We start from the raw sequence: 71,522 nt of genomic DNA on the forward strand, positions 1-71,522 counted from the left end.
CCAGGAAGTCAGGCAGCTGTAGTAATGTCATTCATAAATCAGGCAGCCCCAGATATTAAAAGAAAACTCCAGAAATTAAAAGACTTGGAAGGAAAGCGGATTCAGAACCTCCTTCAGATAGCCCAGCGGGTTTACAATAACAGAGATACTCCAGAAGAAAGGCAATTTAAGGCCACTGAAAAAAATGACCAAGGTCTTGGCAGCAGTAGTACAGAAAAAGCATCTACAGCCAGAGTACACCCAACCCAGGCGGCCCCCCAGGCATAATAATCTGAAAAAAGACCAATGTGCCTACTGCAAGGAGGCTGGCCACTAGGTAAGAGACTGCCCCAAAAAGAAACAACGAGGACAGGGACCCCCTAGGTCTACACCCGTACTAGTCACTCAAGATAAAGACTAGGGAAGACGGGGTTCGGATCCCCTCCCCGAATCTAGGGTAACTTTGCAAGTGGAGGGGTCCCCGGTCCAGTTCTTGGTCAATACAGGAGCACAGCACTCAGTCTTAATTAAAACTAATGGAAAATTATCCTCCAGGTCCTCGTGGGTACAAGGGGCCACAGGAGTTAAAAAAATACCCATAGACAACACAAAGAACAGTAAACCTCGGAGCCAAGAATGTAACCCATTCTTTCCTGGTTATCACTGAGAGCCCCTGTCCCCTATTAGGGAGAGACCTGCTAACTAAAATGGGAGCACAGATCCATTTCCTCCCTGAGGGGCCCATCGTGATCAACTCCCACAATCAACCCGTATCCGTCCTAACTATAACCCTAGAAGATGAGTACCGGCTCCACCAGGAGCAAACGGCCCCTGACCAGGACATAGCAACCTGGCTCCAGCAATATCCAGAAGCTTGGGCGGAAACGGGGGGCTTAGGACTAGCAAAACACCGTCCTGCTTTATTTATTGAACTTAAACCTGGGGCAGACCCTGTGCGGGTACGCCAATACCTGATGCCCCTAGAGGCCAAGAAAGGAATTGCCCCGCATATCCGCCGGCTCCTTGACCAAGGGGTCCTCCGCTCATGTCACTCACCCTGGAATACTCCATTGTTGCCGGTACAAAAACCTAATAGTGGAAAACACAGACCTGTACAAGACTTAAAAAAAATCAATAAGAAGGTTGTGGACATACATCCAACTGTGCCTAACCCATATACCCTCCTGAGTACCCTAAACCCTAAACATCAATGGTACACTGTTTTAGATTTAAAAGATGCTTTCTTCAGTTTGCCTTTAGCCCCTCAGAGCCAAAAGCTCTTCGCCTTCGGGTGGAATGACCCTGATAAAGGCATAAGTGGCCAACTGACATGGACCAGACTGCCGCAAGGATTCAAAAACTATCCTACCCTGTTCGATAAGGCCCTCCATGAAGACCTGGGATAACTTTCCTGCCCCCAACGACCTTAAACCCTGCCTCGCTGCTGCCCAACCCGGACCTGGACGCCCCACTCCACGACTGCACCGAGATACTAGCTCAGGTGCACGGAGTTCGAGAAGACCTGCAGGATCGCCCACTTCCTGACGCCGACCTCGTCTGGTTCACTGATAGGAGCAGCTTCATGCATCAGGGCCAGAGGTATGCTGGAGCGGCAGTGACTTCAGAGACTAAGGTAATCTGGGCGGAACCCCTGCCCCCAGGGACATCGGCCCAGAAGGCCGAATTGATAGTGCTCACCCAAGCTCTCACCTTAGGGGCGGGGAAAAAGCTGACGGTATATACAGACAGCCGATATGCTTTTGCAACAGCGCATATACATAGGGCCATTTACAGGGAGCGGGGGTTACTGACGGCTAAAGAAAAAAAGATAAAAAACAAGCAAGAAATCCTAGCCCTGCTAACAGCCCTATGGAGGCCAGAAAAGTTGGCCATTGTGCATTGCCCAGGGCATCAAAAACTAACTACTCCAACTGCTCAAGGCAACTTTCTGGCGGACCAAACTGCAAGAAAGGTAGCGAAGGCTCCCAGCCAACTCCTTGCACTCCAGCTCCCTGACCCGGGCCCCCGGGACTTGCCATATTTCCCTGATTATTCAGAACAAGATCTCCAGTGGATTGACAAGCTTCCCCTGAAACAGATCCAGAATAGGTGGTGGACTGATACTAATGACCAAACTATCCTACCAAAAAATTAGGACAACAAGTGTTAGAACACATCCACCGAACCACCCACCTGGGTGCTCGGCGGATGATAGACCTGATCAGACGCTCTAAGCTCAAATTCAGACATACAGCCGAGATGGCCAGCAACATCGTTACAAGTTGCAAAGTCTGCCAGCTTAACAACGCCTACCCCCAATCCCAGGCTGCAACAGGAACAAGGCTCAGGGGAACCAGGCCCGGTATCTACTGGAAAGTAGATTTTACTGAGCTAAAGCCAGGAAAATACGGGTATCGGTACTTACTTGTCTTTGTAGATACTTTTTCAGGGTGGACTGAAGCATTCCCCACCAAGAAAGGTGTAGCTCAGGTTGTAGCAAAGAAAATCCTGGAAGATATCCTCCCCAGGTATGGCTTCCCCGTCCAGATAAGGTCAGATAATAGGCCGGCCTTCGTCGCTAAGGTAAGTCAAGATTTGGCTTCCATCCTTGGGGCAAATTAGAAACTACATTGCGCTTACAGGCCCCAGAGTTCAGGACAGGTAGAGAGAATGAATCGGACCTTAAAAGAGACCTTAACTAAATTGACTATGGAGACTGGCGCTAATTGGGTGGTCCTTCTCCCCTACGCTCTGTTCCGGGCCCGTAATACCCCTTACAGACTGGGCCTTACTCCTTATAAAATTATGTATGGCAGACCCCCACCCTTAGTTCCCGGCCTAAAAGATGATCTGCTCAAGTCCGAAACAGAAAATGTCTCTGAACTCTTATTTTCCCTACAAGCCTTGCAGAAAATTCATCAAGAAATCTGGCCCAAGCTGAAGGAACTATATGAGACCGGTCCCCCGCCGACACCCCATCCGTACCAGCCGGGAGACTGGGTCCTAGTCAAGCGACACCGACAAGAGACCCTAGAACCCAGGTGGAAAGGACCACTCCAGGTACTCCTAACCACACCCACCGCCCTGAAGGTAGAAGGCATCGCATGGTAGATCCACTACACCCACGTCAAGCCAGTGGACCCAACCTCCAATCTTCTGGGACCAATCACGGCGGCGGCTGAAGCACCGGATGCGTGGACTGTGGACAGAGCTAGAAACAACCCCTTAAAACTCACCCTGCGCCGGCAGCATAGCTCACTGCAAACATGCAGTTAGGTAGTCTAACCCTAACGTTAGTCGCCCTAGTGGCCGCTGGGAAATCACAAAACCAGCTCATAATCCCTTTGTCTGGAGATTCTGGCTTTATGAAAACCGAACCCACCCTAGGCAACCTCATAAGCCCGGAAAATTATTGGCCAGTGCTGATTGCCCTTCCTCAGGGTACAACAGCCCAATTCTACTAAATTTTACTGGTTTTCAAATAGCCAAACCTATGACACCAATAATATGCTTTGAGTTTGATCAGACTAAATACAATTGTAAACACTATTGGTGGCACCAAAATGCCGGCTGCCCTTATAACTATTGTAACATCCATAGACCCCATTATTGAGGAGAGAGAAAACAGTTAGACCCTAAATGGCCCTTCCATCATAGACGGGATAGAGACTTTTCATATACATGAATAGTTAGAGACCCCTGGAACTCCCGCTGGACCACACCTCAACATGGGGCTGTATACTACTCCCCCTCCTCCACATGGCCTAGCAGTCACCTCTATCTGTGGCGAGGCCTAGTGCAAGTACTGCCCCTGGTCCATGGGAATATCCAACGACAGGAAAACAGACTAACACAAGACTTACGTCCTTTCTCCTGGTTAAAGTTATTACAAGAAGGACTAGAACTTGCTAACCTTACAGGACTTCATAGCCTGTCTGGCTGCTTTCTGTGCGCCACTCTAGGGCGTCCACCGCTAACCACTGTCCCTCTGCCATAGGGATCCTCTACCTTTGCCCAAGCTAACAACCTCCGAAACCTCTCGTATGCTCCTATCCTGAACGTGCCCCTATATCTAAACCCCAGTCAGGAGAAGTTTCCCTACTGTTTCTCAGGAACCAATTCCAGCCTCTGCAGCATCACTGCAACGCCCCCTAATATCACCTTAAGGGCTCCATCAGGCATATTCTTCTGGTGTAATAGAACCTTATCTAAGAACCTACCTAGTCCTTCTGTTAATAACCTACTGTGTCTCCCTGTCACATTAGTTCCCCGGTTGACTCAACTAACTGCTGGCGAGTTCCTAGGGTATACCAGTAACTGGACTAGTGCTGTTATTCACCCAGACCCTAGACCAAGACCTGCACGAGCCATATTTCTCCCCCTCATTGCAGGAATCTCCCTCACCGCATCCTTCATTGCGGCCGGACTAGCGAGGGGAGCCCTAGGTCACACCCTCATAGAAAGTAACAAGTTGTACCAACAATTTGCCGTTACTATAGAGGAGTCGGCTGAGTCCCTTGCCTCCCTTCAGCGGCAGCTCACGTCCCTAGCTCAAGTAACCTTGCAAAACCGGAGAGCCCTAGACCTACTCACTGCAGAAAAAGGTGGTACATGTATATTTCTAAAAGAAGACTGTTGTTTCTACATAAATGAATCAGGACTTGTAGAAGACCGGGTCCAACAGTTATGCAAGTTAAGCACTGAAATAAAAACACGGCAGTTTGCTTCAGCTGCAGACCAATGGTAAAATTCCTCTATGTTTTCTCTGTTAGCCCCCTTCCTTGGACCCCTGCTAAGTCTACTATTTCTGCTTACCGTAGGACCTTGTGTTGTTAACAGAATTTTACAATTTGTTAAGGAAAGATTTAACACTGTACAATTCATGGTCCTCAGAGCCCAATACCAACCTGTAAACGCTAAAACAGAATCAGACTTATAAGACCCAAGATTGGCTCTAAAGATACCTGAAGAGAAGGGGGGAATGAAAGGAGCTGGGCACATTCCTCAGCCCCGGGCTCAAAACTCCCTGAGCCTAGCACAAACACATCCCATCCTCCCATCCCACCACCATATATCTCTCAAACTCCCTGAGCCCAGTATAAACACCACCTGGAAAGTCTCCGATAAGGGGACAGCCGTTCAAGGTTACTGAAAGCGCAGGAGCCAAAAGAATTTCTTTGTTCCCCTACAACTTTCGGGCTATAAAAAGCAAACGCTCGCATTGTTCAGGGCCCTCTTGTATACTGTGTATAGGAGGGACCAAGTTCGAACTTGTAGTAAAGATCCTTGCCGCTTGGCTTTGACTCTGGACTCTGGTGGTCTTCTTTGGGGAACAAACAGTCTGGGCATAACAGATCTGGAAAGGAGTCCGTCAGAGAGCCTTGGGCCAGAGTTCCAGGGACTCTAGGAATGGCTGCCGGGTGAGTTGGACAGTCCAATTTCCAGTGGGGTCCCACACAGATGGGACATGGCTTAGGAGGAATCCCGGGCTGTGGGCATTCCTTGACCCAGTGGCCAGATTTCTGGCACTTGAAGCAAGATCCTGGGGGAGACAGTCCAGGAGGAATGCCTGGCCACTGTGGTTCGACGTTTTGAGGTTCTTGTGTGCTGGAGATGTGGCTGGGGTTTCTCTCACAGTGGATGCAAGTAGTTGCAACTCAGAAATACGTTGCTACTTGGCTGCCTCTAATCTATTACTGCACACCTTGAAGGCAAGGTTAATTAGGTCCTGTTGTGGGGTTGGAGGGCTGGAATCTAATTTTTGGAGCTTTATTTAATGTCGGCAGCAGATCGGGTAATAAAATGCATATTGAGAATAAGACGGCCTTCTGGCCTTTCTGGGTCTAGGGTGGTAAACGTCTAAGGGTTGTTGCCAAATGGGCCATGAACTGGGTTGGGTTTTTATATTTGATGGAAAAGAGCCTAAACGCTAACTGATTTGGGAGAGGTTGGATAAAGAAAAAGGAGCATTAACCTTGGCTTTGCCTTCAGTTCCAGCGACCTCTTTAAGAGGAAATTGTTGGGCGGGTGGGGGAGGGCTAGTCACCGAACGAAACTGTAAGCCAGACCGGGTGCGAGGAGGGGAGGTAATAGAAGGATTGTAGGGTAGGGGAGCGGAGGCTGAGGAAGAATTGGGACCTGGCTCGGCCTGGTGAGGAGCAGCCTGGGGAGGAGGCGAGAGGTCAGATGAGTCCACAGAAAAGGATGAGTCCCTAGAAAAAGAGGATTCAAAGGACTCAGAGCTTGGGGTGGAGACTGAAGGAACAGACAGGAGAGAAAGAAGAAAGATTTGGGACGAGTTGCATTGGGAGCAGAGACTAGGGAGGGACAAATGTGTAAAAGAATGCCTGGATGTCAGGCACCTCAGACCCATTTGCCCATTTTTCAACAAAAATCATCCAGGTCTTGTAAAAGGAGGAATCAAAAGTGTCATTTTCTGGCTGTTTAGTACGATTGTCGAGTTTGCATTGGGACCAAGCGGTGTTGCAGAAGAAAATAAGACACTTACATTTTAGGTCAGGAGAAAGTTGAAGGTTTTTAAGTTCTTGAGAACACTGGCTAAGGGAGAAGAAGGAGGAATGGAGGGTGGAAGTTTGCCCATAGTGAAGGAGGTAAGTTTAAAGAGAAAGGTAGCCGGGCGCGGTGGCTCAAGCCTGTAATCCCAGCACTTTGGGAGGCCGAGACGGGCGGATCACGAGGTCAGGAGATCGAGACCATCCTGGCTAACACGGTGAAACCCCGTCTCTACTAAAAAAATACAAAAAACTAGCCGGGCGAGGTGGCGGGCGCCTGTAGTCCCAGCTACTCGGGAGGCTGAGGCAGGAGAATGGCGTGAACCCGGGAGGCAGAGCTTGCAGTGAGCTGAGATCCGGCCACTGCACTCCAGCCTGGGCGACAGAGCGAGACTCCGTCTCAAAAAAAAAAAAAAAAAAAAAAAAGAGAAAGGTAGAGACGCAGAGAAGAGGGTGGGTGAGCAGCCAATGCAGGCGTCCCGCAATTGACTTGCCACCAAGGGAATGTAGGTGAATGACCAAGGCAGGCATCCCCGCGGTGATCAGACACCAGTGAAATGTGGGTGAATAATCAGGCAGGCATCCCCGCAGTGATTAAACACAAGGGAAGACTGTCTCCCCGAGTCCGTGACCGGTGCTGGAGTTTTGGGTCCATGGATGAAACATGTCTCCTTTGTCTCTACTAGAGAGGAAAAAGAACTAGAGTTGGAAGGACAGGGAGATTGAAGGGTAGCAAGAGAGGCTGGAGAAGAGAGTGAAAAGACTGCTTAGTTGGAAGGACAGGGAGATTGAAGGGTAGGAAGAGAGGCTGGAGAAGAGAGTGAAAAGACTGCTTACCCGATTTGAAATTGGTGAGATGTTCCTTGGGCTGGTTGGTCTGAGGACCCGAGGTTGTAGGTGGATCTCCTCATGGAGTGAGGGCGAGGACAGGGGACTGGTCTCCCAAAGAAGTCCTCCTGTCCTGGGTCTTTGGCACCAAATGTCACGCGCATCCGTGTGAAGAGAGTCCACCAACAGGCTTTATGTGAGCAACAAAGCTGTTTATTTCACTTGGGTGCAGGCGGGTTGAGTCCGAAAAAGGAGTCAGCAAAGGGTAGTGGGATTATAATTAGTTCTTTAGGTTTTGGGATACCGGGTGGAGTTAGGAGCAATGTTTTGAGGGCAGGGGGTGGATCTCATGAAGTACATTCTCAAGGGTGGGGAGAATTACAAAGAACCTTCTTAAGGGTGGGGGAGATTACAAAGAAACTTCTTAAGGATAGGGGAGATTACAAAGTACATTGATCAGTTAGGGCGGGGCAGAAACAAATCACAACGGTGAAATGTCATCAGTTAAGGCTCTTTTCACTTCTTTTGCAGATCTTCAGTTGCTTCAGGCCATCTGGATGTATAGGAGCAGGTCACAGGGAATATAATGGCTTAGCTTGGGCTCAGAGGCCTGACAGTGAAGGCAAAATCAATTACAATTTCAGAAAAGCAAGGGTTCAGGAAGGTTACCACACTCAAATACTTCCTGAAAAAATTACTTGAAGACATGTTCTTCTGAATAATGGAAGAAATGAAGCTGAAAAAGAGGAGTGCTTAAGATGAAAAACAGTGATGAACAAAGAAATGAAATTGTTTGCCACGTGGTTGTGGACAAAACGTGTGGTCAATACATAGTTCTTAGGGAAAGGAATACATAATATAAAAATTAATCATACTGAACTAAAATTTATGATTTAAAGAAAATGTAGAAGGGGATAAAAGTGAAATGAAGGTGAGGGGAAATGAGAGTCCTAAAGAAATTATTTTGTGTAGAAAGTGGCAGCCACAAACACTAATTCTCAACATGGATTTTAAAAGTTGAATGTTTATTAATAAATTAACAGAAGTGGACACGTAATTTTCAAGCTATTAAATGCAAAGAAGGAATGGGCAAACTACAAACTCGGCCAAGGCTGAAAAAGAGGGAAAAAGGTGAAGGAACAAGAAAATGTTATACAGAAAACACAAACTAAATGGCATTAATAAGACAAAATACATCAGTAGTAAAAATATGTGAAGGTTTTTTCATGCTTAGATTTTTTTTCTTGTTTTTAATGGAGTTTTGCTCTGTTGCCCAGGCTGGAGTGCAGTGGCATGATCTCAGCTCACTGCTAGCTCTGCCTCCCGGGTTCAAGTGATTCTCCTGCCTCAGCCTCCCAAGTGACTGGGACTACAGGCATAGGCCACCACACCTGGCTAATTTTTTGTATTTTTAGTAGAGGTGGGGTTTCACCATGTTAGCCAGGATGGTCTTGATCTCCTGACCTTGTGATCCACCTACCTCAGCCTCCCAAAGTGTTGGGATTACAGGCGTGAGCCACCACACCCGGCCATTTAGATTTTCTTTAAGAGACTGCGTCTTGCTCTGTTGCCCAGGCTGGAGTGCAGTGGAGCAATCACGGCCCACTGCAGTCTCCAGCTACTGGGTTCAAGTGATCCTGCCATTTCAGCCTCCTGAGTAACTGAGATTATAGGCACACATCACCATTTAAAATTGTTAAAATTTTAATTTTTAAAATTTTTTGTAAAGATAGGGTCTTGCTGTAGAGAGAAGGCTGGTCTCAAACTCCCGACCTCAAGCAATCCTCCTGGTTTGACCTCCCAAAATGCTAGGATTACAGGTGTGAGCCACTCTACCCAGCCTAGATTGCAAACTGCTTGCAAGAGCCATGCCTAAAAGTACTCCAGAAAGGGATTTGGATTTGTAACTGGGCAGAGAGAAAAATTGCTTTAAGCTAAAATTCAGGAAGGATTTGGCGGCAGCAGCAATTTTGGAGGGCAAGAAGAACCTGAGCAGACTGCCCTCAGAGTCTTAGAGGAGGAATGATGGTGGGTGGGGGTGAAGCCCACCCAGATGCCAGGAGACAGGGAAACAGAAGGGGGAGCCTAGGGGATAGTGTTGGTATGGATCCGAGTAGACGAGGTGACATCAAAAACCATTATCAGAGAATGCTCTGTACCCTAGTTTACTAGGAAAAGATAATGGATATTAATGAATTCACTTCTGGTAGCAAAGGGTTGTTTCTTTTGTGAGTTATTTTGGTATGCATGACCTTAAAGCAAGTCACAGCTCACAGTGGGCTCCAGTTTCACCATCTGAAAGCCTTATCGTGCTGGGAATAAACCAGGAATAACATCCGCCTTGGTAGGCCAGGCATCTTGGAATCTGTATTATTGTTAAATGTGTAGTGCCAGCTGCCCTGCCAGTGTAATCCCCAAACCCTTCTTGAGATTTGCCTGGCCCATTGCTACAGAAGCACAACACAGCCCCAGTTTGCAACTCAGACAAAACTACCAAGGAGGTCAGTGCTGGGTGGGAGATCCAGTCTCTGTCCACACATAGTTCAATGTGGAGACCTCCTTAAACTCCAGGTGGATTCCCCCTCTCCCCACCGAGGCCTGCTGGTTCTAGGAGGTGTTCCTCCACCAAGTAGCAACAGCTTTTTGTGCACTCTGGCTATGAGCTCAAGCCTGGACCTATTATCCCTCCCTGAATGTTCAGGGAAACCAAGGCAGGGGCCTGAGGAGGTGTCACTTTCTTTAAAAGCAGTTCACTCTCATGGCAACCACAAATGAGCACATTTACCAGAGTTTCCCCTGTGAGGAGATGTTCCATTTCCACGAAGACAACGCAATCAGGGTTCATAGAACAAGCACGTGCATTTGGATTCTGTCTGTGCAATAGCCAGATGTCAGGTCTAAGATGTAATCTAGTCTTTACGTCTTTTAAATGCCTAATGGTAACTATGTAGCCACATCTTCAAAGCAGGGGTAAAAATCAGAACCGAGCCTGTAACTGACACTATCAGAAAGAGCCACAGGAAGATTCGGTCAAGAACTTGAGCTACAAATTTCCAGTCTTGTACTACCTGCAAAAGAGAAAAAGATGCCTTTCACTCAAGACACTGAGCAACTGTTCTGAATTCATCTCAAGGGATTTGAAAAGAGTAACATTCAGATTTATAGCATTTACTTAAGTTTTCAAAATGCATCTAATGTCCCAACCACACTACAGGCTCAGGTTCTTTCAGGGACTTCGCTAATCATGCCCAAAGGAAGTATCTTGGAACACTGTCATCAGCACTGAAGAAGGAAAATAGAAACAATAGAATTCTGTGTGCATATGTCAACATTCCTGATCAGAATGGGAAAAGTCTGATTTTTATGTGAATAAAAAGCCAGTATAGGCCAGGTATGGTGGCTCACACCTGTAACCCCAGCACTTTGGGGAGGCTGAGGTGGGGGGATCACCTGAGGTTGGGAGTTTGAGACCAGCCTGGCCAACATGGTGAAACCCCCTCTTTACTAAAAATACAAAAATCAGCTGGGCATGGTGGCGGGCGCCTGTAATCCCAGCTACTCGGGAGGCTGAGGCAGGAGAATTGCTTGAACCCAGGAGGCGGAGTGTATCTTAGTATGCCAGTATATCTTACTAGGGTGCTTCCTGATACTCGTATGAAAAGAATCACAAATTTATAATTTAAGAGTTTTTGTGGCCAAATGTCACAGGCTTTCTTTTCTTCCACTCCACCTGTGCTGCAGCTCCAGAAGGAAGGGTGCTGCCGAGCAGAAGAATCGACCAGGACAAGACGGAAATTCACGAAGGAGACAGGAGACTGAGTCCTCTTTACTAGGAAGGGGAGGGGAGATGCAGAGAGTGGGCAACAGGTCCATAACACAAAGTCAAGGCACGACTGGCTGAGGAAGTCTGAAAGGAAGGGGAGTCCTCATCCCTCTAGAGTAAATAAATATCCTCCATCTTGGGACGGGGGGAAGAAATCTTTGTATCAGGTTTTTGTTTTGTTTTTTTGAGACATAGTCTCGCTCTGTCACCCAGGCTTCAGTGGTGCAATCTTGGCTCACTTCAACCTCCGCCTCCTGGGTTTAAGCGATTCTCCTGCCTCAGCCTCCCGAGTAGCTGGGATTACAGGCACTTGTCACCATGCCCAGCTAATTTTTGTATTTTTAGTAGAGAGGGGATTTCACCATGTTGACCAGGCTGGTCTCGAGCTCCTGACCTCAGGTGATCCACATACCTCGGCCTCCCAAAGTTCTGGGATTACAGGGGTGAGCCAGCACGCCCAGCCTGTTTTTAAAAGATGTTAAGAAACAAACAAAAAAATCTGCCCAGCTTGACAGCTGAATGTTTCTTGTCTAGCAGCAGTCACTTTTCTAGTGCTTTTAAAAACAATTTAAGTGGATGAAAAACATGAAAGATTGTTGAGAGAGGGTATATGAGGCAGTGTCTGAGAACACAAGAGAAAATGTATAAGGATAATTCTAAAAAAAATTCTTAGCTGAGTGCAGTGGCTCACTCCTGTAATCCCAGCACTTTGGGAGGCCAAGGCGGGCAGATCACGAGGTCAGGAGATCGAGACCATCCTGGCTAACACAGTGAAACCCTGTCTGTACTAAAAACACAAAAAATTAGCTGGGTGTGGTGGCGGGCGCCTATAGTCCCAGCTACTCGGAGGCTGAGGCAAGAGAATGGTGTGAACCTGGGAGGCGGAGCTTGCAGTGAGCTGAGATGGCGCCACTGCACTCCAGCCTGGGTGACAGAGCGAGACTCCATCTCAAAAAATAAAATAAAATAAAATAATTCTTTCATCAGTTTGTTTAGGGGATGAGGCTCTTGGCACTAATTTTCACCAATTTTAGAGTAAAATACTTGAACTCTGTAAAGTGAAATTATTATATAAATTGAAAATATGTTACTTGCTGTAGGCAACAGATCACTTTTTTTTTTTTTTTTTTTTGCTGGACACTTAAAAAAATCTGTAAATAACCACATCCTCTTTCCTCAGCAAAATATCTGTTGTAACACTAAATTTTTTATTAACCAAAAAATCTGATTATTTCTGGTCTTTTATTTCTAAATACTGTGGTTGAACATATCTATCATCCCATGAAAAATGAGAGATAAATTACCAGAGACCAGGATAACCAACTTAAAATGTGTAATTGAGGCCGGGCGCGTTGGCTCACACCTGTAATCCCAGCACTTTGGGAGGCCGAGGCGGGCTGATCACGAGTTCAGGAGATCAAGACCGTCCTGGCTAACACAGTGAAACCCCGTCTCTACTAAAAATACAAAAAATTAGCCGGGCATGGTGGCAGGCACCTGTAGTCCCAGCTACTCGGGAGGCTGAGGCAAGGGAATGGCGTGAACCCAGGAGGCGGAGCTTGCAGTGAGCAGAAATCACACCACTGCACTCCAGCCTGGATGACAGAGGGAGACTCCGACTCAAAAAAAAAAAAAAAAAGAAAAATGTGTAATTGAATTATTTAATATAGAATTATAAGAAACAATTATAAGAAACAATGCTTAATCAACAGTTGCTTCACTTTTGCTCCTTAAGTTTTTGTGAACTACTTCCTATAAATTCATACTAAGATCACTATGTTATGTGAGGGCTTGCTTTAAATGGTACATGTATAAAAAGGATGTCTTATAATGTCACATTTAAACCATGACAACATTTTATGGTAAACAGATGTCAAAATATTTGTCTTTGGCCCACCTTTATAGCGGCATAATTGGGAATACCAGTTTACTCACCTGGCTGATAAAATGTTCTTTCTTCACATGTCTTGAAATGTATCTAATAGAATCAGCAGCTTTTTCCAAAAAAGCAACCAGAACTTTTTCTCCATCACTAAGCTGTTTCTGTTTCTTTTTTTTGAGGACTTTGCCTTTCACTACTGGTTGACTCTCCTCTTTCTCTGGGAATGAGTAGCGATCCACGTGGTCTTTCATGCAAAGTAATTTTGGAAGTTTCTGCAGAAAGAACCTCTTAACCCAGGGGGCCATGGGGTGGTATGTGGAAGAAGATCTATGGTGAACGTTAATGACAAACACGGTAACAATGATGGACAGGGTCACGAAAATCATGATGAACAGCAGGTACTCCCCAATGAGAGGAATGACTTTGGAAGACGATGGGATGATTTCTTCAATCACTAAAAGGAAAACAGTCAGAGAAACCAAGACTGATGTGGATAATGAAAGTTTTTCTCCCTCATCTGAAGGTAAATAGAACACGAGAACTGTTAGGAAAGACAGCCCCAGGCAGGGGATGATGAGAAAGAGTGTATAGAATAAAGGCAGGCGTCTCAGGACGAAGGAATATGTGATAAAGGGATAGGAGTACATGCCATCCCTTCTGTTCCCCTTCATCCCCTTTGCGTTCAGTATTTCCCATTCTCCGTTATCGAAGAAGTCCTTTCTATCAACATTTTCATTGATCAAAATGAGGTCAACCATGGTGCCATCGTAAGTCCAGGATCCAAACTTCATGGAGCAGTTCTGTCGGTCGAACGGGAAAAACGTGACGTCCATGGTGCAGGAGCTTTTGTAGCTGGCGGGAGGGGTCCAGACAACGGTTCCATTTGATTTCACGATGACCTTGGTCATCAGGGAGCCTTCAAAACGGCCGTCAGCGCTGCAATCAAAGCAGTTTCACCTTAGCAGTCGGTGGAGCCCCTGCTAGTTTTTGTTCTTTTTCCCAGCATTGACTATTTCTATTTTATAACTTTTCTTTTCTTTTTTGAGATGGAGTCTCACTCTATCGCCAGGGCTGGAGTGCGGTGTGGCACCATCTCGGCTCACTGCAACCTACACCTCTTGGGTTCAAGCAATTCTCCTGCCTCAGCCTCCTGAGTAACTGGGATTACAGGCGCCTGCCACCATGCCCAGCTAAGTTTTTGTATTTTTAGTAGAGACAGGGTTTCACCATATTTGCCAGGCTGGTCCCGAACTCCTGACTTCATGATTAGCCCACCTTGGCCTCCCAAAGTGCTGAGATTACAGGCATGAGCCACCGTGCCCTGCCCTATTTTAGGACTTTTCTACCGCAACACCAGGCAACTGTTTTAAAATAAACAATTTTTTAAATTTAAAGTTGAATAAGTATTTTTGCCTGAATCAGAATTTTCTATTCCTGGTGTTAATCAGGAAAAATAGTTTTCTTCTGTGATATTTACTTTTCTTTTTTTCACTTAAAAAAAAATTTTTTTTTTCACTTTTTTAAAAATTTATTTTTTTCCCCATAAGTGAGAAACAATGTGATACTTACTTTTCAAAAAGAACTATGTCAGGAAGCCACAGAGATTCTGATGGAACTTTAATGGAATGGATCCCACCATAATCATCAGGATTCCAGCGTAACTTGTGGTCTGTCCATTCCTGCATGAAATTGGTACACTGTGATTTTATTCTGAAAGTTCAATATATTAGATCTTGAAATCTTCAAGTTTCTGTTAGCTTTATCAAGCCACTGTTTTATTAAGAAAAGGAAATTGTCCTGGTTGGACTGTGTGACCCTACTGGGGACTCAGTACAGGATTCACCTTGGGCCAGCCTGGCCTCTGATCTCACCCAGGCCCACACACTTTGCATGTTACATATTTCCAAAATCACTGTATCTGCCTCACCACGAAGAGGCTCTACAACAAACGCCACTAATTCATGATCTATCTTTTCAACCTATTTTCTCTTAACAAACAAACAAAAGAAAAGCAATGATGTGTCTAATTCAGTTTATTCTAGGAGGGTGAGTCCAGTAATACTTTAATCACATGCTAACAGGTACAAGTGATTTTGAACACCACTCAAGAGGCTTGGATGAACATCCACCTGCTATGTTAATATGAGACATCCATTTTCCATGAATTCTTCTTGATCACATTAGAACTTGTATCCAATAAAAAATGTTTTCCCAGCATTTTCTTTTAAGTTCTGAATTTATTTTTGGAGCTCCCAATTATAATTTTAAGTTACATTCCTAATATTGTTAGCCTCCAGGCACTTACACATTTTTCTTCATAAGGATGAAATCACATGGCATGTTTTACGGGGCTGATTAATCTAGATAAATAAACCTGACCATGAATTGGTCAGACTGCGAAGGTCAAGAGGATGGTGTATGGATGACCCGATCACAGCAGAGTGGACTCTACTAAAAAGATTTTGGGTCCAAAATCATAGGAAATCTGACCTGAAAATTGAATTTTTCTATTCTACAGCCTCTCATGTGGGTAGGTGAATAAGGATGCAGGAGTTCAGAGAGTTAGAAGGGCATGCCCAGCATGAGGCTTCCCAGAGCCCAGTGATGCCAACTTTGTCATTAAAACATCAGGAATCAGCAGATGGATGATGTCACTAGATAGTAAAATACTGAAATATGCATGATGCCTGACAAATGATGGAACTCCACACCCCAGAGGAAACTGTCTATCTTAGACAATATTTTTGAGACTTGGTCCCCCAAAAACAAAGTTTAAGATGTATGGGCCTTTAAAAAACTAGAATCGAAAGTATAACAAAATGGCATGATATTTATGGGAAAACATGCATATGAAACTGACAATTTAAGAGCCCAATAATAAAGTATTCACCGTGTTTACTTGGTGCTCATGGGCTTCTCTTTTTTTCTTCCTCCTCTGCCTATTTTGAAGAGCAAATATATTCTCCTTCCTAGGAATAATTTGTCTCCTGCTGAGGAGACTCTTACTATCATTGGTAGGTCTGAGTCTCAGAAATCTTGGAGGGAACTCACTTATAGTAGCATTTGTGGTTTGTTTCAATTCCACTTTATGCACTTTGTAAAAATTTACTTACAATAAAATTCACTCTTTTGTTTACAGTTATTAATGCAAATAGCTGTATAATAACTGCAGGCATTAAGACACCAAAACAGTTTTTTTGCCCAAAATATTTCCCAGGTGCTGCCCTTTTGTAATCAACCCCTCCCACATTTCCAACCCTCAGAAATCCCTGATTTGTTCTCTTTTTCTATAATTTCACCTTTTCTAGAATGTCATGTAAATGGAATCAACATAACATTTCAATTCTGACGTCTTTACTTAGCAATGCGTTTAGAGTCATCATTTTTTTTTTTTTTTTTTTTTTTTTTTTTTTTTTTTTTTACTTGAGACAGAATCTCGTTCTTTTGCCCAGGCTGGAGTGCTATGGTGACATCATGATTCACTGTAGCCTCAACCTCCTGGGCTCAAGTGATCCTCCTGCCTCAGGCTCCCAAGTAGCTGGGACCACAGGTGTGTACCATCACACCCAGCTAATTGTTTTGCTTTGTAGAAATGAAGTCTTCCTATGTTGCCCAGGCTGGTCTTGAACCCCTAGGCTCAAGCAATTCTCCTGCCTCACCTCCCAAAGTGTAGGGATTACAGGCATGAGCCATTGAGCCCAGATTCATTGTGTTTTTTTAATATGCATTTTCCTAATGACTAATCATTAATATCTTCATGTGTTTATCTGCCATCCATGTATCGTATTTGGTCAAGTGCATAATGTTTAATCAAGTTGTTTGTTTTCTTACTGAGTTTTAAGAGTTCCTTATACATTCTGGATAAAAGTGGTTTGTCAAATATTTGATTTACAAACATCTTCTCTCAGTCTTTTTTTCCTCTTAATAATGTATTTCACAAGTCAGAAATTCTAAAAGTTCATTTTATCAGTTTTATTGTTTATGGATTGTGTCATATCTAAGAAATCTTTGCCTAACACAGGGTCACAAAGATTTTCTTATATACTTTCTCCTAGAAATTTTGTAGTTTTTTGTTTTTTGAGACAGAGTCTCGCTCTGTCACCAGGCTGGAGTGCAGTAGCACAATCTCGGCTCACTGCAACCTCTGCTTCCTGGGTTCAAACGATTCTCCTGCCTCAGCCTCCTGAGTAACTGGGACTACAGGTGCATGCCACCACACCCAGCTAATTTTTGTATTTTTAGTAGAGATGAGGTTTCACTGTCTTGGCCAGAATGGTCTTGATCTCTTGACCTTGTGATCACCAGCCTCGACTTAGGTCTAAGATCCATTTTCAGTTAATATTTTATAAAGGTGCAGGAATGGGTTGAGGTTCATTTTCTTTTGCATGTGAGTGTCTAATTGTTTCAGTACCATTTGTGGAGAAGACTAAACATTATCCATGGAACTTCCTTTGTACATTTGTCAAAATGTAGTTAACTATGTATGTGCATGGGTCCATTCTGGACCGTTCTGTTTCACTGATCTGTGTATCTGTCTTTTTTTTTCTTTCTTTTTTTTTTTTTTTTCAAGACAGAGTCTCACTCTGTCCCCTAGGCTGGAGTGCATTGGTGCGATCTCGTCTCACTGCAACTTCCACCTTCCAGGTTCAAGTAATTCTCCTGCTTCAGCCTCCCAAGTAGCTGGGATTACAGGGGTGTGTCACCACGCCCGGCCAATTTTTGTGTTTTTAGTAGAGACAGGGTTTCACTATCTTGGCCAGGCTGGTCTTGAACTCCTGACCTGAAGTGATCCACCCACCTTGGCCTCCCAAAATGCTGTGATTACAGGTGTGAGCCACAGTGACTGGCCCTGGGACAGTATCACACTGTCTTGGTTATTATAGCTTTAAGTAAATTTTTGAATCTGCTTGTTGCTGTCTACAAGATATCCTGCCAAGATTTTAATTGTGATTGATTTGAATATACAGATTAGTTTGGTGAGAACTGGCACCATGATATGGAATCTCCTGGCCCAGGAATATTATTTATGTCTCCATTTACTCTGGTCTTGATTTTTTGTTGTTGTTGTTTTGTTAGTGTTTTGCAGTTTTAGGCTTACAGACATTGCACATATTTAGTTAGATTTACACCTAAGTAGGCCAGGTGCAGTGGCTTATGCCTGTAATCCCAGCAATTTGTGGGGCCAAGATGGGTGGATCACCTGAGGTCAGGAGTTCATGACCAGCCTGGCCAACATGGTGAAGCCCAGTCTCTATAAAAATATAAAAATTAGTCAGGCATGATGATGGGTGCCTGTAATCCCAGCTACTCGGGAGGCTGAGGTAGGAGAATTGCTTGAACCCGGGGGCAGAGGTCGCAGTGAGCCGAGACCACACCAATGTACTCCAGCCTGGATGACAGAGCCAGACTCCATCTCAAAAAAAAAAAAAAAAAAAGTCATTTAATTTTTAAAATTCCAATCGTTCATTGTTAGTATCTAAATATACAATCGACTTTTGCATATTGACCTGGTCCTGTGACCTGGCTTAGCTCATTTAGTTTTGGGATATTTTCTGTAGATTTTCTGTATAGACAATTGTGTCATTTGCAAGTGGAGCGTTTTATTTCTTCCTTTCCAATCTGAATAACTTTGAATGCTATTCCTTGCCTTAATTACTGAGTAGTAGTAGCTGCAACACCAGAAAGATGGCAGAGCAAGAGCAAAGAAAAATCCCTTTGGTTCCAGAAAATCTCCTGAAAATGGAGAAGGCTTATCAAGCCCTCAAAGCCACCCAGGCAAAGCAGGCACTTTTGCAAAGAAGGAGCAGAGAAAAGGAAAAAGGCTCAGGTTTAAACAACTGGAATCATTCCTATATGATTCCTGGTGGCAGAAACGTGACAAGGTGTGTCTCAGATGACTAGAAGTGAAACCTTGCGCCTTGGAATTGCCAGATAAACATTCCTTGGCCTTTGTTGTATGCATCGAAAGGATTGATGGCATGAGTTTACTGGTGCAGAGAACCACTGTGAGACTTCGCCTAAAGAAAATTTTTAGTGGTGTCTTTGTAAAAGTCACCCCTCAGAACCTAAAAATGCTGCATAGAGTGGAACCTTATATAACCTAGGGATTTCCAAATCTGAAGTCTATCCAGGAGCTCATTTTGAAATGTGGACAAGTCAAAGTCAAGAATAAGACCATTCCTCTGACAGACAACACAGTGATTGAGGAGCACCTGGGAAAGCATTTCCAGGAGATCTCATGGTTCTTGCACCCTTTCCACCTCTCAGGGGCCTGTCATGCTACCAAAAATAGAGTGGGCTTCCTCAAGGAGACGGGCACACCTGGCTATCAGGGTGAACGCATCAATCAGCTGATCTGCCAGCTGAACTAGATCCAGGTGCCAAACTGCAGTAAATTTTTTATCAATGAATTGGAAGCATGTGTTTTTGTATTTGGGGGAATTTTTATCAAGTATCTTCAGAGAAGTTTATTTCCTGCTTTATCTTCAAAAACTGGAAAGGAAGGGTCAAAGAAAAGACAGTAGCTGGCCGGGTGCAGTGGCTCATGTCTGTAATCCCAGCACTTTGGGAGGCCGAGGTGGGCGGATCACCTGAAGTCGGGAGTTTGAGACCAGCCTGTCCAACATGGAGAAACCCCATCTGTACTAAAAATACAAAAATTAGCCAGGTGTGGGGGCTCATGCCTGTAATCCCAGCTACTAGGGAAGCTGAGGCAGGAGAATTGCTTGAACCCCGGAGGTGGAGGTTGTGGTGAGCCAAGATTGCACCATTGCACTCCAGCCTATGCAACAAGAGCAAAACTCCATCTCAAAAAAGAAGAAAAAGAAAAGACAGTAGCTTATGTCCATGGCAAGCACCTCTCATCACAGTCCAGTTTTGGCATTTGAAAGTCAGAAAGATTTGTGTTGCTTACCCGACCTTCAAAAGCAGGATTAACAGCTGTGACCAGAGATAAAACGGAGATAGTGGTTTATGGGGCTCACTGTTTTCAAAGAGTTCATTCATTCATCAAATATGCAAGGCATGTACTAGCACTGAGCACAGCTGCCTCGACCTCTTATCCTGGGGCTGACTCAGATGATAAATCAGTCAACTAACAAATACCCACACCTCCTGACAGTTGCTATAAAGGAGACAGTTTTGGTATGGGATACAGAACAGTGGAGTAGACAGGGAAAACATTTCCAAGGAGATGACATTTAGACTAAACATGCAGGGTAAGAAGGAGTCTGAGGGCTGGGCGCGGTGGCTCACGCCTGTAATTCCAGCACTTTGGGAGGCCGAGGCAGGCAGATCACGAAGTCAGGAGTTCGAGACCATCCTGGCTAACATGGTGAAACCCTGTCTCTACTAAAAATACTAAAATTAGCTGGGCATGGTGGCATGGGTCTTTAGTTCCAGCTACTTGTGAGGCTGAGGCAGGAGAATCGCTTGAATCCAGGAGGCAGAGTTTGCAGTGAGCCAAGATTGTGCCACTGCACTCTAGCCTGGTGACAGAGCAAGACCCTGTCTCAAAAAAAAAAAAAAAAAAAAAAAAAAGAAGGATTCTGAGCAGGACAGGGTTGAGAAGGCTGGCCAAAGATGGAACCACCTGTGGGAAGGTGCTGGGGCAGGAAGGAAGGAGAGCATGAACGAGGGATGCCTTCAGATCCTTGAGGAGGATATTAAAGGGATCTAGAGCAGACTCAGTTGCTTCTAACCAGTAAAGAAAAACAGACTGGGTGGGACTTGTGGTCAATACTGCTTACACTGGTGGCCTCGAAAGAGAAAGCACACTAGACTCCACTCACAAGCCCTGAGCTCCACACTAGGACTGTGCTTTACTAGCTGTACAACTTGGACGAGTCATTGATCTCCAGCTGCTGCATTGCTTTGCAAGGGTGAGAGAGCATTCTTCACAACCTTAGTGTCATTCTGCTATCAGACCAGGAAATTACAGAGCGTTCTCCCTGAGATGCCCATCAGAGGGTTCATCCAGTTTCTTTCCTGTTGTTTTTAGACAGGGTCTCACTCTGTTGCCCAGGCTGGAGTGCCATGGTATGATCACAGCTCATTGCAGTTTCAAACTCCTGGGCTCAAATCATCTTCCAACCCCAGCCTCCCGAGTAGCTAGGACTACAAGTTATGCACCACCACGCCCGGCTAATTTTTCTTATTTTTTGTACAGACAGGGGACTCCCTGTGTTGACCAGGCTGGTTTCAAACTCCTAGCCTCAAGTGATCCTCCTGCCTTGGCCTCCCAAAGTGTTGGGATTACAGGCAGGAGCCACCACGCCCAGCCCACCCAATTTCTGCCAGGATGCGTGTTCACCACAGAGCTGGCTGTGCCCTGTAGCCCAGGACCACTGTGGGTTTAGAATGGCACAAGCCACAGGACATTTGCAAGTGGTGGAATTAGCAGTGCCCAGCTGAGGAGCCACAGCCCAAACCTCTATCTTGTTCTCTAAGGGGCTGCGAGGTTTTCTGGTCACTTCTTTGTTCTTTCTGAAACCCTGGTGACATCTGGAGATTAAGCTCCTGTCTCTCTCTTCTTAGGGTAAGAGATGAGAAATAATATTCCATGTTTGCATAGTGTGTTCTAGCTGAGACGCTCAAAGCCGTTGTCAAACACCAGCTCTGCATCACAGCAGTTCCTGGCTTGAGAGCCCTGTTTTTGCAGGAAACAGAAGCGCAAAGGGTATGTCAGAGCCAAATATCAAAGTTAATCTATGACTAAGAAAAAAATGGAAAAACACTCCAACTCTAGGTTTCCTCATTCAGAAAAATTGCAATTTCAAATCCATTTCAAATATATATATAACCCTTTAAAATGGTCTTTTCTTACATGTATTACCTGAATGATCACTCATAAATGTCTAGCTAAACCACAACCCAGAGTCAAATTTTATTTAAACCTAAATCATAAGCTTTTTAAGAAAACTGTAAACAAAGTCCCCGAATTTTTTTTTTTTTTTTTTTTTGAGACAGAGTCTCCCTCTGTCACCCAGGCTGGAGTGCAGTGGCGTGATCTCGGCTCACTGCAAGCTCCGCCTCCCAGGTTCGTGCCATTCTCCTCTCTCAGCCTCCCGAGTAGCTGGGACTACAGGCACCCGCCACCATGCCCAGCTAATTTTTTTGTATTTTTAGTAGAGACGGGGTTTCACTGTGTTAGCCAGGATGGTCTCAATCTCCTGACCTCGTGATCTGCCTGCCTCGGCCTCCCAAAGTGCTGGGATTACAGGTGTGAGCCACCGCACTCGGCCAAGTCCCCGAATTATTCTTACTTCAATGCTAAAAAGACCAAGAGATAAGGAACAAATATTCTTTGCTGTTGTCTTGATATGCAGTCTCTGGGACATCTCTGGGATCTCCAGTCATCTTAGATGTGAAATTCTTAAAGTCAAATTATTGTTGATTCATTTTAATCTTAAAGGCAGCAACATGACATATTTTATGTTTCATATTCCTGTTAAATTCGTGAGTTGTTAAGGCCAAGAAATGTGATTTGTTATTAAGGATGAAGGCCAGGCATGGTGGCTCACCTGTGTAATCCCAGCACTTTGGGAGGCCCAGGCAGGCGATTACATGGGGTCAGGGTTCCAGACCAGCCTAGCCAACATGGTGAAACTCCGTCTTTACTAAAAATACAAAAATTGGCTAGGCGTGGTGGCACATGCCTGTAATCACAGCTACTCAGGAGGATGAGGCACGAGAATCATTTGAACCTAGGAGGTGGAGGTTGCAGTGAGTTGAGATTGCACCACTGTACTCTACACTCCAGCCTGGGTGACAGAGTGAGACTCTGTCTCAAAAAAAAAAAAAAAAAAAAAGATGAGAAAGCTCAAAAGCGGCAACAGGAAGTGACATTTATTGAGCTAGTCATATTCACATACATTATCTCATGTAATCCCCCAGACAACACTGTGAGCTAGTTATCACCTCTATTTAATAGATGAAGAGACTGAGGGTCAGAGAGGTGAAGTGACTTGCCCAAGTTTATATAGTAGGCCGTTTGACCCCTACTCAATTCTTACCAGGGTCCACTTGAATAAGAAGTCCAAACTTGGCCTCCTTTGCTAAGGTCAGAGTAAGGTTGCAGAAAAGGAAGGAAAATCAGATCATGAGTAAAGATCTGAGATGAATTCATGAACTTACAAGTGCCATTCCAGGTGGTGGATGGTAGATTTTGGGGACATCACCCAGACCTCTAGGACTAGCTTGACCTTTCCACAACAGGTCTACTTCTTATTTCTCCTGAGAAATCAGCTCCAGGGGTCTATCCAATAAGGCCTTCATGTTTGCTGAACTTTCTGTTGATCTAAAACAGACATCAGCTGTTGGAAAGACACTGCTACTTTAAGATGTTGGCCTTGGCAGACATTCCAGCAGTTTTATTTTCCTCAGGATTGTCATGGGGAGAGGAGAACAAACTGTCTCGGCTACAGTGAAGCCGAGTCATTTAGTCCTCTCATTGTCTTATTTTTATATGCAACAGTGCCCAGCTCAGGGCCTTATGAGGCAGAAGGTGAAACTGATTCTAGAGGCGGGGACTCGGGTACTGGACCAGATTGAGAACTAGCTAAACAGGGCAGGGCATAAGCGGCTTTCCATAAGACACAGCCACCAGGGCACTATGTCAGTTTACCATCACCAAGGCAACACCCGGAAGTTACCACCCCTTTCCATGGCAATGACCTGGAAGTTACCACCCACCTAGACATTTCTGCATAAACTGCCCCTTAATTTGCATATAATTAAAGGTGGGTTTAAATATGACTGCAGCCCTCGTCTGGACGTACTGCTGGCAGGTAGCCGTGGTCTGTAGGGAGCAGTATCTCTGCTGCCGCTGTCCTTGAGTTCTTTTCTCGGTGAAGCCAGGCTAAGCCCCAGTTTTGGGGCTCACCTACCCTGCATCACCTACACAGTGCAGAGTAGGCTCTCAGGAAATACGGAGTGAGTAAATTTGGCATTTGTTGTCATAGTGATTATTTCTATGGTAACATCTAGGCAAAAGGGCCAACCCTTGTGTCATTTCAAAAAAGGTCAGTTTCGCTCAGCGCAGTGGCTCACGCCTGTAATCCCAGCACTTTGGGAGGCCAAAGCGGGTGCATAACCTGACGTCAGGAGCTCGAGGCAGCCTGGCCAACATGGTGAAACCCTCCTCTCTACTAAAAATACAAAAATTAGCTGGGCGTGGTGGCCAGCGCCTGTAATCCCAGCTACTCGAGAGGCTGAAGCAGAATTACTTGAACCCAGGATGCGGAGGTTGCAGTGAGCTGAGATCATGCCACTGCACTCCAGCCTGGGTGACAGAGTAAGACTCTATCTCAAAAAAAAAAAAAAAAAGGTCAGTTTAATTTTCATTGTCTCTAAGGTGCTGTCCATGTTTTCCTAACCTTGATATGACGGTGCAGGATCTGAGGGGTTGGGGCAGTAAGTACTTTCTCACGTAGTCCTAGTGAGTCAATGTTAACAATATATTTATAGTTTATAGGGTTTTGATTACTGTCTGGAAGTACGAAGGAGGAAGACAAACTAGTTCACAATATAAAATCAATAAAATAAAAATAGCACCATGTAGAAGACTTCCTCTGGATGTCACTAGATTTGTGCTGTATAAAGTTCTTTCTAGAAGAAGAGTGTCTAAATATACCGGAGGAGAACTATGGAAACAGGATAAAACAGGAGAATTGACTAAAAAAACCCCACAAGTATCTCATTTGCATGCGCTACCATGGAACGTGCTTTTGTTCCAAGTGGGTAGAATTCTCTTCTCCATGTGGATACGAATTAGAGAACATTTTTCAGTGTCTGGGAGGCAATTGAGGAAAGAGGGGGAATTGGGCATTTTTGTTTTCATTTTGACTGAGGGACACAGAGATGACTGCAAAGAGTTACCAATGGGTTTGCTCAAATGTGAGAGCTTTTGGATAGTGGTGTTATTGGGACTACTATTCACTATTCAGGTGGTTCACAACCTCTCCACCTTTTTGACTTGTAGAACTTCTGTTTGTCCTGTAAGACTCAAATTAAATATCCCTCCCCTTGGGAGCTTTCCCTGACTTTCTTCCTGTCTCACTGTCATTTTTCAAGCTCCACAGTGTTTTATATGTACTTTGTGATATTTATCATGGTAATTATTTTTTGGTAACTAACGCTATGTCCTCTTCTTTCAGGCGGTGCTGTGTGTCGTTCTTTATATATCCAGGATCTAGCAGGGCGCCTGGCACATAGGCTCTCAATAAATCCTGGTGAATGGATGGAAGATGGAGTGGATCCTAACTTCATTCTCTCCTGAATTCTTTCTAGACCAACTCCATCAGATGTTCTGGAGATTGAGGAATCCAAGCCTTAGAAGACCAGGATTAGGAAATTATACAGGAACAGGACTAACAGGAGAACAGTATACTCTTCAAACTCTCCCTCCAGTCTAAGGCAAGTGAAAGATTTCTCGACATAAGTCAGACTTCCCCTAACAGTGCTTAACCCTGGGCAAGTCACTTCCACTCTCCAGTTCTCAATTTCCTCATCTGCAAAGTTAGGATAGTAATAGAACCTCCCTTTTAGGATGACTGTGAAAATTAAATGGGATTATTCCTATTACAGTCAGCATAGTGCCTGGGCACTTAGTAAGTACTCAGTAAATCTTAGATATTATTATTAGCTGCTCTGAAACTAAGATCTGTGTAAAACACCAATGATAGCTTTTTATAAATATCTGTTTTATCTTGTTTTCTTTTTCATCTTTTTTTTTAATCCTTCAACTTTCTTTAATCCATGTAGCTTTAAAAAGCTTTTTTTTTTTTTTTTTTTTTTTTTTTTTTGAGATGGAGTCTTGCTCTGTCACCCAGGCTGGAGTGCAGTGGCGTGATCTCGGCTCACTGTAAGCTCCGCCTCCCAGGTTCAAGTGATTCTCCTGCCTCAGCCTCCCAAGTAGCTGGGACTATAGGCACCTGCCACCACGCCCGGCTAATTTTTTTGTATTTTTAGTAGAGATGGGATTTCACCGTGTTAGCCAGGATGGTCTCTGTCTCCTGACCTTGTGATCCACCTGCCTCGGCCTCCCAAAGTGCTGGGATTACAGGCGTGAGCCACGCGCCTGGCCAAAAAGCCTTTTTTATAAAAAGCATAAACATAACATCATGGCGAAGCTCAATGCCTCCTGTTCCAGGCAGCCTTCCCTTCTTGCCACCCAGTGTTGTAAAAATGACCTTTCTTTTCTGCCCCAACATTGTCTGTGCCGTAACAGCACATATTAACTAATATCCACTGTAAAATTTCCCACTCCAAACTCAATCCGTGCGAATGGACGTCGCATTGACTATATCCTCGGTAGTTTTCTGGAATGTGAAGCTTTGTTTCCCCTGTTTCGGCTCTTCCTGTGGTCTAGAAGCAGGGCTTAGTGTTCAAGGAGGAGGCTGCATAAGGCCAGAAAGATCCTGGCCAGGGGTTAGGAAACCTAGATTCCTGCCGGGTGAGGACTGGACTCTTCTATCTCTATAGAACAGGGGTAATGATGTCTCTTTTCCTAAGTCAGGTGGTAGAGAGGTTTAAATGAGATAAACCTCGTTTACGCATTTGTGAATTAAACACAAAATATATTAATCTCAATAGATATTGGAGACTCGGAAGAATGGGAGGGTGAGAGGTGGGTGAGGGATGAGAAATTACCTAATGGTTACAATGTACATTAGTATTCAGATACACTGGATTTCACCACTACACAATATATCTGCGTAAAAAAAACCACACTTGTACCTTACACATTTATACCCAAAAAAGTCGATTATTCTCATTGCTTCTGTCAAATGGGAACTTCAGTCAGTCGGCTGACTTTTCCAAGTGTCAGTGTGCTCCTTGCCTGTGGATTTCTCCTGCTTGGTTTTGGATATTGAATTGACTTTTAGGACTTAATTCTGCCTTGGTTTGAAGACACCCACCAGGCTTCTGGGATTCTGGTGGCAAACTTTGTGGAAAGTCCTTTCCAAAGCTGTAGCTGAGGCCCGAGGGACCCTTGGCACCCACTTTTTTGTGTCTAATGCTGTTCTCTTTGGCTGAAATGACTTCTTATTTTCAAAAGCACAAGAAAAGTGAAAAGGCCTACTATCCCCATGTGAAGGCCCAGAGTCTCTGGACCCCTGCTTTATGCGAGAGATTAGAGCTTAATCTCGGCCAGGCAAAGTGGCTCATGCCTGTAATCCCAGCACTTTGGGCTGACATCAGGGGTTCGACACCAGACTGGCCAACATGCTGAAATCCCGTCTCTACAAAAAATACAAAAATTAGCCAGGTGTGGTGGCACGCGCCTGTAGTCCCAGCTACTCGGGAGGCTGAGGCAGAAGAATCTCTTGAACCTAGGAGGCAGAGGCTGCAGTGAGCCGAGATCGAGCCACTGCATTCCAGCCTGGGTGACAGAGTGAGACTTCGACTCAAAAAAAAAAAAAAAAAAAAAAAAAAAAAAAAAAAAAGCAGTGGGGTAGGAGGCATGCGGGAAGTAAAGGTTTGTGTGTGTGTTTGATTGTTGTTAACTTCTAAGCCTATTTTCACCTTAAGAGGAAAGTGTGGATATGTTTATTTAAGTGGTATTTTTATATATACATTCCAAGCTTATTATTTTCTTCTGGATATTTTTATTTGCAAGTAAAACAATATGCAGATCCATTTCACAACTTGTTCACATATCTACTGATTAGAGAATCAGATGAGTAGAAAGCACTGAAAATCATCATAGTTCTCTAATTCTCACTAAAGTTGTTGGGTGGGAGAAATTTGATGACATGAAATGAAGCTGAGGGAAGCTCCTTGCTGTTTCCTGTATCCATTGCTCCTTATAAAGCATTAGCAGAAAGATATCCCACCAGGAATATTTTTAAACTATGGGGCAAATTAGGCAATATCTGGACATTCATTTAAATATTTAGGCCTGGCGAGGTGGCTCACGCCTGTAATCCCAGCACTTTGGGAGGCCGAGGTGGGCAGATCACCTGAGGCCAGGAGTTCAAGACCAGTTTGGCCAACATGGTGAAACCTCATCTCTACTAAAAATACAAAAATTAGCCGGGCGTGGTGGCATGTGCCTGTAGTCCCAGCTACTTGAGATGCTGAGGCAAGAAGATCACTTGAACCCGGGAGGCGGAGGTTGCAGTGAACCGAGATTGTGCCATTGCACTCCAGCCTGGGTGACAGAGTGAGATTCTGTCTCAAAAAACAAACAAACAAACAAAAACACAAACAAATAAAAAACTTTGGAAAATCAAATATTGCATGTTCTTGCTTACAAGTGGGAGCTAAACAACTGGTACGCATGGACACAAAGATGAGAACAAAACACACTGGGGACTCCAAAAGTGATGATGTGGGAGGGAGGGAAGGATGGAGGGAGGGAGGGGAATGAGCTGAAAAACTGCCTGTTGGGTATGATGTTCACTATTTAGGTGATGGGTTCGCTAGAAGCCCAAACCCCAGCATAACGCAATAGATCCATGTAGCAAACCTGCACATGTAACTCCTGAATCTAAAAATAAAAAAATACATACAGAGACTCAAGTCTGTAATCCTAGCACTTTGCGGGGCTGGGGTGGGCGGATCACTTGAGGCCAGGAGTTTGAGACCAGACTGGCCAACATGGTGAAACCTTGTCTCTAGTAAAAATACAAAAATTAGCTGGGCATGGTGGCGGGCGCCTGTAATCCCAGCTACTCAGGAGGCTGACTCACAAGAATCACTTGAACCTCGGAGGCAGAGGTTTCAGTGAGCCAAGATCATGTCACTGCACTACAGACTGGGTGGCAGAATGAGACTGTGTCTCAGATAAATTTGTAAATAAATATAAGACAAAACTAAATTTTTTAAAAAAGCTAACAAAACAAAAACACAAAGTAAACAATTAAACCAAGTGTATTTATTTATTTTTTTGACACAGGCTCTTGCTCTGTCACCCAGGCTGGAATGCAGTGGCACAATCTCGGCTCACTGCAGCCTCTGCCCCCTGGGTTCAAGCAATTCTCCTGCCTCAGCCTCCCGAGTAGCTGGGATAAACCAAACTTCTTACCCACTATCAAGTGTCAATATTTTATCTTTGTAGATAACATATGCGAAATTGGGATTTGAATGGTAATTATTTACTGTCAATCCTAAAACAAACTCCTCTGGACACACTCCCCTGAGTTTAGGAAATAAACTCTAGCCAAGCTAAAAACAATTATCTAAAAAGAAAGCTGAAAACGATTCAAAATGCATTTTCAGTGATGTCAGGAAAACACATATTCATCATTTTGTTTTGGGCTTCACTCTGTTTTGAAATTAACGATGGGCAGTCCTGTTATTCCCTCATTCAGGGCTCAGTTCTTCCTTGGAAGCAACAAGAAGTATTAGAGGTAGATTCTACCCACAGAGGACCAGAGGAGGCTTGGGAGGATGTAGCCCTGATTTTCCTACCCAGTTGCAATTCCCTACCTGGGGGAAAGTGGTGCATCTTGGAGGCTCTTTGTTCTTTTCTCTAAGTGGTCCTAGGGCCCATCCCCAGGCCTTATGGCAGGAGAGTCACCTCCGCCCACCGCACGAGCAGCTCTACTGCTGGGAGCAACCACACACAGCAGTGTGCACCCAGGGGCTTGCCAGGATCAGTTCCCCAACACTCACAATGGAAAATAAAAGCCATAGACCCTTCCCACAAATCTCCCTGAGGAACACGATATGCCCTCTTAAATAAATATTTTTCAGATGGGAGGCTTTCTAAATAGAAAATAAGTGACTGGGTTAGCAGACACAATCCTTGGATCGAAATTTACCTGTTTGAGCCACACATTGGTTGTCATCAGCTGATTCTTTTCATCCTAAGAAAATGACAATTAAAAAAATACTGTAAGTTGAAGTGAAAGTAAGTTGTGATTTTTGCTGTTGTTTTAGAAATGGGGTCTCAAGATGTTGCCCAGGCTATAGTGCAGTGGTGCCACCATAGCTCACTGCACCCTCGACCTTCGGGGCTCGAGCCATCCTCCTGCCCCAGCCCCCAAGGAGCTGACTATAGGTGCACGCCACCACACCCAGCTGTTTTCTGTTTGGTTTTGATCAGAAAAATGTATCCGAGTCTTACCTTTGAGGTGTTAAAAGTACAAAAGATTCTCAATTTTAAACAGTCAAATGGCATATAAATAGTCAAACGGTATGCAGATTTTGCTTAAAATGAAAAATAACTAAAACGAGTAGCAGTTCATTGTGGCTGTATTTATATAAAATTGCATAACCCAGAAGGCACTTTAAAGGTACGAAGTAGGCTGGGCACAGTGGCTCACTCCTGTAATTCCAGTACTTTGGGAGGCCAAGGCGGGTGGATCACCTGAGGTTAGGAGGTCGAGACCAGCCTATCCAACATGGCAAAATCCTGTGTCTACAAAAAATACAAAAATTAGCTGAGCATGGTGGCGCCTGCCTGTAATCCCAGCTACTCGGGAAGCTGAGGCAGGAGAATCACTCGAACCTGGGAAACGGAGGTTGCAGTGAGCCAAGATCACATCACTACACTCCAGCCTGGGTGAAAGACAGAGTTTCTGTGTCAATAATAATAGTAATAATAATAATAATGAAGGGGCAAAGTAGAGGGAAATAATAGCTAAATTGGAGATGGGCTTTGCATGACTTCCTAGAAGGAATCCTGGGGTATTGAGCCAGCCAGGGCAGGTGAGCATGCACACACGTGTGTAGTGGGGTGGAGAAAATGGACAACATAGGAGGATTCTTCTGGGGCTTTGGGGACCATAGCAGGACAATTTTGTTGCATTTGGGGAGTTAAAGTTCACTGGTTTCTTCTAAGAACACAATCATGGCAGAAATGCAAGCTAAAAAGGAAAATTAGAATGTGAAGGCATGGGTGAGTTCAGAAGAGGTGACGGGGCCGCCTAGGGAGAGCAAGAATGGGCCTGGCTGTGGGCACTGTTGTTACCACCCCGTCTCCCTGCAGACCCCCCTACCAGCCCACGGCACAGCCACGGAGGATCCAAGATCACAGCGCGTCAGCCCCAGGCTCAGCTCCTCTTCTCTGCAGTTCTCAGCCCTCCTTCCTGAGTGTTCAGCAAACCAGGCCAGGGGCAACGACTATCTTAGCAACCACATCCTCCCCCCAGCAAAAAGGTCCCACACTAACAGTGCTGCAATTTACCCTGTGATACCTTCTCGTTCTTTCCTCAGGTCATTTCAGTGGCTTCTTGGGGGCAGATTTTCTCTCACAATAAATTATTTTTTAAATTGAAATGTCAGACATAGGGAAAAAATATATTTTAGACTCATAAACAGGTTAAGGAATGCATGTTCTTTTTAGCTAAGTGCCAAGGATTACTCACCACATCTACGAGCTGGGATATTTTCAATCCAAAATATACTTTTATGGTGTCATTAGAATGTAATACAGGGCGGACCCATTTCTGATAACCTTGGAACAAATGTCTGAGGAGGGCATCTTCATTTTCGGCGATTGAACTGAACCCTGCAGTGGCTGTAAAAGAATCATGGGGGGACATGGGTAAATGGGAGGGGCACGATGCCTGGATGAGTGTCCCGTGGCATCCTGCACCATAGGCTGTGTCTGTTTCTAAACAGCCCAGTTCCTGAAAGGCAACTTGGAGCATGCGAGAGTCTCCATGCCCACTCCCACCTCCCTCCAAACACACACAGCTGAAAACAGAATCCGCATTTTTTTTTTTTTTTTTTTTGGTGAAAATTTTTTTTTTGAGATGGAGTCTCGTTCTGTCGCCCAGGCTGGAGTGCAGTGGTGCGATCTCTGCTCACTGCAAGCTCCACCTCCAGGGTTCATGCCATTCTCCTGCCTCAACCTCCCGAGTAGCTGGAACTACAGGCACCCACCACCATGCCCAGCTAATGTTTTGTATTTTTAGTAGAGATGGAGTTTCATCGTGTTAGCCAGGATGGTCTGGATTGCCTGACCTCGTGATCCGCCCGCCTTAGCCTCCCAAAGTGCTGAGACTACAGGCATGAGCCACCGCCCCCGGCCCAGAATCCACATTTTACCCAGAGTTCCGCTCTCACAAGATTTTCCCATCATGGGGTCAACACCCGGGTCCCAGAAGCTCTATCTGCAGCCACCCCAACCCTCACCTCTGGTCCCGTCTGCAATGCTCCCTCTTCACAGACATGGGCCCTGCCCATGAGCTGTTCTCTGTCCCTGAGCCTCCAGCATCTCCCTTTGGAAGTCTCTTGTTATTTGTCACACCTGTCTTCCTCTGGAGCCCTGACAATGGGTGCAGTGGGCATTGTATTTGATCGTGTTTACCCAGCACCTAGAACAGTGCCTGGCCCATAGTGGGTGTTCATTTTATGTGTGTTGGTAGGTGTCAGAGTCGGCATGTGGCCACTGAACACCAGCCGTGTGCCCCTCACGGTCCTCTTGTCTTTTTCCCAAGGAAGTCTTTCCTTACGAAGTCCTTCCTTGGTCAGCAGCCAGGATGTCACACTCTGCCTCACTGTGCGAGAACCTCAGAAACACCCAGTGTTAAACTGTAACCCTCCAGTTGGGGAAATGGCTTAGGAATGCAGTCCCAAAATAAAGTTTTATTTCCTTACAGTGCAGTGCTATCACATTTAAAACAAGCAAGTCCCCTACTTTTTTTTAAAAAAAGATGGGGTCTCACTATGTTGCCCAGGCGAGAGTGCAGTGGCCATTCACAGGTGTAGTCCCATTACTGATCAGCATGGGAGTTTTAACTTGCCCCTCCTTGCCTGTTCAGCACCCGATTAATATGCTACGGCAACTCATTCTGCACCATGTCCTGACCATAGAAAACCTTTTTCTTCCCACTGAGACACCCATATGCTGGGTAATGATCTCATGAGAGACATACCCTCCAGGTTTACCCAATCAAAGTCCAGGGATTCTTTTAGGAAGAAAAGCAAAAGTGTACCTACCCCCTGTTTGCAGGAGGCTTCTGTAGGCACTTTCCTAAGAGAGGAGCAATTCAAGGTGCCTCTGTCCCAGCACCTCAGAGGCATGGGTAAGGTGGGCTGTGTGCTCTGAGGGTACCCAGCCCCGTTTTCCTCCACATAAATGCAAATGAGTGATAGAGACGCAACCTTACATTTATGCTTATTTATTTAAAAACTGTGGGCCAGGCACGGTGGCTCATACCTGTAATCCTAGCACTTTGGGAGGCTGAGGTGGGAGGATCGTTTGAGCCCAGGAGTTGGAGACCAGCCTAGGCAACATAGGAAGACCCCGTCTTACAAAAATGAAAAAATTAGCTGGGCATGGTGGCGCACCCCTATAGTCCCAGCTACTTGGAAGGCTGGAGCGTGAGGATGGCTTGAGTCCTGGAAGTCAAGGCTGCAGTGAGTGGTGGTTGCACCACTGCACTCCAGCCTGGGTGACACAGCAAGACACTGTCTCAAGAAATTTTTGTTTTAATGAACAAAAACTGATCTATTGATTGCTATTAGTACCAAGAGCAGCACTGGGAGCAGCCAGCTGGGCAGCCACCAGGGTGTCAGTCTGTAAAGAGCCAGGAAACCTTCCTGGAAATGTACAGGGAGAGAACAGAGGGAATTCCCCACAGCCTCTAGAGGGCAAGTTGTGTATTTGCTCAGGGGGACATTCTTGAAGTCATCTTTGACTCCTCTCTTTTTCTCCCACCCCGCATCGGGTCTTAGTGTTCTTCAGAATACATCCCAGCCCTGATTGTTCCCCACCATCTCCACCGGGGCCACGCTGAGAGCACAGATGCTCTCTCTCTTGGGCTCCTGCACTGCTTCCTAATTGTTTCCACTCCTGCCCTTTCTACAGTGCATTCCGCACACAGCACCTAGAGAGGATTATGTCAGTTCCTGCTAAGTGCTCCAGATGGTTTCCCATCACACTCAGAAAGAAACATCCTAAGTTCCACCACAGTCTCCCTGACCCCATGTGGCCCTGACTGTGTACCCCCCAACCATACTGCCCGCATCCTCCTCCCCAGTCCTCGGGGCAGTCTGCGATTCCCAGAACAAGCCAGAATGCATCTGCATGGGGGAAAGTTCTTACGCTTATCCAGAGAGTCCACAGCCATTCCTTCACTTGTCCAGTCTTTGCTCAAATGTCATTTTCTTGAGTAAGTCATTTCAGGCTACACTATTTAGTATATGTGCTGCCGAAGCGAGCACAGGCTACACTATTTAAAAATCCCTCTCCTCTCTATCCTTTTAGGGTACTTTATCTTCCAGTAGAGAACATAATCATATCACATTTTTCTGTTTATTGTTGTCTCCCCTCCCTAGATGATGCCAGCTCCAGGAAGTTGGGGATTGTCTTCCTTACTCCTGTATTCCCAGCTCCTAGAATAGTGACTGCCACCCAGCAGCTGCTGAGCTAATGACTGTTGAGTGGACAAACACTTGAGCAATGATGCAGTCAGCTTTGTGGCCTTTGTTTTACTGAGGGGCATCTGGAAAGTTGGGACCAGAGGTGAATTGCTCAAGAGAAGAGGGAAGCAGTGAGGACACAGCTGTCCTCCTCCATCTATTCCCAGGTCAGGGAGCCCCCTCCTCTAAGGCAGAGAATATTGTTTGAAAGGCACTTGTCTTCACCTGTTTTGTGCGGCTACAACAGAATACCACAACCTGAGGAATTTGTAATGAACAGAAATTTATTGGCTTACGGTTCTAGAGACTGGGAAGTTCAAGATCATGAGACCAGCCTCTGGTGAGGGCCTTCTTGCTGCATCAAACATGATGGAAGGGCAAAGAGGGGGTGAGAAAGACAAGAGGGGGCCAACCCCTCCCATGATAATGGCATAAATCCACTCATGAGGGTGGTGCCCCCATGACCCAAACACCTGCCATTAGGCCCCACCTCCCAACACTACTGTGTTGGGGGTCAAATTTCCAGCACATGAACTTTGGGGAACACGTTTAAACCACAGCAGCACTGTGGCAGACACTGCCAGTTCCCTGCCCAACAGCCATTCCCCCCTTTTCCTTGGCAATAGATGCTAAATTTATTCAGGGTTGCATGGTGCCAGCATAAAAAGCTCAGTTCCGGGCTTCCTTGCATCTGGGAATGACCTATGGCACATGTAGCCAATTAGATACAAACAGTAGCTGTTGGGATTGGGGTGGTTAGAGAAAGGTTATTAAAAAGGATGGACTTGATCTGACATGTCTGCTTCCTTCTTTTTATCTGGAACTGGAGATTTGGCCACTCATCTGTCTTGCAAACCTGATGAAAGCTACACACATAGGAGGGCAGAGTGATACACAGAACCTGGGTTTCTGATAGCCCTGTACTATTGGCCTCCAAATTTCTTGGTATGAGAGAAAAGCAATCTCCTATTTGGTTCAGCCACTGTAGCCACTGATAGGCATCTGAACACAGCCCTGATGGCTGCTTGCACCACCTGACTAGCTGCTGAGGTGCTGGAGTGCTGAAATTCCTGCAGAGTCCTTGAGTCCCAGGTCAGCCAAATTAGCACAAATTACTGAAGACAATGGGTGGAGGCACTCCAGGGAGGCTGAAAACAACTGAATGATGCCTGAACCAACACATGCGCGCGCGTGCACGCGCGCGCACAAACACACACACACACACACACACACACACACACCCCTATTAGCTCAGACAACTGTGAGCTGGGATAATTTCAGACACATAAGAGAGAGGGTTCCTGAAGATGAGCAGGGACTGTAACCATGAACTTCCTTTCCCAAAAGGAAAATTGTCCAGTCATTCTGAAAGGAAATGGAGTTGCATGTTGGGAGGGGAAATCTAGAATTCCGACCTGAAATGCTTAGCATTTGCACTTAGGCAGCTGTGCCCCCTGTGAAGATATAGGAATCCTGCTCTTCACCAAGATCCAGGCGCAGTGAGCAGCTCTGCTCTTTCATGCACAGCATGCATCTCCACCTGTGTTACCACTGTCAGAAGGCGCACTTTCCGTCTGAATTAACAAAAAGCATGAACCACACTGGCTGTTAGGAACTGAATGTTTACATCCCTCAAAAATCAAATGTTAAAGCCCTAACCCCCAATGTGACTGTATTTAAAGACAGAGCCCATAAGGAGGCCCAGAGGACAAACCATGTGAGGACACAGCAAGAAGGCAGCCTTCTGCAAGCCAGGAAGAGAGTCCTCACCAGAAACTGACTTTTTAGTGCATGATCATAGACTTCCAGTTTCCAGAATTGTGAGAAAATAAATGTCCGTTTTTAATCAGTCTATGGTATTTTGTAATGGCAGGCTGACTAATGCAAATCTGTTCTGACCAAAACAGACTTTATCTCCCTAACAAAAAAAAGTCAAAGATTAAATGATTTCTGCTTAATATCCTGAAATTTCCGAACCTTTCCAAAATAGAAGCTGAAGTCATTGGCATTATTGAAGCAGACTTAGAGGACAAGCCTGGAAATGTTTCTGGTTTGTCCTTCTTGTGAAATAGAACATTATAAGAAAGATCAAGTTCTTCTCACAGTTGATCCTTTGAGACCAGGGCCTCCATAAATATTTGATGATATTTGAATGAACAAATGAACACATGAACAAAAGGCCATAACAGTGTTTTCTGTGACCCAGGGGAATGAGGCAGAGCCAGCCTGGCTTACTGCTCCCGAAGATGTAAAATCACAGATATGCTCAAGGTTTCCAGGACAAGTGGTCTTTGTATTATGGAATAAAAGGATTCCTGGAAAGTTGTGCATAGACCAAATTTTTGCAAAATAACTTATATTTAAGATTAATCACAATATTCTAAGATTCATTTCAGTAATCCATTGAGAAACCAAGAATTTTTTCTCAGAAGATGAGTGTCCTCCATTGTGGATGCACATATATATATATATTTTTTTAGGTGAAGTCTTGCTCTGTCACCCCGGCTGAAGGGCAGTGGCATGATCTTGGCTCAAGGCAACCTCCTAGGTTCAAGTGATTCTCGTGCCTCAGCCTCCTGAGTAGCTGGGATTGCACCAACATGTCCGGCTAATTTTTGTATCTTTAGTAGAGACAGGGTTTCGCTACATTGGTCAGGCTGGTCTCCAACTCCTGACCTCAAGTGATCTGCCCGCCTCAGCCTCCTAAAGTGCTGGGATTACAGGCATGAGCCACCACTCTTGGACATAGATGCATTTCTTAGAGAAGCTTGGATCCAATTTCAGCCACAATGAAAGAGGAAGGAAAATTGAACTGATAATGAAGTTAAGACAATAAAACCAAGAAGGACCTCCAGGATCACTCCCGCCCCTCGTTTTATAGGTGAAGATACTGGGGCATTGAGAGGAGCCTTGCCCAGGGTCATCCAGCTGATGGTGGCCTGCGTGGTCTTCTGGTGGCCAGGCCAGCCATCTTCTCTTATTCCAAAAATTCAATTCGATAAACATGTATTTGCTGTTATTGCTATTTTTGATGTTTTGCTGTTAGCATTGTATTTTCCAGAATCCTTTACTGTTATTTAGAGCAACCTACTACCTGGAAGAATTATATTATTTTTATTTTTTTGAGACAGAGTCTCACTCTTGCCAGGCTGGAGTGCAGTGGCGCGATCTTGGCTCACTGCAACCTCCGCTTCCCAGGTTCAAGTGATTCTCCTTCCCCAGCCTCCCAAGTAGCTGGGATTACAGGCACGTGCCACCATACCCACCTAATTTTTGTATTTTTAGTAGAGACAAGGTTTCAACATGTTAGCCAGGATGGTCTCGATCTCCTGACCTCGTGATCTGCCCGCCTCGGCCTCTCAAAGTGCTGGGATTACGTGCGTGAGCTATCATGCCCCAGCTGAATGATATTTTTATTTTATTTTATTTTATACTTTAAGTTCTAGGGTACATGTGCACAACATGCAGGTTTGTTACATAGGTATACATGTGCCATGTTGGTTTGCTGCACCCACTAACTCGTCCTTTACATTAGGTATGTCTCCTAATGCTATCCTCCCCCTACCCCACCCCTGGCCATGACAGGCCCCTGTGTGTGATGTTCCCCGTCCTGTGTCCAAGTGTTCTCATTGTTCAGTTCCCACCTATGAGTGAGGACATGCGGTGTTTGATTTTCTGTCCTTGTGATAGTTTGCTCAGAATGATGGTTTCCAGCTGCATCCATGTCCCTGCAAAGGACATGAACTCATGCTTTTTTATGGCTGCATAGTATTCCGTGGTGTATATTCTAAAATCACATAACAAACAGCATTTGTTTGGCGGTAGGGAGACTCTAAGCCTTGGTGTCAGGTTATGTCACACACTTGAGACTCCCTCTGCTGTAGTCAGTTAGGCACAGAGGCCTTCACCCAGGGCCTCCCCAGTGGGCACCGCTCTGGTTGTGCCCCTTAGTGGAGGATGTCCCATGCTCTTCAGCGACGGCACATTCCTGCCTCACATGTGGCCGTGTGCACCCAATATTTCCTTGCTTTGAGTCTGTCTCCCCCCAGCCCCAAACACACACACTTAGTCCAACAACACGGCTTCAGAGAGTATTCGCTGCGTGTTAAACTTTACACCACCTCTGTTGGTAAAAAAGAAATTTTGCTACTTCTCTAAACCCCTCTTCTTCCTTTTTCTCTCTTCTACTGCTTTTCCTTGCTTTTTTTTTTTTTTTTTTTTTTTTAACAGAGTCTTGCTCCTTTCGCCCAGGCTGGAGTGCAGTGGCGTGATGTCGGTTCACTGCAACCTCCGCCTCCTGGGCTCAAGTGATTCTCCTGCCTCAGCCTCCCAAGTAGCTGAGATTACAGGTGCCTGCCACCACACCCGGCTAATTTTTGTATTTTTAGTAGAGACAGGGTTTCCCCATGTTGGCCAGGCTGGTTGCAAACTCCTGACCAAAGGTTATCTGCCCACCTTGGCCTCCGAAAGTGCTGGGATTACAGGCGTGAGCCATGGCGCCTGGCCTCCTTGCTTAATCTTTGTTTCATTTTTCTTCGCCAAAATATTTCCTGGGGGGCTGGGTGTGGTGGTTCACAACTGTAAATCCCAGTTACTTGGGAGTCTGAGGCAGGAGGATTTCTTGAGACCAGGAGTTTGAGACCAGCCTGGGTGGTGCAGTAAGGCTCTGATAAATAAATAAATAAATGTTTACTTCTATTTTAAATAAATGTGTATATTTCCTTTGGGGCCAGACAGACAACTCCATGGGCAGAGGAAGGAAGATGGAGAGCCAGAGAGCGAGTGTGAAGGCTTCAGTTCGGAGGCAGAGACAGGGATGGAGTGCACTTGGCCTGATGCTGGTCATCTCCTGTGCACCAAGCTCAGGCTGGGACAGGCTCTGGGAGAGTGTGCTGCTGTTGGCTCAGAAGGCTGATTCCCTTGCCTAAGTCATCACTCATTAGGATGAGAATCCAACAAATATTTATTTAACACTGAGAAGCACTGGACTCAGATTTAGAGACCATGGGTTCTGGTGCTGATTCCAAGCATTTAACATCTCCCAATAAGAAAAGGGAATGGGTGATGCCTGAGGCCTCCAGCAGCTCACACCTTTTGGGCTTTTAGAGTCTTTGTGTCTAAGAAACATCGACAAAATTGGCCTATTAACCCCAGATATTTGCTGTTTTCAAGATACAAAAGACAGCCAGAGTTTAAGATGTGCCCATGACTGGGGAGCAGCCCTTCACTCACAGATGAGCAACAGACAGAGCAATCAGGTAAAAGTAACACAGCTACCAGGGGACTGGAGACACACCTCTGTGAGCGGGTTGGGGCTCTCTCAGCCCCACTGAATGAAATCATGAAAGATATTGATGAGGTGCCTAGTAATACCTTAAGACAAAGAAATTTTCCTTTGGAATTGAAGACCTGACCTGGTCTCTTTATTATATTTATTTATTTATTTATTTATTTATATATATTTGAGACAGAGTCTCGCTCTGTCACGCAGGCTGGAGTGCAGTGGCGCGATCTCGGCTCACTGCAAGCTCCGCCCACAGGCTCACGCCATTCTCCTGCCTCAGCCTCCCGAGTAGCTGGGACTACAGGCATCCGCCACCACACCCGGCTAATTTTTTTGTATTTTTAGTAGAGACGGAGTTTCACCATGTTCGCCAGGATGGTCTCGATCTCCTGACCTCGTGATCTGCACCTCAGCCTTATTCTTTTTATTTTTTAATAGAGACAAGGCCTTGCTCTGTTGCCCAAGCTGGAGTGCAGTGGCATGATCATGGCTCACTGCAGCCTCGACCTCCTGGGCTCATGTGACCCTCCTGCCTCAGCCTCCCGAGTAGCTGGGACTACGGGAACACACCACCATGCCTGGCTAATTTTTAAATTTTTTGTAGAGACGGATGTCTCTCACTATGTTGTCCAGACTGGTCTTGAGCTCCTGGGCTCAAGTAATCCTCCTGCTTTGGCCTCGCAAAATGTTGGATTACAGACGTGAACCATTGCAGCACCCTTGGTCTTTTTTTTTTTTTTTTTTTTTTTTTAGACAGAATCTTGCTCTGTTGCTAGGCTGGAGTGCAGTGGCGTGATCTCGGCTCACTGCAACCTCTGACTCCCTGGTTCAAACAATTCTCCTGCCTCAGCCTCCCAAGTAGCTGGGATTACAGGCATGTGCCACCACACCCAACTAATTTTTGTGTTTTTGGTAGAGACGGGGTTTCACCACGTTGGCCAGGATGGTCTCGATCTCCTGACTTCACGATCTGCACGCCTTGGCCTGGTACATCCTACCAGTCTCTTTATTCTTGATTCTATTTCCTTTCCTCAGTCTCTCAGACGCCCCTGCTCTCTTCCCTCCACCATATCAACATCCACTTTTAACAAAATTTGACAAACACACACTGAGGTACAAACAACTGATAAGGCTTAATAGATAAAACTTTTCTCTCTCACAGATCTATACTAAATCTAATAACCTCTTATAAATCTCAGATCTGTGAGTATTTCTAGATCCATCAGCACCTGTTCATAATTTTACGAACAGGATTTCATAAAAATCTTCAGGATTATTTATGATTTTACTGATAATGCCATTTGTTTTATCCTCAACCAGGACAGAAAAGAAATAATTGGGCCGGGTGCGGTGGCTCACGCCTGTAATCCCAGCACTTTGGGAGTCCAAGGCAGGTGGATCACCTAACGTCAGGAGTTTGAGACCAGCCTGGCCAACATGGTGAAACCCCATCTCTGCTAAAAATAAAAAAAATTAGCCAAGTGTGGTGGTGGGCACCTGTAATCTTAGCTACTCAGGAGGCTGAGGCAGGAGAATCCCTTCAATCCAGGAGGCAAAAGTTGCAGTGAGCCGAAATCGCCACCTCACTCCAGCCTGGATGACAGAGCAAGATTCCATCTCAAAAACAAAACAAAACAAAACAAAACAAAACAAAAACAAGGCTGGGCGCAGTGGCTCACGCCTGTAATTCCAGCACTTTAGGAGATCGAGGCGGGCGGATCACGAGGTCAGGAGATTGAGACCATCCTGGCTAACATGGTGAAACCCTGTCTCTACTAAAAATACAAAAAAATTAGCCTGGTGTGGTGGCAGGCACCTGTAGTCCCAGCTACTCAGGAGGCTGAGGCAGGAGAATGGTGTGAACCTGGGAGGCAGAGCTTGCAGTGAGCCGAGATGGCGCCACTGCACTCCAGCCTGGGTGACAGAGCAAGACTCCGTCTCAAAAAAAAAAAAAAGAAAAAAAAAGAAATTACTGAAGAATTTCAAATCTCAGCAAAGACAATTGGGAAATGTGGACTTTTTTGCTTTGACACCTTTTGGTATGTTATGGTTTTTCCTTCCACTATTGCCACCTTGTCAAAAAAAAGAAAAAAAAGAAAAAAAAAAAAGCATACCACGCCCATGGAGCTAGCCCTCATGGTGAAATCAAAGAATGCATATCTAATGGATTCTTGATAGCATGAGAACTCTTTTTTTTGGGGGGGGGGAGACCGAGTTTCACTCTTTTTGCCCAAGCTGGAGTGCAACGGTGTGATCTCAGCTCACTGCAACCTCTGCCTCCCAGGTACAAGCAATTCTCCTGCCTCAGCCTCCTGAGTAGCTGGGATTACAGGCGTGTGCCACCACACCTGGCTAATTTTTTGTATAGAAACGGGGTTTCACCATGTTGGTCAGGCTGGTCTCAAACTCCTGACCTCAGGTGATCTGCCTACCTTGGCCTCCCAAAGTATTGGGATTACAGGTGTGAGCCACGATGCCCAGCAGAGAACTTATTAGAATGGCTTTGTTTTCATTTCCTCTTGCATTCCTAGACACTGGAACCATTCCTGGGATACAGTAGATGCTCAATAAGTATTTATTGAATGAATAAACACATGATGTCTTATCATATCATAATGTTGTAAGAGAGATGGGAAAATAAATAAGATACACCTCCTGCTTTTTGAGAGCAGACACCACACACAAAATGTGAAATAGCAATATGAGAGACACCCCATGGCCACGCCGGAAGAGCCTCTTTACCAAAGCCAGAAATATAAAAATGAAGGGGTTGCCTCTTGTAATTTGAAAAATGTAGTTTTGCATAACAAAAAGAAACTATTTTCTTTACAATGAGTAGTAAAGTTAAAAAACGTAAGGAAATATGGAACAGATTTAAAAATATGAGCAGATGCTGATGGATCTAGAAATACAGATGTAAGATTTATCACAGGTTATTAGATTTATTATAGATTTGTGAAAGATCATACAATCTTCTCAAACTCTTCCAGCCCACACAATGGAGACCAGTGCCAGGTGCCAAGCAATTCCAGTTTTCTTATATAATCCTGATTGTGCACAGAGGACGAGGCTTAGCTGAACCAAGAGAGTTTATGCTCAACACCCTCGCTAGCCATTGAGAGAAATCATTCTCTGGGAAAAGAGTGATGAGAATGAATTATTTTATAATAAATAGAATAATAAAGACAGAAAAACATCAGACACACGTATATTAATGGTAAACTCAAACACACAGAAGTTTCTTATTACTTTTGTGATTGGCAAACTGCATTTAAGACTTTGAAAAGTCTAAATTTCATGATATTTGAAAGTGAGTTTGAGGCTTTCTGCATTTAGAAATTCCTGCTCCACTTTGAGTCCTTGGTCTGAGAAAAGACTGTTTTTGACAATAGGATAATGTTCAGGTGCCTCACAGTCTTGGGACCTTGAAATGTAGAATTTATTTCTGGATTTGGGCAAATCTCCCTCAGTGTCTTCAGTTTTCCATTTGAAAATTACAATAATCAAACGTGGCAAAAATACTACTGAGAAATTAATACAAATTGCTGGTGGACCAACCCTTTTCTCACCATCTGGCTGCGGTTTCAGATGGTTTCTGATTCAATGGGGGAAAACTTTCTGTTCTCAAGTTACACAAAAAGTGAAATGATTCCCAAACCCAGGAAATTGGCAGGTGCAAATGACCAATCCCCAAAGCCTTTCAGTACTTTATTCCTCTTTCCTTTTCTTTTTGTTCTCTTTCTCTGTGTGTCTGTCTCTATCTTTCACTCTTTCCTTTTATTTGACCTTCATCCTTATCAAAAATTCTTCTATTTTCAGTTGATAATAGTCACATAAAACACATATTCATAGAGTTTTGATACATTTGTGTTTAACTGTGATATATAAACATACTAAATCTACCTACATACACAAATTTATTAAAATATTTATATAGGTCTACAGGGCATATTGGAAAAAATTAAATATCTACATGCAGATACAGAAATTATTAGTAAATATGATAGAAAAATGTCGATATAATAAATTTCTGTGCCAAATATTTGAACAATTCTCTGAGTAATGCTTAGTGCATTCAGTAATGTTTTTCCTGCTTTTGTGTTTTCTTACCAAGCTCATAGTGATTCAGAAGGAGAAATGCAGCAAATGACAAAAACATAAACATTATGAAATTCATAGATATGATTTCTTCAGCAAAAACCCCCCACATCTCATAGAATTACTCATTTGGGCCACATTTTAAAGGTTATGCTAAATGTATCCTGTGCATTACATGTTGTAATTCTAACATTATCAACACCATAGTTTTGCCTCCTCTGCTTAAATAAGTCTGCAACTGTAGTTTTAATTTAGTGTGACTTGTGCTTACCTGAGGAAGGGATGCCAAGGATGATGAGAATCAGCATCAAATCTGGGAGCATCGTGATGTCAGTTTCAGAAAGACAATTTCTTCCTTTTTAACAACAGAGCATTTCCATTGGAAAAGGGGGTTTTGAAAAGAAAATGCAGGGGTTCAAAATCTGAAGTGGAACCCAAGAGGACAGCAACACCTGGAGTGGAATAAAACAGTCTCAACCCCTCTTGCCAAGTGCGCTGCTTCTCAAAGTGCACTTCATTGATTTGCAGTCAGCTGTCAGATCGTGTAAGTCTAAAACATATCGCTGGGTCCTAACTCCTGACTTATTAATTTACTCCCTTGCAAGAGATGCAGGGCACTGGAGAAAGGATGAAGCTAGACAACTTCTGAATGTTCTGTGATATTTTTCTTACGATTGGAGATCTGCATATGGAAGAACCACACTTAACCACATCCATAGTGAAAAGTTTCTCATCCCCATTATTTCTCTATTCTCTTTTCTTTTCTTTCTTTTTATTATTATTTTTTGATACGGAGTCTTACTCTCTCACCCAGGCTGGAGTGCAATGGTGCAATCTCAGCTCACTGAGTCCTCCGTCTCCCAAGTTCAAGCCATTTTCCTACCTCAGTCTCCCGAGTAGCTGGGATTATAAGCACCTGCCATCATGCCCAGCTAATTTTTGTAGAGACAGGGTTTCACCATGTTGGCCAGGCTGGTCTTGAACTCCTGACCTCAGGAGATCCACCCGCCTCAGCCTCCCAAAGTGCTGGGATTACAGGCGTGAGCCACAGTGCCAAGCCTCTCTATTTTCTTTTCCAGTTGGACCTGAAAGTCATGAGTATGTCCTGGAGCCTCCCTATTCTGCTGGTTCGCACATGTGTTAATATCAGCATATTCTCTGTGGTTCCCTTGACCCCACCAGGTCCACCTTCTGGTCACTACAGGGGACAGTAGGGTGGGAGGTTAGTGTTGTTTTATGTATGAGACTTGGACACTGAGAACACCATCCTTTCTTCTTCACAGTTGATCAGATTTCATCTAGTTCAGTGCTGTGCACACCCAGAAGGCCCTTGATAAATGCGTAATACATCAAATAGATGGCAAGTACAAAGTCAGGGCTAGACAGACAAGAGGGCCAGGTGGGAGCCAAGACCTACCTGGTTGGGAACTGAGTGCTGGAGGAACCCACTCCAGGGCATGGAGGAATTCCATCTTAGCGGCAGTGATTTAGTCCAATTTTTAAATTTCTTAATTTAACCCTCCTGTGTGCCATTAGTGAGTTTGAGATACCAAGAGGGTGCTCGATAAGGAGCCATCGTGTCCTGAAAAGAGGTCTAGCCCAGGACCCCGGGACCCTGAGCTCTTGAGCCCTGCCTGTTCTTCAGGGCCCCTGTCTCAGAGCCCCTCACATCACAATGTTGCTGCCCTGCCTAACCTCCCTTCCTACACCACCAGCTCCTGTAGGAGGGCTTGGCCTCCAGCCCTCTGGAGTTTCCCCTGTGTCTCTCTGTGTCCAGGGCCTGACACTGCAAATGCTTGAGAAGTTTGCGGGAATGCAGGGAGGAAGGAAGGAGCCACACACTGATTTCCTCCTATCCATCTGAATTGTGCTCCTGGCCTGCTGAGAATTTGTAACGGTCTCAGGAGTAAATCAGCCACCACCAATCCAGGTGTGCAGGAAGTTTTACCTTTATTTTCAAGAAATCGAATAAAATGAAGATAGCCTTCCATGGAACTGGCTGGAAATCCAATTTCAGTCATTGCAGACCCTGCAGCCCTCTCCCTAGGGGAGGAACTGGATCAGAAGCCTTTTGTGGTCCCCAAAATATGGCACAGTCCTGTATCCTCCAGGCTACCTTGACCACAGCCGGGGTCCATGCCCCGCCCACATGGTCCCCTGGAGCCAGCAGCTCGGTTGCTCTTTGCCTTCTCCAATGCCCAGGATTCTGCCAAGACCCAGGATTCTGCCAAGACTGGAGGCCTCGGTAACAGGACCCTGCCTCCCTGGGCCCCACACAACCCCGGCCTGCTGAGGACTGCACCCCTCGAGTGCAGCACCGAGCAGGGCACAGTCCTGCTGCCAGAAGGACCTGCCAGCCCCTTCCTATGCCTTGGGAAGTTCTTTTCTGTCTCTCTTTATAGTCACCTTTCTCCCTGCAAAGACGCTCAGCTCTTCTCCATCCCACTGTAGAAACCTCAAATCATCTCTCCATTGAGTTTAGACTTTGAGGGGAAAAGCAGACATCAAACAGACACAGGAAGAGAGGCTGTCTTGCTCTGTTGCCCAGGCTGGAGTGCAGTGGCACGATCTCAGCTCACTACAACCTTCACCTCCCAGGTTCAAGTGATTCTCCTGCCTCAGCCTCCTGAGTAGCTAGGATTACAGGTGCCCACCACCATGTCCAGCTAATTTTTATATTTTTAGTAGAAGCAGGGTTTCACTATGTGGGCCAGGCTGCTCTCGAACTCCTGGCCTCTAGTGATCCACCTGCCTCGGCCTCCCAAAGAGCTGGGATTACAGGTGTGAGCCACTGTGCGAGCCGGGCCAGGTGTGCTTTCAATTGAAGATGTAAGTTCTGACTGGCATTTAGTAATCATGAAAGTAGTGTAATACTAATACCATATTTCAAGACCACTTATAGTCCATGATTCTAATCCAATCACCATCAATGCTTTACTTCCTTCCAGTGCACACACACATGCACACACACAAACATGCACGATAGCATTGTGGTCACCCAGTTGACATATGAGTTAACACCCTTCAACTGAGCTGTTACTTTTTATAACATAAAACTCAACATCATTAAAAAGGTTATTAAGGCAGGAAAGACAAAATATTTTTTAAACAAAAGGACATTTTAGTACTGATGAGAAAAATAGAAACTTTGAAAAATTATTTCATGACCTCTAAGGGGACAAAAAGGAACATTGTGGTTGGTTCCGTAGTACATGTAAGTGAACTCAGAACTAGTTGAGCAACTGTAAACAATGGTGTGGATTAACAAATGGATGTCAAGCCTGGAAGAGGGTCTCTAGAGGCGGGCTGCGTAGATCTAACACATTTAGCATCTTGAAGGCATGGAAGATACACTTAATGGATTTGCAAATAACAAAAATAAGAGAGCCAGCCTGATTGCCAAGGTCCCTTCCAGCGTAAAACCGTACCCGCTTATCCACCAAGCAGGACAGAATTACAGTACCCAGTGACCTCAGAAGTGGGGGGTGCTGGGCCCATGCTAGCAAGATAGATTGGCTTAGTTCATGGCCACGTTTGTGTGAATCGGGACAAAATGTCTTTTTGCTTTATTATTTTATTTCTACATCTTTTTGCAGTTAGAAAAACAAAATCACGCTGAGGTATTTAATTAATTGCCTTAACTGCCTGCATGATACTGACAGTCACTTGGTCACTCTACGAATGGCACTCGTCGCAGCACCCCAGCCTGTCTGGAGCCGCCTTAGGGCACTGTTTTGTTTAGGACAGCACAGTTTAGGAAGTTAAATATGTTTATTCTGGGGACATCAAGAGACCTGGGATCTAGAAAGGAAGATTTATGAGAAAAAATTAAAAAGCGAGTTTAGATGAGAAGAAAAGAAGTCTGGCTGTGCGCGGTGGCTCACGCCTGTAATCCCAGCACTTTGGGAGGCTGAGGCAGACAGATCACTGGAAGTCAGGAGTTTGAGACCAGCTTGGCTGACATGGTGAAACCCTATCTCTACTAAAAATACAAAACCTAGCTGGGCGTGGCAGCACATGCCTGTAATCCCAGCTACGCTACTCAGGAAGCTAAAGCAGGAGAATCGCTTGAACCCGGGAGGTGGAGGTTGCAGTGAGCCGAGATAGCGCCATTTCCACTCCAGCCTGGGGGACAAGAGTGAAACTCTGTCTCAAAAGAAAAAAAACAAAAACAAAACAAAAAACAAAACAAAACAAAAAATAACAAAAAAGTCTAAGGGAACTGTCTTTCCTCTATAAAAAGCTTACATGTGAGTTACCTGTTCCTCACCAACACCTGGGGAGGTGAAGTCACAGTGAGGCGGGGGCAGGTTTGGGGCTGGGACCACACCTCCCACAGCTGGGTGCTCTCACTGTCTCTGTACCATGATACTTAATAAGCAGTTCCACTAATCACAGTGTGCCAGTTTATCACGGAGAGAACACACTCCCTGCCTTCTGGAGGTCCATCAGCTCTCCCTTCCTCAGTCACCCATCAGGGTGCTCCCTTCCTCGGGGCCTTCCTTACGTCTAACCTCAGTCATTCCTGCTGTAGCCTGCCTGGCTCTACAGCCAGCCAGCATTTCAAATACTCCGATCCTTTTCTCACTACCAGTGGGGAGGTTTTGTGGGAGGGAGCAGGGATGCTGTCTGAGTTCACAGGATTCAGAAGGTCTGGATTCAGGATCCAAAGTATCTGAATTTGAAATTCTCACTGCCCTCCCAAAAACCTCTCATCCTTTGACGCCTAAAATTTCACTCTAGAGATAATTGTTTTGGTTTAAATCTTATTACATCCACCACTGGGCAGGATAACACTTTAATCCAAAGAGCCAACTCTTTTTCTTCCTGGGCTCTATCCACACGAATGACATTTTTTTTCAATAGCCACATCTCTCACTATTGGTAGAGGTGGGAAAACCATGGCTTTTATTTTTTAGGCAGAGACAGGGTCTTGCCATGTTGCCCAGGCTGGTCTTGAACTCCTGAGCTCAAGTGATCCTTCCACCTCGCCCTCCCAAAGTGCTGGGATTACAGGCTTGAGCTACCGTACCCGGCTTTTAAATAAGTGTCCAGTTCTTTCCTGGGATCAGACCACGGAAGCCCCGGACTCCTGGACGTGCTGCGCACCCTCCCTGGGCTGGGCATTGCGGGGCCTCGGACCAGGATGAGTTGTGGAGCTCGGGCGCCCTCTGGTGGCTTACTCGTCACACTGCAGGCCTTTAAAGGGTGTTTGCTTCAGACGGCGTGTGTTCTTCAAATTTTAAATAGAAAGGTAATAGTAACAGCCTGCCTAAATCCCAAAGTAAGCACTGGAAGGCAATGGGCTGCTGGTTTAACAGCTCTACCCTTCCACTTACCGCTTGCCAGGAGGGCAGTGCGAACCCGGAAGGCCTGCGCGTTCCTCAAGGCGGAGAGTTGGTGCCCGGGACCGAGCTGGAATCAATCGCGGGGCCGCAGCCCGGGCCAGAGCGCCGGGAACCCAGGTGTGCGCGGGAGGAAGGGTTCAAACAGAAACAAACAGTCTAAATGGATCACGTGAGCAACGTTTCCCAAACCTCCCTGTGCTTCCCAACCATCTGGGGAGCTTTCAAGAAACACGAAGCCGGGCGCGGTGGCTAAGCCCTGTAATTCCAGCATTTTGGGAGGCCAAGGCGGGTGGATCACCTGAGGTCAGCAGTTCGAGACCAGCCTGGCCAACATGGCGAAACCCCGTCTCAACTAAAAATACGAAAATTAGCCGGGCGCAGTGGTGGGCGCCTGTAATCCCAGCTATTCGGGAGGCTGAGGCAGGAGAATCACTTGAACCCGGGAGGCGGAGGTTGCAGTGAGCGGAGATGGCACCACTGGTGACAGAGCGAGACTACCTCTTGAGAGAAAGAGAGAGAGAGAGAGAGAGAGAGAGAGAGAGAGAGAGAGAGAGAGAGAGAGAGAGAGAGAGACGATTTACTGGTTGTTTTCCACCAGAGTTCTGATCCAGTAGCCTGGAACAGGACCTGGGCTCTCGGAGAGCAGCCAGGGTCCCAGACCCTGACCGCGCTGGCCTCCTCTTCCAAGTGAAACCTCCGCAAAGACCAGGAGGAAAGACTCAGTGGCCGCAGGGCCCGATCGCAGCACTGAAGCACCACGGGCCACGAGGGTGCCGGTGACCAGGAAGGCGCCAGAGATATGAGGGGCACTGGGAGGGGTACAGAGTGCAGCGCGGGACCCCTGGTTGAAGAGAGGCGCCTTGCCTCTCCTTTCATTCTTCAGCCATTCTGTTTCTTTTTTGAGGCTTCCCCTCATCTTGTCTGAGCGACAGGAGCGTCCGCACTGTGTCCTCCCGCTGCCACTGTTCCTCAGGACTGCAGCTTGGTCGGAGGACCAGGGAAGTGTCTGCACAGACTGGCCAAGCACCGAGGTCTGCTTTTCCACCAAGATAAGCGTTGGGATTGAAAAAGCTTTGTCCCAGCTCCTCTGGGTGGGAATGGGCCAAACGGGCTGCAGATGCACTGGGCTCCTGGTCCCGGTCAGCCACCCCAGTGTCCACAGCAGATGGACGCCCAGAGCTGAGGGGACAGAGGGCTGCGATCAAACTGCTGAGGCCACGTCTTGTAAATCGGAGCAAAGGCGATATCTGGGCAAGGAGTAGGGGCTGAATCTAATCCCTGGGCAAGGAGTAGGGGCTGAATTTGAAAGATCAGCCTGAGGACTGCTGAACTGAGAACGGCCCAGGGAGGAAGATCAGGAGGGAGCAGGGAAGGAGAGGCCTGCGATCCCCCCTACCCCAACAAACCCCGCTGGAAGCTCAAAGCGCTGCTTTATTGAAGGCCAGACTGGTGGTGTGTGGGCGCCTTGCCCTGATTAACAGCACTGGGCAGGGGGTCGATTGCAGGCAATGAGTCAGTAATTAACATCTACAAAAAGACTGTCCTATACAAAGGACACTGGCCCAAGAATCCGGAACTCTGAGCTTGCCTCTTAATAATTGTGTGACCTTGGACAAATAACCTTTTGTGGCATCAGATTCCTCGCCTATCGGGGAGAGAAGCTGGATTAGATCCTCTGTTCTTCGTGCTGGCTGCTCACCGCTCTTGGGAAGCTTCTAGAAAGTACTGATGCCTGGGCCTTGCACCTGGACATATTGATTTCATTGGTCTGATGAGAGACCCAGGAACTTATTTTTATTTATTTATTTTGAGACGGAGTCTTGCTCTGTCTCCCAGGCTGGAGGGCAGTGGCTCAATCTCGGCTCACTGCAAGCTCTGCCTCCCAGATTCACGCCATTCTCCTGCCTCAGCCTCCCAAGTAGCTGGACTACAGGTGCCCGCCACCATGCCTGGCTAATTTATTTTTGTATTTTTAGTAGAGGTGGGTTTCATCGTGTTAGCCAGGATGGTCTCGATCTCCTGACCTCATGATTCGCCCGCCTCAGCATCCCAAAGTGCTGGGATTACAGGTGTGAGCCACTGCGCCGGGTCTTTTGTTTGTTTGTTTGTTTGTTTGTTTGTTTTTTAAACTCCTTAGGTAATTCTCATCCGTAACCAGAGAGGTGAACCCACAGATTAGATGAGCTGGAAGCTCTCTTTAGGTTTGACAATTCGGCAAGTCAGTGTTATAGGTAGGGCGGACCAGCTTCCTGGTTTGCCCAGGAATTCCCCAGTATTGAAATAGAAAATCCCTTGTCCCAGTAATCCCCACAGTCCCTGGCCACATTCCACATCATTCCCCCTCTGACATCAGTAGGTAAGAAAGAAGAGGCATCCTTAGAACACTCTGGGGTGTGTGTTCATGTGCCTGGGCTTTGTGGGTGACCATCAGGACACCAGGAAGCAAATGTATGATTCCACCGCCCACCTGCTCATCATTGCTAGTCTTGGAAGTACACATGTGTGTGAAACCTACCTTGCCCAGATTTCTTTTTTTTATTATTATTATTTATCTATTTATTTATTATTATTTATTATACTTTAAGTTCTAGGTACCTGTACATGTGCACAATGTACAGGTTTGTTACATAGGTATACATGTGCCATGTTGGTTTGCTGCACCCATTAACTCATCATTTACATTAGGTATTTCCCCTAAGGCTATCCCTCCTCACGCCCCCCACCCCATGACAAGCCCCCATGTGTGATGTTCCCCGCCCTATGTTCAAGTGTTCTAATTGTTCAATTCCCACTCATGAGTGAGAATATGCAGTGTTTGGTTTTCTGTCCTTGTGATAGTTTGCTCAGAATGATGGTTTCCAGCTTCATCCATGTCCCTGCAAATGACATGAACTCATCCTTTTTTATGGCTGCATAGTATTCCATGGTGTATATGTGCCACATTTTCTTAATCCAGTCTATCATTGATGGACATTTGGGTTGGTTCCAAGTCTTTGCTATTGTGAATAGTGCCACAATAAACATAGGTGTGCATGTGTCTTTATAGTAGCATGATTTATAATCCTTTGGGTATATACCCAGTAATGGGATCACTGGGTCAAATGGTATTTCTAGTTCTAGATCCTTGAGGAATCACCACACGGTTTTCCACAATGTTTGAACTAGTTTACACTCCCACCAACAGTGTAAAAGTGTTGCTATTTCTCCACATCCTCTCCAGCATCTGTTGTTTCCTGACTTTTTAATGATTGCCATTCTAACTGATGTGAGATGGTATCTCACTGTGGTTTTGATTCGCATTTCTCTGATGACCAGTGATGATGAGCATTTTTTATGTGTCTGTTGGCTGCATAAATTTCTTTTGAAAAGTGTCTGTTTATATCCTTTGCCCATTTTTTGATGGGGTTTTTCTTTCTTGCAAATTTGTTTAAGTTCTTTGTAGATTCTGGAAATTAGCCCTTTGTCAGATGAGCAGATTGCAAAAATTTTCTCCCATTCTGTAGGATGCCTGTTCACTCTGATGGTAGTTTCTTTTGCTGTGCAGAAGCTCTTTAGTTTAATTAGATCCCATTTGTCTATTTTGGCTTTTGTTGCCATTGCTTTTTGTGTTTCAGTCATCAAGTCCTTGCCCATGCCTATATCCTGAATGGTATTGCCTAGGTTTTCTTCTAGGGTTTTTATGGTTTTAGGTCTAACATTTAAGTCTTTAATCCACCTTGAATTAATTTTTGTATAAGGTGTAAGGAAGGGATCCAATATCAGCTTTCTACATATGGCTAGCCAGTTTTGCCAGCACCATTTATTAAATAGGGAATCCTTTCCCCATTTCTTGTTTTGTCAGGTTTGTCAAAGATCAGATGGTTGTAGATGTGTGGTGTTATTTCTGAGGCCTCTGTTCTGTTCCATTGGTCTGTCTCTCTATTTTGGTACTGGTACTGTGCTGTTTTGGTTACTGTAGCCTTGTAGTATAGTTTGAAGTCAGGTAGCATGATGCCTCCAGCTTTGTTCTTTTGGCTTAGGGTTGTCTTGGCAATCCGGGCTCTTTTTTGGTTCCATATGAACTTTAAAGTAGTTTCTTCCAATTCTGTGAAGACAGTCATTGGTAGCTTGACAGGAATGGCATTGAATCTATAAATTACCTTGGGCAGTATGGCTGTTTTCATGATATTGATTCTTCCTGTCCATGAGCATGGAATGTTCTTCCATTTGTTTGTGTCCTCTTTTATTTCGTTGAGCAGTGGTTTGTAGTACTCCTTGAAGAGGTACTTCACATCCCTTGTAAGTTGGATTCCTAGGTATTTTATTCTCTTTGTAGCAATTGTGAATGGGAGTTCACTCATGATTTGGCTCTCTGACTTTACTGGTGTATAGGAATGCTTGTGATTTTTGCACATTGATTTTGTATCCTGAAATTTTGCTGAAGTTGCTTATCAGCTTAAGGAGATTTTGGGCTGAGATGATGGGGTTTTCTAAATAGACAATCATGTCATCTGCAAACAGGGACAATCTGACTTCCTCTTCTCCTAATTGCATACCCTTTATTTCTTTCTCTTGCCTGATTGCCCTGGCCAGAACTTCCAACACTGTGTTGACTAGGAATGGTGAGAGAGGGCATCCCTGTCTTGTGCCAGTTTTCAAAGGGAATGCTTCCAGTTTTTGCCTATTCAGTATGATATTGGCTGTGGGTTTGTCATAAATAGCTCTTATGATTTTTATTATTATTATTATTATTGCTATTTTTTTTTTTTTTTGAGACGGAGTTTCTCTCTTGTTGCCTAAGCTGGAGTGCAATGGCGTGATCTCGGCTCACTGCAACCTCCACCTCCTAGATTCAAGTGATTCTCCTGCCTCAGCCTCCTGAGTAGCTGGGATTACAGGTGTGTGCTACCACACCTGGCTAATTTTTGCATTTTTAGTAGAGATGGAGTTTCACCGTGTTAGCCAGGATGGTCTTGATCTCCTGACCTCATGATCCGCCCGCTCAGCCTCCCAAAGTGTTGGGTTTACAAGCATGAGCCACCACACCCGGCCTAATAGCTCTTATTATTTTGAGATATATTTCATCAATACCTAGTTTATTGAGAGATTTTAGCATGAAGGGCTGTTGAATTTTGTCAAAGACCTTTTCTGTATCTATTGAGATAATCGTGTGGTTTTTGTCATTGGTTCTGTTTATGTGATGGATTACATTTATCGATTTGCGTATGTTGAATCAGCCTTGCATCCCAGGGATGAAGCCAACTTGATCATGGTGGATAAGATTTTTGATGTCTTGCTGGATTTGGTTTGCCACTATTTTATCGAGGATTTTTGCATCGATGTTCATCAGGGATATTGGTCTAAAATTCTCTTTTTTTGTTGTGTCCCTACCATGCTTTGGTATTAGGATGATACTGGCCTCATAAAATGAGTTAGGGAGGATTCCCTCTTTTTCTATTGATTGGAATAGTTTCAGAAGGAATGGTCCCAGCTCCTTTTTGTACCTCTGGTATAATTTAGCTGTGAATCCATCTGGTCCTGGACTTTTATTGGCTGGTAGGCTATTAATTATTGCCTCAATTTCAGAGCCTGTTATTGGTCTATTCAGGGATTCAACTTCTTCCTGGTTTAGTCTTGGGAGGGTGTATGTGTCCAGGAATTATCCATTTATTCTAGGTTTTCTAGTTTATTTGCATAGAGGTGTTTATAGTATTCTCTGATGGTAGTTTGTATTTCTGTGGGATCAGTGGTGATATCCTCTTTAACATTTTTTATTGTGTCTATTTGATTCTTCTCTCTTTTCTTCTTTATTAGTCTTGCTAGCAGTCTATCAGTTTTGTTGATCTTTTCAAAAAACCAGCTCCTGGATTCCTTGATGTTTTGAAGGGTTTTTTGTGTCTCTATCTCCTTCAGTTCTACTCTGATCTTAGTTATTTCTTGCCTTCTGCTAGCTTTTGAATTTGTTTGCTCTTGCTTCTCCAGCTCCCTTTTTTTTTTTTTTTTTTTAGACAGAGTCTCACTTCTTTGTCCAGGCTGAAGTGCAATGGCATGATCTCCACTCACTGCAACTTCCGCCTCCCTGGTTCAAGCAATTCTCTTGCCTCAGTCTCCTGAGAAGCTGGGATTACAGGCACTTGCCAGCATGCCTGGTTAATTTTTGTATGTTTAGTAGAGATGGGGTTTCACCATGTTGGCCAGATTGGTCTTGAACTCCCAATCTTGTGATCTTTCTTTCTTTCTTTCTTTCTTTCTTTCTTTCTTTCTTTCTTTCTTTCTTTCTTTCTTTCTTTCTTTCTTGCTTTCTTTCTTTTCTCCTTCCTTCCTTCCTTCCTTCCTTTTCTTCCTTTTCTTCCTTTTCTTTCTTCCTTTTCTTTCTTTCTGAGATAGAGTTGCTCTTGTTGCCCAGGCTGGAGTACAATGGCGTCATCTCGGCTCACTGCAATCTCTGCTTCCTGGGTTCAAGTGATTCTCCTGCCTCAGCCTCTTGAGTAGATGGGATTACAGGCACCCATCACCACACCTGGCTAATTTTTTTGTGTTTTTAGGAGAGATGGGGTTTCACCATGTTGGCCAGGGTTGTCTTGAACTCCTGACCTCAGGTGATCCACCCACCTCGGCCTCTCAAAGTGCTGGGATTACAGGTGTGACCCACCACACTTGGCCCAAGGGCCCAGAATTTCCGATTCAGGAGGTCTGGGTGGGACTGATAATTTGTGTTTCCAGCAAGGTTCATGTGTTACCCATCACATTCCAGGGCAATGCGTGGAGATATGGCAGCTGGGACATCGAACTCCAGGAGAGGATTCTGTCCTGTGGGCTGTGGGGCTTCCTTTTTAATTGTGGTAAAATAAACAGAACGAAATTTCCCATCTTAACCATTTATAAGCGTATTATTTGGTGGTATTAAATATATTCACATTGTTATTCAACCTTCACTGCTATCCATCTCCAGAACTCTTTTCATCTGAAACTCTATACCCATGAATCAATAATTCCCCACTTTCCCCTTCTCTCTTCCCCTGGGAAAGACCCTTCTACTTTCTGTGTCTGTGAATTTGAGTACTCTAGGGACCTCATCTAAGTAGAACCATACGTTGCTTTTCTTTTTGTGACTGGCTTATTTCAATTAGCAAAATGTCCTTAAGGTTCATCCATGCTTTTTTTTTTTTTTTTTTTTTGGAGAGACAGTCTTGCTCCATACCGTAGGCTGGAGTGCAGTAACATTATCTCGGCTCACTGCAACCTCTGCTTCCCAGGTTCAAGCAATTTTCCTGCCTCAGCCTTCTGAGTAGCTGGACTACAGGCACCTGCCACCACGTCTGGCTAATTTTTATATTTTTAGTAGAGACAGGGTTTCGCCATATTGACCAGACTGGTCTCGAAATCCTAACCTCAAGTGATCTGCCTGCCTCGGCCTCTGACAGTGCTAGGATTACAGGCATGGGCCACCGCGCCTGGCCTCAGCCTCCCGAGTAGCTGGGATTACAGGCAGTTGCCAGCTTGTGTCAGAATCTGCTTTTTTTTTTTTTTAGATGGAGTCTTGCTCTGTTGCCCAGGCTGGAGTGCGTGGTGTGATCTCAGCTCACTGCAACCTCCACCTCCTGGGTTCAAACCGTTCTCTGCCTCAGACTCCTGAGTAGCTGGGATTATAGGTGCCCACCCCCATGTCCGGCTAATTTTTTGTATTTTTAGTAGAGATGAGGTTTCACCATCTTGGCCAGGCTGGTCTTGAACCCCTGACCTCATGATCTACCCACTGTGGCCTCCCAAAGTGCTGGATTATAGGCGTGAGCCACCTGAATACTATTCCGTTGTGTACAGGCCACATTTTGTTTATCCGTTTTCTGTAGATGGACACGTGGGTTGCTTCCGCCTTTTGGCTATTGAATAATGCTGCAGTGGGTGATTTGGTTTGGATGTTCTGTCCCCTCCAAATCTCACGTTGAAAAGTGACCTCCAGGGTTGAAGGTGGCGCTTGGTTGGAGGTATTTGGGACATGGAGGCAAGACCCTTATGAATGGCTTGGTGCTGTCCTAACAGTAATAAGTGAGTTCACACTCTATGAATTCAGACAAAACCTGGTAATTTAAAAGCGCTGGCACCTCCTCCCTCTCCCTAGCTCCCTCTCTCACCATGAGAGACGCTGCCCCTTCTTTGCTTTCCTCCCTGATTGGAAGCTTCCTGAAGCTGCCCCAGAAGCAGATGGGGCACTGTGCTTCCTGTTCAGCCCACAGAACTGTGAGCCAAATACATTTTTTAAAAATAAATTACCCGGTTTCAGTATTCCCTTATAACAATACAAAACAGACTGATGATGGACTTATAAAAGCTCTTTTGATTATTTTCTGTATTCAGAAGGGGAATGGCTGGACCATATCCCACAGTCATTCTATTTTGAATGTTTCGAGAAACCACCATAAGGTTTTCCACAGCGGCCGCACCATTTCACATTTCCACCAGAGGCACACAGAGTTCCAGTTTCTCCACATCCTCGCCAACACATTAGTATTAGTATTAGTATTATTTTGACAGTAGCCTTCCTAGGCCATGGGGCTTTTAAGCTGTATGATTAAGGAAATCTGTGCAAATGCAGTTTTTAAAACTCTTTTGGCCGGGTGCGGTGGCTCATTCCTGTAATCCCAGCACTTTGGGAGGCTGAGGCAGGCGGATCACCTGAGGTCAGGAGTTCCAGACCAGCCTGACCAACATGGTGAAACCTTGTCTCTACGACAAATACAAAAATTAGCTAGGTGTGGTGGCAGGCACCTGTAATCCCAGCTACTCAGGAGACTGAGGCAGGAGAATCGCTTGAACCTGGGAGGCGGAGGTTGCAGTGAGCTGAGATTGTGCCATTCCCATTGCACTCCAGCCTGGGCAACAGAGTGAAACTCCATCTCAAAAATAATAATAATAGTAATAAATAAATAAAACTCTTTTAATGGGAGCTGAGTGGGGGAGAGGAGAAAAATGTACTTGTAAACAGAAACCTGACCTGTGCTTTGAGGAGATTTCTTTCACCCTCCACCTTTTCCTGCATTCTCCTTTCTCACTTTTTTTCTTTTATTCAGCTCTCATATCTGTACCTTCCTCATTTGCTGTTATCCAACCCTCCATCTTCTAGAACAATCATCTTACCTATGTGACAAGCTGTTTCCTTCTTAAAACTACCAGGATCTTTCTTGAGCCAAGAACCAGAATGAACTCAATTATCAATCAGGTTTTAAGGGTAGATCTCTGGGTGAGTTCTTGGGTGTTTCTGAAATCTCACCCATCATTTTCCAAAATGACAGAGCAAAGGTACCTTTGTGGAGGGACTGTGTAAAGCCACTGTTGAGATGCTATAAAGAAATACCCGAGACTGGGTGATTTATAGAGAAAAGAGGTTTAATTTGCTCATGGTTCTGCAGGTGGCACGAGCATGGCTTCAGCATCTGCTCAGCTTCCTATAAGGCCTCAGGGGGCTTTTACCCCAGGTAGGAGGTGAAGCAGGAGCTGGTGTCCCACATGGCAGAGGAGGAGCAAGAGAGAGAGTGGGGAGGGGCCACACACTTTTTATTTTTATTGAGACGGAGTCTTGCTCTGTTGCCCAGGCTGAAGCGCAGCAGCATGATCTCGGCTCACTGCAACCTCTGCCTCCTAGATTCAAGCAATTCTCTACCTCAGCCTCCCGAGTAGCTGGGGTTACAGGCTGGCTCCACCATGCCTGGCTGATTTTTGTATTTTTAGTTGAGACAGGGTTTCACCATGTTGGCCAGGCTGGTCTTGAACTCCTGACCTCATGATCTGCCCGCCTCAGCCTCCCAAAGTGCTGGGATTACAGGCGTGAGCCACTGTGCCTGGCCAGGGGCCACACACTTTTAAACAACCAGATCTCACAGGAACTCACTCACTATTGCAAGGACAGCACCAAGGGGATGGTGCTAAACTATTCATGAGAAATCTACCCTCATAATCCAATCACCTCCAACCAGGCCCCGAAACATGAAAACTGGGTGGAGACAAATATCCAAATGATGTCAAGGAGCAATAAGGCATAAGAATATGGGAATCCAAAGTGCTAGGTTTTTGTTTTTGTTTTTGCAGCTGCTGAGGACTATTGGAATACTTTGTCTTATCCAAATAGCTATTGTTTGAGGCTGGGCACGGTAGCTCACGCCTGTAATGTTAGCACTTTGGGAGGCCGAGGCAGGTGGATCACTTGAGGTCAGGAGTTCAAGACCAGCCTAGCCAACATGGTGAACCCCCTTCTCTACTACAAATACAAAAAATTAGCCTGGCATGGTTGTGCATGCCTGTAATCCCAGCTACTCAGGAGGCTGAGGCAGGAAAATCGCTTGAACCCGGGAGGCAGAGTTTGCAGTGAGCCAAGATTGCACCACTGCACTCCAGCCAGAGTGACAGAGGGAGATTCTGTCTCAAAAAACAAAAACAAAAACAAAACCCCAAATAGCTGTTGCTTGAGTGCAATTACGTTGTTTGGATACAATTATGACATAAAGTTTTTTTCTGACATAAAAGTTTTTTCTTTGTTTTTGTGTTTTATGCGTTCGTTTGCTGCTACCATAAACTTCAGCCCTCCTTTGTTTGTTTATTACACCCCTAACCTGGCAGGGGCCTGAAAGCAGCACAAATTAAGCCTCTAGTTAGCGCAGCGCATGAGCCTGCCCTTAGCACAGTTCAGTAAATCATAGAATTTTATTATTTTCTTTGAGACAGGGTTTAGCACACTGCAGCCTTGACATCCCAGGTTCAAGCAATCCTCCTACCTCAGTCTCCTGAGGAGGTGAGACCACAGGTGTGCACCACAACACCTGCTAATTTTAAAAATTTTTTGTAAAGATGGGGGTCTCACTGTGTTGGCCAGGTTGGTCTCAAACTTCTGAGCTCAAGTGATCCTCCTTCCTCGGCCTCCCAAAGTGCCAGCATTACAGGCATAAGCCACTACACCTGGATTGAAAATCTCTTAAAACTTTTGTTGAATGAGGATGAGGCAAACCTAAGCCTGCTATACATCTAATTAGCAGTTTAGTCACCTTTTTAAGGTGCGTGGATATCTCCTTATTGCTAAGGATTACCTAAAAGAAAGTACATTCTGATATTGTGATAACTATTCTGTTCTGAGTTCGTTCCAAGAACAAAGTGCCCTTTACTTTAACAAAGTTTATGGGCAGATAGAGGGAGACAGAAAGATAATCTTGGACTTTCCATTTCCTTCTGCTTCTTTAGTGAGTAGGGAATTACAAAGCAGGCTCCGGTGGCTTCACTTTTCTGCCTGGGGAAACTGGAGTGGAAGTGAGGGTGGAGCTGCCCCTTAGGTCCTTGGACCCAGCTCACGGGGCCTCCAGCAGCTCACAGACTGCCGAGACCAGCTCGGTCAAGGAGACCCTAACCTAGCGGTGCTAGAGGAATTAAAGACACACACACAGAAATGTAGAGGTGTGAAGTGGGGAATCAGGGGTCTCACAGCCTTCAGAGCTGAGAGCCCCGGACAGAGATTTACCCACATCTTTATTAACAGCAAACTAGTCATTAGCATTGTTTCTATAGATATTAAATTAACTAAAAGTATCTTTTATGGGAAACGAAGGGATGGGCCGAATTAACTGCAGCAGGAACACACCCTTAAGACACAGATCGCTTATGCTAATTGTTTGTGGCTTAAGAATGCCTTTAAGTGGTTTTCCACCCTGGGTGGGCCAGGTGTTCCTTGCCGTCATTCCTGTAAACCCACAACCTTCCAGCTTGGGCGTTAGGGCCATTATGGACATATCACAGTGCTGCAGAGATTTTGTTTATGGCCAGTTTTGGGGCCAGTTTATGGTTAGATTTTGAGGGGCTTGCTCCCAACACAGACCTTCTGTACCACTGTGAGATAATGCCGGGGGATGGGACTGTAGTCACCTGCATGCTGGATTTGATCCTGGAAGGAAACAGACAGATTCTGAGGGGGTTGCTGATGACCCGGAAGGACTTTTTGCCCTGCTCTTCCCTCTGGCTCTCAGTTCACTCTGTGTGTTAAGGAAAGTAGCTTTCAGGTTTTATAAGTGGCAGGGAGGTGTGTTCTTTGAAACAGCTCATCAGACCTATTAGAGATGATTTTCAGTTCTCTGGGGAAAGTGTTGAACATTGGAAAGTAAGGAACTCACTTCCTTTCTCTGTTGGTTCAGCTTGTGCTAAGCTTTAGTTTGAGTTCATTTTTGTGAGTTCTTACCTGAAGCAATACTAAGTTGGCAAGTATAAAACTTCACTTGTAATGGTTGAGTAAAGGGATTTTTCTTAGAAAACATGATGCAGGAATAACCAAGTATGTTCCCACCTGCTACTTCTCTTTGGCCATGACTAGAACCACAGAAATTTCATTGAAAATCAAGCAAAGAATCTTTCAGCCAATTTGTGACCTTACTTCAGTTTCTGGTGGTGATGGGTCCTGGCCAACAGTTCTGAACTGAATTTTTTTTTTTTTTTTTTTTTTTGAGATGGAGTTTTGCCCTTGTTGACCAGGCTATAATGCAATGGCACAATCTCGACTTGCTGCAGCCTCAGTCTCCCGGGTTCAAGTGATTCTCCTGCCTCAGCCTTCCAAGTAGCTGGGAAAACAGGTGCCCGCCACCATGCCTGGCTAATTTTTTGTATTTTTAGTAGAGACAAAGTTTTACTATGTTGGCCAGGCTGGTCTCAAATTCCTGACCTCAGGTGATCCACCCGCCTCAGCCTCCCAGAGTGCTGGGATTACAGGCATGAACCACAGTGCCTGGCCTGAACTGGAATATTTGAATAAGGAAAGGCAGACACATTCTAGAAACTAGAGACCTATACATGGATATCAATCCCTAACAAAATCTAGATAGTCTTACTAGACAAATGAAAGTTACCACTGAGATTCAGCACGGATCCATTACAAATAAGTGGTATTGATTAAACACACCATTTCATTGATTGGGATACTAGGGTAAATTATCAAGGTCATTGACAAATGCCTGAACAGCAGACAACTTTGGAGTTCTGGGTCCTGGCCTCTGTCGCTGGGAGAGAGGTTGATGCAGCAGCACAGGAGATCGCATGCAGCCGGCAGATGCGTGGCATGCAGAGACTGAACACGGAGCGGGTGAGCTGAGAACATCACAAAAACAAACGTGGTGACCCAGAAGAAAGGGGATCCAGGTTGTCCTCTTCCTCACTGGTAAGACAGGGTTTTTCAAGTTATGGATGTTAGAGTTACTCCGAGGACCCAATCAATGACCGGGAATGTCGAGTTTTCTATCCCTAAAGGGCTAGAGGCAAAGATCTCCACAGTGGAGAGAAGGATCGGCCTGGGGCAGCCACCTCAGGAGCCCTGAGCAGGTGAGGAAGCCACCGCAGAGACCCGACTCCACCCCCACACACTTTTTGGTCCTTATGAGTGATGTGAGGAACATTCAAAACCTGGAATTTGAGGAGCATAGAATGAGTTTTCAATTCCACATGCCACATACTGACACAATTATGTATGTATATATGCATTTGTTAGTTGTAAACTAAATACTAACATAGGTGTTAAAAATGATATCCGGCAGGGATCAGTAGCTCATGCCTGTAATCCCAGCACTTTGGGAGGCCGAAGCAGGCGGATCACCTGAGGTCAGGAGTTTGAGACCATCCTGACCAACACGGTGAAACCCCAGCTCTACTAAAAATACAAAAATTAGCCAGGCGTGGTGATGTATGCCTGTAATTCCAGCTACTCAGGAGGCTGAGGCAGGAGAATCGCTTGAACCCGGGAGGCAGATGTTGCAGTGAGCCGAGATTGCACCACTGCACTCGTCTGGGTGACAGAGTAAGACTCCATCTAAAAAAAAAAAAAAGAAAAGAAAAAAAAGAAAGATACCATTATCCATCTAATATAGGCTCTAACAAGTTACTCCAGACAAACACAACTATGACAGAACAGTCTTTCCACACATCAAAGATTATCCTCTTAGACTAGACAGCTTCCTATGTGACAGTCATGCAAGGCGGGAAGACACCATGTCCCAGGGAGATCCTCTACACCACCATGTAGATGAACAGGTGACCTGTCCCAGATAGGCTGTCCTTTGTTGTATCAGCACCATCTCTTGCAGGTAAGACAAAGGCATGGAGGTTTGAGGCAATAACAGGAAGACATCTAAGAACTGCTGCTCTTTGGATGTCAATATTAAGAACCAATCACTGTGAGTTTGAGACCAGCCTGGGCAACATACCAAGACTGTGTCTCTATAAAAAATTTCAAAATTAACCAGGTGTGGTGGTAGTTCCAGCTACTCGGGAGGCTGAGGTGGGAGGATCACTTGAGCCCAAGAAGTTACGGCTGCAGTGAGCCATGATTGCACCACTGCACTCCAGTTTGGGTGAAAGGGCAAGATCCTGTCTCCCCCCACCCACAATCCCCCACCAAAAAAAGAATTATATATATATATGTTTATATATATATATTTTCTGAGATAGGATCTTACTCTGTCATCCAGGCTGGAATGGAGTGCGGGCATGGTCACAGCTCACAGCGGCCTCAACCTCCCAGGCTCAAGTGATCGTCCTACACCAGTCTCCCAAGTAGCTGGGATCACAGGAGCAAGCCACCATGCCAGGCCAATTTTTGTATTTTTTGTAGAGATGGAATTTCGCCATGTTGCCCAGGCTGGTCTCAAACTCCCGGGCTCAAGTGATCCACCCGCCTCGGCCTCCCAAAGTGCTGGGATTACAGGCGTGAGCCACCGCGCCCGGCCGGAAGGGGTCTTGTAGGAGGGATGATCCCAGGGGGAGGGTGTGTGGAGTCAAACAAGGAGCTAAATATTTGGGCTCAGAAAGGCTGGGAGACCAGCACTAGGGACAACTCCCAGTTAACTCAACCCCTTCACGGGGTGGAAGGGCCTTGAGTTGCCCTGGGCCCCAGCTGATGTGGCTGGTTCCCAAAGAGAAATTCACTCTTCTTAGGTTGAAATGCTTGATGGTTTGATTAAGACATCAACAAGAAATCCCAATATCTATATAGCATGTGTATGTTAAACCAACTTAACTCTAATTGTGGGTGTTGCCAGTTCCCATGAAAGAAAATGAGAGAATAGATGGCAGCTCTTATCACCGGAAAATTTCACCACAGGACATAAATCATGAGAACAGGATGTATTTCAACAAGGAAGAACACTGAGAAAACTATTTAGGTATAATTATATTTAATCAAAGACACAATAGAACTGGATGGGAGAATATGAGGGAGGCTTGTTTAATTATAATGACCTGAGGAGGACTTGCCACAAAGAAAACATGCATTTAGGAAAGAGCAGACTTTGTTTCACCAAGGATGTAAAGTTGCGTTCATTTATCCACTCATCCATACATCCACCCATCCATCCGTCCATCCATCCATCCATCCATTTATCCATCCATTCATCCAATCCATCAATTTATCCATCCATCCATCCATTCATTTATCCATCTATCCCTCCATTTATCCATCCATTCATCCAATCCATCCATTTATCCATCCATCCATCCATTCATTTATCCATCCATCCTTCCATCCATTTATCCATTCATTCGTCCGTCCATCCATCCATTCATTCATTTATCTATCCCTCCATCCATTCTGATTTTCTACTGTGTTCGGGAAAGACACTGCAAAAAGCTCTAAGGACAAAACAATTAATAGGATGATGTTTCTCCACCTTCAGGGAATTTACAATTGCCTGTGCATCCAGCTATGTATTTGTAGGATAGTTTCTATTTTCCTTTATGGAAATTCTAGTAGCATTCTATCATGTTGCATATCCAAAAATTAAGCCATATTTTCTTCACTCACATGGTGACTGGGGAAGGTGGGAAATGAGAGGCTGAGAGCTTCCATTTCAACTGGAATGTAAAATGTGCATACACTTATGCTCTAGGGGGCACCCTTACATAGAATACTCTCTGATTTCGGTGTTGGGCAATGATACTGGTTTTTAGTGTGCCAGATATTCGGGAATAAGGAGATTTTAGAGAAGTTCTCTGTCTTTGGGGATTCAGGAGGATAGGTTATCTGAGATTTTATTTTTTATTAACGTATAATATACATTGAGGAAAGTGTACAAATCTTAAATATACAACTCAGTGAAGTTTTGCATAGCTATACTCATGTGCCCGCCCTGTAGATGAAGATATAGAACATCTCCATCCCCAGGAGGTTCCCTCATGCTGCTTCCCTGACTATACCCCCTCCCATAAACATATTCTGACTTTGTCACATAAGTTGGTTTTGACGGCTTGAACTTCATAAAAATGGAATACAGCATGGACCCTTCCACTGGTCTGCTCCTTTTGCCCATCCTAATGTCTGTGAATCACCGTATTGATGCATTTAGCAGCAGTTCATTCTTTTTATTGCTGCGTTTCCATTGAAGGAACACACTCCAATGTATTTATCTGTTCTTTTGTTGATGGATATTTGGGTTGTTTGCCATTTGGGATTGTTGTGACTAAAGCCACTATGAGAGTTCTTCTGCATGTCTTTTGGTGGACATGTGTGCTTATTACCCTTGCTGTATACCCAGTAGTAGAATCTGATAGTATTTTTCAATTCTAAAATCTTTGTTCCTAGATAAAGATACATTTGTTTTTTTATCTCTGGATGTGTGTACTGATATTTATTACAGAGATCTATCTGCAGCCCACAGAAAATTGATTTTTAATTGTGACTGGCACCAGTTTGCAGAAGACATGCTGTTTTGCTCTAAAGTCAACATGTATGCTACATAGCGAGCAGATGAGGCCATTAAGGGAGTTTGGTGTACTTTGCTCCTTAAAGTTAATTGATTAAAAATAAAATTGGTTAGAAGAGTGTTGTATATGTATACATGGAGTTGGCTCTGGAAATAATGCATTTCTTTTAAAAATTGCAGCTGAGGCTGGGCGTGGTGGCTCATGCCAGTAATCCCGACACTTTGGGAGACCAAGGTGGGAGGATGCCTTGAGGTCAGGAGTTCGAGACCAGCTGGAGCAACATGGCACGACTTCATCTCTACAAAAATATTTTAAAAATAGCCGGGTGTGGTGGCATGCGCCTGTGGTCCAGCTACTCAAGAAGCTGAGGTGGAAGGATTCCTTGATCCCAGGAAGCAGAGGTTGCAGTGAGCCCTGATCACACCACTGCACACCAGCTTGAGCGACAGAGGCAGACTCTGTCTCCAATAATAATAATAATAATAATAAACCAATTTTTAAAAATCATAGCTGAACAGTATTGTGAAAGTCTTGAAGTCCTGAGGATCGTGACATTGTGAAGGCGGAAGCTATAGCCCTGGATGACTGATTGGATGAGGAGTGTGAAGAAGAGGATGCAGAGACAACCTTGAGGTTTCTTGACTGGATGACAAGGAAAATGGTCATGCTAGTAAGAGTAATAAGAAAACCAAGAGAAAGTCTAGGCAGGAGATCATTTGAGCCCAGGAGTTAGAGGCCAGCCTGAGCAACAAAGGGAGACCCTCTAAAAAAAAATAAAAAAGAATAGCCAGATGTGGTGGCACACACCTGTAGTCCTAGCTACTCAGGAGGCTGAGGCAAGAGGATCACTTGGGTCTAGGAGTTCCAGGCTGCAGTAAGCTATGATCTCACCACTGCACTCCAGCCTGGGTAACAGAGTGAAACTCTATTAGAAAAAAAAAGAAAAAAGAAAAGAAAAAGAAAAAGAAAATAAAGAGAAAGAGGAGTAGCATCACAAATATTCTCACATTCCTATGCTGATATGTAAAGCAAATGTAATTTCTTTATTTCTCCATAACCAACCTAAATTTTCAAGTGAGACCCCATTTTCTGGGTAACAGGAAAGTATACTTGAGCTTTAAGTTTGCCAAAGATCGGCCAGGTGCAGTAGTTCATGCCTGTAATCCCAGCACTTTGGGAGGCTGAGGCGGGCAGATCACCTGAAGTTGGAGACTAGCCTGGCTGATACAGCAAAATGGCATCTCTACTGAAAATACAAAAATTAGCTGGGTGTGGTGGTGCATGCCTGTAATCCCAGCTACTTGGGAGGCTGAGGCAGGAGAATTGCTTGAATATGGTAGGCAGAGGTTGCAGTGAGCTGAGATCATGCCATTGCACTCCAACCGGGGTGACAAGAGCAAAACTCTGCCTCAAAAAAAAAAAAAGTTTGCCAAAGATTGGTACCTCGGTCTCTGGATGCTTTGATCTCTTGAACAAATGCTAGGTCTCCACCCAGACCCCACTGGTACCTCCCAGCCCTTTAGTCTTTCTCCAAGAGGCATCTAGGTATGGGGAGTTGGAATTGGCTGGATCACCAGGGCTCTTGATGACTTCATGGAGGTAAAGTTGATTATGAAGTTTGTAATTGTATAAATTGTAAAAGAATGAACAGTTTATTTACAAGATCATAAAAGCAAGAATAGCCAGGAAGCCACTGCTAAACATGTGCAGCAGGAATAGGAGAAACAGAAAAATATTACAAAGCCTCTGTGGTTAAACCAGTGTGGTGCTGGCACATAAATAGACACACAGAACAAGAAACAGATTAGAACATCTAGAACAAGATGCAGTTGCTTATGGAAACTTAGTATATCACAAAAGAGGCAACTCAAATCAGTGGAGAAAGGACATGTTTTTAAAGTGGTTTTAGGGCCAGGCAAGGTGGGCTCATGCCTGTAATCCCAGCAGTTTGAGAGGCTGAGACAGGAGGATCCTTGAGAACAGGAATTGGAGACCAGCCTGAGTAACATAGTGAGACTCCATCTCTACAAAAATAAAACATAAAAATAAAAATTAGCCAGGCCTGGTGGTGCACACCTGCAGCTCCAGCTACTCAGGAGGCTGAGGCAAGAGCCTAGAAGTTCAAGGCTGTAGTGAGCTGTGACCCGCCACTGCACACCAGCTTGGGCAACAGAGTGAGACTCTGTCTCCAAAAGATAAAAAAGAAAAAAGTGGTTTTAGGGTATCTGGGTAGTCATGCAGAAAAAGATAATATGGACTCCACTCTTCACATGGTACACTGGGATAAATTCCAAATCAGAGACTCACGTGTGCAAAATTAAGCCCTACAACTAATAGAAGAAAGCATGAGTTTTGCAACTTTGGCACAGAGAAAACTTTCCTAAGGCTTAAAATCCTGAAGCAATGAGAGAAAAAGATTGAAAAATTTGATTATGTTAAAACAACTTTGCATGGCCAAAAAGCGATAAGCAACATATCACATACTGGGAAGAATATTCCAGACAAAGGGTTATCATCCCTAAATATATGAATAGCTTCTAAATTAAAGAAAAGGGGCAACAAGTTGAGAGAAAATTGAACTAGAGAAATAGACAAGTCATAGAAAATGAAATCCAAATGGCCCTTAACCACATGAAAAAATTCCCAGTCTTCCCTATAATAAGAAAACTATAAATTAAAACTCACAAAGATACAGCCGGGCACGGTGGCTCACGCCTGTAATCCCAGCACTTTGGGAGGCTGAGGTGTGTGGATCACTTGAGGTTAGGAGTTTGAGACTAGCCTGGCCAACATAGTGAAGCCCTGTCTCTACTAAAAATACAAAAAATTAGCTGAGCATGGTGGCGGGCACCTGTAATCCCAGCTACTAGGGAGGCTGAGGCAGGAGAATCGCTTGAACCTGGGAGGCAGAGGTTGCAGTGAGCCAAGATCGTGTCACTGCACTCCAGCCTGGGCAATAAGAATGAAATTCTGTCTCAAAAAAAAAAAAAAAAAAAAAAAGAAGGAAAAAAAAAAACCCCAACAAAACTCACCAAGATATCATTTCTCACCCAACAGATTGGCAAAAGTCAAAAACGTTGAACATATTCTTGACCAAGCTGTGGGGAAGCAGGCATTCTTGTACATTGCTGGTGGGAATGTAAAATGGTACAATTGCTGTGGAGGGGAATTTGGCAATATCTAGCAAAATTACATATGCAGTCATTCACTAAGTTGGCTTTCCTGCTTTTGGGTATTTATCCCAAAGATAGTGTGTCAAAAAAATGAAAAGATGCATGCGCACGGCTGTTATTACCACACTACTTCACTAAGAGGCAATCGCTTAGTTGTCCCTCAGTAGAGGGTCTGGTGGATGACTTATGGTACATTTACAAAATGGAGAGCCATTCAACTGAAAAAGAAGATATTTCTACATATTATTACTATGTAGTTATTTCTGGGTTATATCTGTAAATGGAAAAAGCAAATGGAAAAGCATATATAGCATATAAATGTGTATACCCTTTAGATGCTAGATCTATGTGATTTATATGATTCAAAGGAGGGATATGAATATGCACACACATACATTTTTCTATAGATATATCTAAACTCATATTTTTTAAAATAGAAAAACCATAAAGAGGGGCTGGATGCGGTGGCCCACACCTGTAATCCCAGCACTTTGGGAGGCCGAGACAGATGGATGGCTTGGGTTCAGGAGTTTGAGACCAGCCTGGCCAAAATGGTGAAACCCTGTCTCTACTAAAAATACAAAAATAGCCGAGTGTGGAAAAGGGTTACTCAAAGGGCGAAAACAAGAGTAGAGCTGAGAGAATAGGTAAAAAGGAGAGACTTCTCTGCCTCTGTTTTTTCTGGTAGATTTAATTTTTGAAAGCAGGTAAATATTCTGCATAATTATAAAGCAAAATTACATTTAAAAAGGAAAAAACGATCCCTAAAAATAGCAAACAATGAAACAAATGAATCTATATGTTAAGTCGGTGACATAACCCAGAGAGGTGAGATAGTTCAGGAGATGTTAATTCACAGAAATTTGATCATATATCCATAGTGAAATAGATCCTAAGGACAAAAAGAACTACAAAAATGAAAAAAACAAAAACAAAAACAAAACACAACTGTTTTCAGCCATCATGTTGATAATAGTGTTGGTATTATTATTTTGAGATTGTTGTATACGGAGTGTGAGATGAAGCATACTAGTAATTATCACGGTGTTACTGAGAACCAGGATTTGGGCATGGGAGAAACGAGGCACAGACGTGGGACTGAAAGGCCTGAGGAAGGACAATGTAGTCCTGAATTTGACTTGAACTTATCTCAATCTATTAATGAATGAATTCATTGCATATTTTATTTTTGAAAAATGTGTTTCTTAATTCCATCCACTGAAAAGTCCTACAAACAGTGACCATCCCTAAGCTCTCCCACCATCCAGACTGTAATATTTAAATATCATTTCCGGGCAGGCGCAGTGGCTCATGCCTGTAGTCCCAGCACTTTAAGAGGCCAAGGCAAGCAAATCACCTGAGGTCAGGAGTTTGAGACCAGCCTGGCCAAGATGGTGAAACCCCGTCTCTACTAAAAATTCAAAAATTAGCCAGATGTGATGGCATGTGCCTGTAATCCCATCTGCTTAGGAGGCTGAGGCAGGAGAATCACTTGAACCCAGGAGGTGGAGGTTGCAGTGAGCCAAGCTTGTGCCACTGCACTCCAGTCCGGGCAACAAGAGCGAAACTCTGTCTCTAAATAAATAAATAAATAAATAAATAAATAAATATCATTTCCTACTAAAAGGAACCATAGAGCAGGGGGTGGAATTCATTTACCCAGCTTCCCTAGTAAAATTATACCTCATCATAACCAAATAGTTGATGAGAAAAGTTTTTTCTTTAAAGAAGTAGTCTACCTAGGCTGGGAACAGTGGCTCACACCTGTAATCCCAGCACTTTGGGAGGCTGAGGCATGTGGATCACCAGATCAGGAATTCAAGACCAGCCTGACCAACATGGTGAAACCTCGTCTCTACTAAAAATACAAAAATTAGCTGGGTGTGGTGGCACGCACCTGTAATCTCAGCTACTCAGGAGGCTGAGGCAGGAGAATTGCTTGAACCCAGGAGGTGGAGGTTCCAGTGAGCCGAGATCATGCCACTGCACTCCAGTTTGGGTGACAGAGCAAGACTCCGTCTCAAAAAACGGGAAAAAAAAAAAGTAGTCTACCTAATAAATGAAGAAGGAATAATAAAATATCATAATTTTGCAAAGTCTACTTTATTGTTCTAGGCAATGGTCACTAAGAGCCGCTAACATCATCAAACATTATATGCCTCTTTGCTAAAAATTCAAACCTGAATCTGAACAGCTCTAAATTTAACCACCAACTTACAGAAAATACAGTGGACAGAGTAACACATATACCACCCCTTAGGGGTGTGATCTGCAAAAATCAGACTGTGAGAAACTCCAGGTTTCTTCAACAACCAATTGCAAGGAAAAAGAGTAATAAAAGGGAACCAATAGTTTTTTGAAAAACAGGAAACATATCAACCAATTGCAATGTATAGATCTTAATTGAATCAGCCAGTCTCAGTGGCTCATGCCTGTAATCCCAGCACTTTGGGAGGCCGAGGTGGGTGGATTACTTGAGGTCAGGAGTTCGAGACGAGCCTGGCCAACATGGTGAAACCCCATCTCAACTAAAAATACAAAAATTAGCCAGGCCTGGTGGTACATGCCTGTAATCCCAGCTA

General features: G+C 44.8%; 1 protein-coding gene, 1 long non-coding RNA gene and 1 pseudogene across 4 annotated transcripts in view; 1 reads left to right on the forward strand and 2 right to left on the reverse strand.

The window, feature by feature from the left end:
* Positions 1-7,440: 7,440 nt before the first annotated feature.
* Positions 7,441-49,577, reverse strand: LOC105476621 (cholinergic receptor nicotinic beta 3 subunit). Of its 3 annotated transcripts, XM_071068310.1 has the most exons (7): positions 49,067-49,577; positions 43,999-44,179; positions 31,342-31,493; positions 29,794-29,838; positions 14,594-14,703; positions 13,078-13,960; positions 7,441-10,387 (listed from the first exon to the last, which is right to left on the reverse strand). In XM_071068310.1, exons 2-7 carry the CDS (start codon positions 44,048-44,050, stop codon positions 10,253-10,255), a joined length of 1,377 nt encoding a protein of 458 aa, XP_070924411.1. In that variant the 5' UTR covers positions 44,051-44,179; positions 49,067-49,577; the 3' UTR covers positions 7,441-10,252. The 3 variants fall into 3 exon arrangements, with proteins under 3 accessions (XP_070924411.1, XP_070924412.1, XP_024646941.1); XM_071068311.1 differs by lacking the exon at positions 49,067-49,577 and having other exon boundaries at positions 43,999-44,231; XM_024791173.2 differs by lacking the exons at positions 29,794-29,838; positions 31,342-31,493; positions 43,999-44,179; positions 49,067-49,577 and adding an exon at positions 23,159-23,663.
* LOC112425703 (ribosomal protein uL30-like) lies at positions 18,695-19,419 on the forward strand (annotated as a pseudogene).
* Positions 49,578-61,950: 12,373 nt separating the features above from the next.
* The window catches only part of LOC139355682 (uncharacterized), a 22,407-nt gene continuing 12,835 nt past the window's right edge, over positions 61,951-71,522 (reverse strand). The window contains exon 3 of the long non-coding RNA XR_011606537.1: positions 61,951-62,231. This is a non-coding gene — a long non-coding RNA (uncharacterized lncRNA). The remainder of the gene's footprint in view (positions 62,232-71,522) is intronic.

This window comes from Macaca nemestrina, chromosome 8 (genome assembly GCF_043159975.1).
Source record: "Macaca nemestrina isolate mMacNem1 chromosome 8, mMacNem.hap1, whole genome shotgun sequence".
Lineage (NCBI taxonomy): Eukaryota > Metazoa > Chordata > Mammalia > Primates > Cercopithecidae > Macaca > Macaca nemestrina.

Coding starts and splice junctions, on each gene's coding strand:
- LOC105476621 (XM_071068310.1), bottom strand. CDS start 44,050: ATGCTCCCAGATTTGATGCTGATTCTCATCATCCTTGGCATCCCTTCC. Junction 31,494..43,998: donor CCTTGGCATCCCTTCCTCAG/GTAAGCACAAGT, acceptor ATTCTTTTACAG/CCACTGCAGGGTTCAGTTCA. Junction 29,839..31,341: donor TATCCCAGCTCGTAGATGTG/GTGAGTAATCCT, acceptor TCATTTTCTTAG/GATGAAAAGAATCAGCTGAT.